Source organism: Apium graveolens, chromosome 4, assembly GCF_009905375.1.
Source record: "Apium graveolens cultivar Ventura chromosome 4, ASM990537v1, whole genome shotgun sequence".
NCBI classification, from domain to species: Eukaryota; Viridiplantae; Streptophyta; class Magnoliopsida; order Apiales; family Apiaceae; genus Apium; species Apium graveolens.
In genome coordinates this window covers 172,512,147-172,584,235 of record NC_133650.1, presented here as the reverse complement: position 1 = coordinate 172,584,235, position 72,089 = coordinate 172,512,147, and the positions used below count along the sequence as shown (strand labels likewise).

Here is a 72,089-nt window from a genome sequence, read left to right as displayed (position 1 = left end):
CTAAAAATGGTAAAGTTACAGATTAATCAGTTGGATTTATGTCCCGAACACTAAGAACAAGAAGTTGAATGAAAACGGACATTATGACGGCTATGTTTACGTGATTACCAATGTTTAAACTACTCCAATCAACCACAAACCAACTCATAACCATCAATACAACCAAACTTCATCTAAACCTTACTACATCAATCCATAACCTCAAGATTTGTCCAACTCATTCAATCACAAACAAGAGCTACTAACTATACTTAAGGTTCATTAACCAATAACCAAGATTCATTACTCAAAATCACTACAAATCCAACCAAGCTCTAAACAAACAAGAATAATGCTTCTCATAAAATATATTAATCAAAACCACTCCTAAATACTCAAAGTAAAGTTAGAGTATGAGGTTTTACCTTCCTTAGTGAGTAGAAGTAACTAAGAAGCTTGAAATAGCACTTGAAAGTCCTTACCAAAGCTATATCTAACCAAAAACATAAGATCAAACAATTATAATTCTTGAAAACACTATTCACTCTCTTCTTCAATGATTTATTGAAAAAGATTGTGAAGGAATTGGAAGCTTAAACTCCTAGGATATACTTATCTAATCATAGGGAAGCTTACATTATTACCTTGGATTTGATTATGAAGTGAAGCTTGGAGTTTGCAATTTCTTCTTTCTTGAAAGTGAAGAAGCCGAGAGCTTTTCTCTTGAAAAGCAAAGTCAACTTCTAATTTTTTTTTTGATTTTTTTTGGTTGGTTGCTTCCCTTTTTGGCTTGGCAAATAATTAGATTTTACCATGGTAACTTTTACTTGGCTAATAGTCATCCAACAAAACAATCTTACTTGTCATGCTTATGTCATCATGAATGTGTCATCTTTTAACACATGTCTTCTTCTTGTTGGTGTGATGACATCATCATCCACTAACCTCTTTGATTAACCCTTAATTACTTGGCTAATGACCGCTTATCTGTTATACGGTTCGCTTAACTTTCGTTCACGTTTGTCGTTTGAGGGATCATACTTGGGATCTTATTACTTGGTATCCCAAAACCTTTCCAAATATTTTATATTCCTTTTATAATCCTTGAATTTTAAATCTTTTTAATCATGTTACCTTATACTCAATTCCTTCGGTATCTGGTGGATTTTCGGGAAAAATCAAAGTGTTCGAATTTGGATTCTGACGATCTTTACATACACTCATATACTTTATGGAGTACTAATAAGATCTCAGAATATCAACAAAAGAACTCCTACATAGTGTGGCATGAAAAATTTCCTTAATCAGTATAATCAGCAAAATCACTATTCATAAGGATTACAAAAAGTCCAAAATTTTTGGGGTTATTACAGCAGCCACATTTGATGTTAAGAGAGGACCTCAGCATTCTAAAATCGTGAATACTGATTCAAGATTGATTGTATCATAAATATGATACAGATGCTGATGGTGATCATTCCCTCCCAGCAGAACTACCACATCACCGGTGAGATTACTAATATTAACACTAGTGCAGAAGAACACTGGGCAATAAAGTGATATATGATTGTGGACATACACGACCAGCTATATTTCTTATATTTTGCATGTTACATCTACCCTTTGGTTTGTTTTTGTGTGTATTGAGTGTTTCTGCAGCCTTGTCGCAAAATGGCACAATAAAATGGCAGAACGACATATAAAACTTTCTATAAAGTACCGTTCACTTTCTTCTGGTTAAAAAATGAAGAAAATATGTATGTAGTGCAATTATTGAAGTCTTCTTACAAATCATAACATTCTATATACACACAATCATACACAATTAGAGTTGGCTAAATGGGCGGGTTTGAACCTGTTAGAAAATGGAAAGTTTGAGATATTTTATATATGTTCTTGATATGATTTCCGGAAGCTAACACTTGGAGGTTGTTCCTTGACATGAGTACTTAAACTTTCATATTTGGATCTAAGACATTTTCTTGTTGGAATCCATGAATATATTGAGACAAAGTTGCTTATTTGAAATGGGTTATGGGGATTTTGTCCCACATTGATATTGTAAACGAAAGATATTGAGTTTATATAGCATCTTGTGTTAGTGTTGTTTACAACTACTAGTATAAGTGGAATGCTTGTGTGGCCTAGTGCTAGTAGGAACTCTTATATTTTTCTTTTCTATTACAAGTTTAATTATTTACATTGATTATTTAATTATTAATATTAAATATATTGAGTAAGGATTATTTTAATCATACTCTGAATATATTTTGTAATATTAATATTAATTAATCAGGATATAATATAAATAATAAGGAAAACCCATTTTGTTTACTTTTTCTGTTTTGTTACTTCAGATACCACATCGAGTAAAATAGAAGAAGAGCAACTTGATATGCCTATATATTGAGAGCTATACTTGAGATATATAACACAAGTCTCGGTGCCTACCTTGCAAACATATATGAGTTGCATAGGTTTTTTATGGAAAAACTGAGGTGCGAGTCGCCGTTGATCATTGCTGGTTCTTTGGCCAGATTGATCTGTTGTTGTTTTATCCTGAAAGAGATATTGCTGCATTCCATCACAGCCTAAGTGGGGGCAATAATCTCTTCAAGAACAGTCACGTCCTCTTCAAGAACAGTCAAGTCCTCTTGAAGGGTTTGGGGACTCAGCTGTTGTGTTCTTCTTATCAGAATTTGGAAAGAGATAAGAGATAAGTTTACTTTACTTTCTTTGTCAATTACAGTCTTTATAATTTTTTGTTGCCTTCGTGTTTTATTTCGTTAGTTGGTTATTTGATTATTTTCCTTGTTCTTGTTATTTATATATATATAACTGCCCATTGTTGCTGTGTAGTTAGAATTATACCCAACAATCTTGAAGAGATTATAGTTATATATATAGTTAATTAGCAAGATGGTTAACGAAACTAGTGATGTTCCTAATACTGTTGAGGCTACTTCTGGTTCTGGTGGTACTACATCCATTTTTTAGACCATGTATCATTTTCCCCAACCAATTGATTTATCGGGTAGGCCGGATAAATTCAGTGGTGGAGCTTCTTTTCTCGTTGACAGAAAAAGATGAAGCTCTGGTTAATGGATTAACGGTCTTTGGCCAGTGGTGCAGTATGATCCTCCTGTGTTGGATCAAGTAAAGACTGAATCTGTTAAGGTTTATATGCTTTATGGGCTGAGAAGGATGGGGTGGCTAGGGAAGTCATTTTGGCAGCCTTGGAGAACACCTTATTCGATGTTTATTCATCAGATGCCTATACTGCTAAAGTCTTATGGGATAAGTTGGACCAAACCTATAATACTGATTTTCAAGGTCCTGAGAAGTATTATGTGGCTATATTTCTTGATTTCAAGTTGGTGGATGGGAAATCCATGACTGAACAGGTTCATGAGTTTGAGATGTTGGTTCATGCTTTGGGTGAGTCCGATATGGACTTGCCTGAGAAGTTTTGAGTGATGTCTATGATTGAAAAGATCCCTAAGTCTTGGGAAAAGTTTGCTCTCTCCCTGAAAAGACAGAAAGGAGAGATCACATGGACTAACTTGATGTTGTACATCTCTGTACAGGAGCAGAACAAGTCCAAATAAGGACATGTGTTGCCTGTGGAACATGGGAGCTTGAAGGTGAATGTAGTGACTTTAGGATAGAAAGTAAAGGTAGTCACTAAGAAGGCGAACACTAAACCTGACAAGAACAAGTCTAAGAAACCAAAGGTGAACAAACCATGTTGGTCTTGTGGACAGGTTGGTCATTGGAGCAAGGACTGTCTAAGTAAGAAAGCGAAGAAAGCTGGAGTGGTAGCTCAAGTAAATACTGTGCTTGGACTTGGAACCACGAGTGGGCCAGTAGCTAACATGATCATTGGTGAGGTTGTTTCCTCTGGAACCGATGATGGGTATATTACTTACAACCCTGTACTAATTTCCACTTATCTGTCACATGAGTGGTTGATTGATACTAGAGCTAATGTACATATTTGTGCTGATATTAGCTTGTTTGTATCTTATCAACAGAGTCATGGAGTGACAGTGACGATGGGGAATGCTAGTGTTGAACATGTGCTTGGAATAGGAAACGTAGACCTGAAGTTTGCTTCTGGGTGGATTCTATCTCTGACTAGAGTGCATCATGTTCCCTCTATTCGTAGAAATATTATAAGTGGAAGTTGTTTAGTTTAGAACGGCTTTGAACTTTCTTTGAAATGTAATAAAGTGGTTATTACGCATACTGGTACATTCTTTGGCAAGGGTTATTTTTCTGATGGTTTTTTTTTAATAAATGTTGAACCCGTTTTGGGTGGTTTTATTAATGAGAGTGTTGCACCTTCTGTTAATTGTGTAAAATCATCTGATTTGTGGCACTTACGACTTGGTCATTTTAATTTTGGTGCTCTAAAGAATATGATGAATTTAGAGTTGATTCCAAAGTATGCCATTGATAAGAAATCTAAGTGTCAAGTGTGTGTAACTGCTAAACAAACAAGGAAACCTTTTCATATTGTTGTTAGGGATTTAAACTTGTTAGATTTAGTGCACTCAGACATATGTGAATTTGGGGGTATGTTGACTAAGGATCACTGTAGATATTCATTACCTTTATAGATGATTGTAGTAGATATTGTTATGTTCATTTTCTTAAACATAAGGATGAAGTACTAGATAAATTCATTATGTATAAAAAATGAATCTGAAACAAAAACTGGCAAAGTACTTAAACGTTTGAGGTCTGATAGAGGTGGTGAGTATACGAGTGTCTTGTTTAATAAATTTTGCGCAAGCAATGGTATAGTTAATGAGGTTAATCCGTATACACACCTGAGTCTAATAGGGTGGCAGAGCGAAAGAACAGAACTTTTAAAGACATGATTAGCAGTATATTGATTAATTCTGGGTTGCCTAAGTACATGTGGGGAGAAACTCTGAATACGACTAGCCATATTCTGAATAGAGTCACTCTGAAACATATGGACAAGACACCATATGAATTATGGAGAAAGCGTAGGACAAGTTTGAGTTATCTTCGTGTGTGGGGGTGTCTTGCAAAGGTGCTTGTCCCTGAACACAAGAGAAAGAAACTAGGTCCGAAAACTGTTGATTGTATCTCTCTGGGCTATCTTAAAACCACAACTTCTATGAGATTTTTAGTAATAAAATCTGACATAGATGGTATTGTGGCGAATAGGATAGTTGAGTTTCATGATGCAACTTTCTTTGAGAAAGTATTCCCTATGAAGACCGGTATACCTGTGGGTAGTTCTGAGGATGATCCCTGTTAGGTCACACACACTGTAGAAGGGGGTTGAATACAGTATTTAGTACAATCAAATCGAATTAAGAACACAAGTAACTTAACACAGATTTTATTCAACAAAATAAACTATGTTACAATATGGAACTGTCCTCTCTCAGTGATAAACAAATTATCACGAGAGCTGCTAGGGTTACAATGAATAATATGTTCGATAATGATAACACATATAGTGTAAATCCTATGCCTGTGTTTATATACTACACAGTTACAAGATAAACTTATAATTGATATCGAATACAATTCTGCTTCCTAATATATATCAATCAGTTATCTTTTCTTCCAAGTATTCTATTCTTCATAGAATTCCTTCTTCATGCATATCTCTTCTTGTATTTGTCTTAATCTTCTTTCCTTTCAATCAGTCGCCTTCCTTATCTGAAAGTCTCCTTAAGTCCTTATATTATCTCCTGATAAATATCTCCTGATAACTTAAGTTCTGACAACTTAAGTTCTGATATCTTAAGTCCTGACTTCAGTATAAGTACTGATTTCCAGTTAAGTACTGATTTGTCCTGTTTAAGTAAGATCTGAAAACTAAACACAAATCATATTAGACATGACATCACAAATATATCTTACAATCTCCCCCAACTTGTGAATTAGCATAATATACAAGTTTAACAGATATTTGATGATGTCAAAAACATTAAGTACAAATGCATGAGAATTTGACTAGATAACAACAACTTACAGTCATTTTAGCTTTACCATCCTTAAGATATGATATCAGCTTCAGTCTGTATACACTTCATAATTTAAGCAGTTGTAGATCTTCGACTTGGCTTCAATTTCTGATCTTTTTGATGTCAGGAGTTGTTCTAAGATAGTTCTTCAAAAGACATCTCTCAGCATATTCAAGTTCATTAACCATCCCCCTTTTAGCATTTTTCAATTCAGCTGTATCTTTACCAGTTTAAAAAATAGCTGCTCCGAGATCATTTATCTTAGCTTTCCTTATATCCTGATCAAGTCTGATCAGATATGCCTTGTCATACTCTGGATTGAATTCCACAGCCTTATAACCCAGAAAAGTAGTTATGATCTTAGCAGTGTTAGGCTTCATTTCAACAATATCACCTGTGTGATCTTTGTACTTGGGACAGTATGGGCTGTCAGACTTTACAGATTAAAGCTTCTTCTGTCTTGGAATTTGTGACTTTAAATATCCTGCAGCACCATCTGTTAATCTATTTTTCAATTGAATTAAAAATAGAACATCCTACCATCTGTCATAAAATATAACATGATGTGTTCTTTCAAAACAGAATGGTAAACCATTTGTACAGATTCAAGTTGATTCAATCTTTCAGGAGTTGCTCCTACTCCTGGTTCACTTAAGGAAGTTGGATCATTGGTAGTATTGTGTATTCTCCTTTCATCAGAACTACCCAATCCAGATTTATCTCTTGCTTCCTTTCCTGTAACAACTCTTGCTTCAAAACCACTTGTTGTAGTCTTCAAAGGTTGAGTCTGTTAAGCTTTGGTGAATCCTGGTAGCAGTATCTTTGAAGGTTTAACATGAGCAATGTCAGAGGTTTCCTTTTCCTTAACTTCTGATATCAAGTCAACTTGAGCTATGTCAGAGGTTGCTTGCTTCACTGTCATATCAGAACTTACTACAGCTTGACTCTGAACAACATGAGCCATGTCAGAGGTTGTTTGAGAAATATTCTTTTTCATTAGAGTAAGACTAGCATCTTCTTCATCAATTATTTCTTCATCCAAGACTAGCATATAAACCTTTACAGGTTCATCAACTTTTTCTTTGCCCTTGGACCTTGGATCTACTTCCACTTGTGATTTAGCTTTGGTTGCCTCAGAATTTGTTCTTTCTTTTATCACAATTCCCTTAAGCTTTGGAAGTTTCTTTTCAACAACAGAAGCTTTAGATTTTGTCTTGACACTTTCTGCTTTGAGTCTAGCTTCTTCTTCCTTTAGACTCTTAAATTCCATTCCTGGATTTTCTTTAAGAAATAATTTCTTTGAAATTTCTTCATCAAGTTCCAGATGTTCACCAGAACTTATCCTTTTACCAGTATCAGAACTTATTCTTCTCCTAGTATCAGAACTTGTTCCTTGACTTGTAATTCTAGCTTTACTTGATGAAAATCCTTTGCCTTGACCATGACCTCTACCCTTATCAGAGTTTCCCTGGTCATCATTTCCATCATCCTTTCCCTTCAGTTTCTGAATAGATTTGCATTTGGACTTAATCACTTTCTCCCCCTTTTGGCATCAGCAGGTAAAAGAAGAGAGACAAGAAATTCCACTGAGGATTGGATCTCATTGAGTTGAGTTTGATGAGAAGCTTGATTCTTTAGAATTTTATCAGTCTGAGTTTGTTGCTTCTCCTGAGTTTTCTCAATGTAGGCAATTCTGTCAAAGGCAGGCTTGAAAAATCTGTTCTTTTCAAGTTTCACATTCATATCTTGCTAGATCAAGGTTTCTTGAATTTTATTCACCTTGCCATGAGTTGTTGAGTGTTGACCTTGAAGGTGCCTAGTACTCAATGCAGTAACTCTCAGCCGTGCCTTAAAATCATCATTTATCAGCATTTCATCAGCTTTTTCCAGACGCTCAGCAAGAATCTTTTCAGAAGGAACAAAACTAACTGTGTTCCATTCCTTAGTCCATTCCTTTCCTCTAGGAGTTTCACTCCAAGGTACTGGTGCTTCCCCTCTAACAAACTTCCTGACCAAATCAGCTTTATTAACTGTTTGTTGAGGTGCATGTCCTGATGGACCAGCTGCATCAGAATCTAGATTAGTAGCAGCTTCACCAGTAGTTTCAGCATTATCAGCATCAGAACTTATAGATCCAACAGTATCAGCATCCTCTGATAGAATAGCAGTATGTGAGGCAATAGAGGCTTCAACATCATCCTCTAAATTCTGATCTGCATCTAAGCTCTGATCAACAGCCAAATCTTGATGCCCACCTAAAGTCTGATTTTCATCATCCAGATTCTTAATTTGTGTAGTTGGAACATCTTCATTGAAATCAACATCTTGAATTGGTGTTGTTGGTGGAGTGAGTTGAGTTGCTGGAGCTTCCAAGTACAGAACCTCAGGCACAATCAAATTATGAATATCAATTTCAGCACTTGTACTTGAGTCTTCAGTATGTACTTGTTCAATTATAGGTGACACAGGAGGTGTAGGCACTCTGTCTTGAGCAGTTTCTGGTTATGCAGAAGGAAGTGATTCAATAACAATTGGTTCTTATGGTTGAACATCAGGATCTAGGTCAGTGTATTTAACTGGATCATAGGTTATTAAGGCTTGTTTGACAAATAAAGGAACTTGGAGGGGTCTTAACACAACCTTCTTATTATCAGTAGATAATAAGTCATTAAAAGCTCTTTTAGCTAGTCTGAATGATGGAATTAATTCACTAGCTGATTGGGGCTTATCATCATAACAAAAACTATAAATAAGCTGACAGAATCTAGCAAAGTAAACAGTATTTCTGTCTTCTGTCATTCTATCCCCAATGAAACCTAAGACAACACTTGCATAATCAAAATCAGTTTGGTTAATGAGAGCATACCCGATTTGTTGGCTGAATATGGGAATTGCATCGAAATTAGAACATTTGTTTGCAAAAGCCTTGGTTATGCAGTCAAAAAAGAAACTCCATTCCCTCCTTATGTAAGATCTCTTCAACTGACCCAGCTTTTCCAATGTCCTCTCATACCCCAGACTGGCCATTATGTTTTGAAGAACTGGCTCCTCAATAGTAGAATAAACACAGTTCTCAGACAGCTATAGTGTTTGTCGAACCGTGGCCAATGTCACGACATGCTCATCCTCCCCTGATGAAAAAATAATACTTGGGGACCCTTGAGCACCACCATCATCATATACTCCACTTCTCCAGAACTCCAGCACTTGAGTACCAGAGACGGCATCAGGTTGGGTCAAAGTGTACCCAATATCAGAACTAGTAAGAAAGTCCTGAATGAAATGAAGTTCTGATGAAGCTTCAGCCTTGCTAAGAATAGCGGAGAAGTTATTAGGAACAAACTTATCCCTATCAAAAATTACGTCTTTTGGTGCCATCTCGGTAAGAAATTAAGTGAGTAAGAGAATGTTTGCAAAGTGTTTGTGAAAAGTCCTGAGAGAAAAACAACTTCAGAAAATAAGAGACAGAGAGAGAGAGAGAAAGTAAAAGAGATTTAGAATAGAAAAGTAAGTAAATGATGAGAAAATCTTTTATCTCTCATATATATACTCTCTCCACTCAACAGTTGTATTTTTGAATTATCTGATACACTTTACACCTGGCACCATGTGAGCAGCCAATAAACGGTTAGAGCAGGAGTTAATTACCGTGCACATGCAGTTTTTCAGGACATACACGTTAACCACTAACCTATAATGATTACGACTGATTTATCTCACATAAACCAATATTCTGTAAAAATATGACCGTTCAAGTAATGACCAAAAATAAACCAAGTAAATAAGTACTGCCACGTCAGCATCAGAACTTGATTATTAACAGAATTTAAAAGTCATCAGAATATGGCTCTTTTACTCGAAAAGTGAATGTTTATTCCTGTAATTCTTCACACAAATACTGATATGGGTTTAACAGAACTTAATCATTAGAACTTCCATCAGAACTTGTCCTCGAAATTTATGCAACTGACACTTAAATTGTTCATCTAAAACAACATTTATCACCACAGTAATTTTCATCATTCATATGGAGTGTATGTGTGTGTAATAAGCTAAATATCAGACAAAGAGTAAAGTCTGATTCACATCAGTACATCTTAGAAATAAGGCATAACTAAGAACTTTGCTCAAAATCTGTCATTATTCTGAATTCTATTATAGAATGAGTTCATGCATGAGTCCACCTCAACTGTTTTGTGCTCATTTTATGCATCTTTTGAAATTCTTTTTTACAGTGGCTTCTCATTGTAAGTGAGTCACGCCTGCTTATCAGAATTTATGTTGTTATCAGAGTATTTCTCCAGTAATCAGAGAATGTGAAAAGTCACCAAGAAAATTTCATGTTGCTTTTCTAATGCATATTACTTAATACCAGCAATGCACTTGGGTCTTCCCTTCCACATTTTTACTCTAGATCTAAAAGGATTACCTGATATTTATTTCTTTTCTTTTCTTTTTTTTTTCTTTTGATAAGTGAGGCTTATCAGCACTTAGTACATTCATCAGATTTAATAACATCAAAACTTAACATATATGAAGCACTATTCTAGTTTTTGACTTAGTAATAAGATACACAAAGTAAACTTTAACTAAGCTCAATATCAGAATTTGCTTGTGTAAAAAGATTTCCACATAAACAATTACTTCAAACATGGGATCTTTAGTATGTTAAAGACTACTAGGTCAGCATCTAGCACAGTTATCCTCATTGGATTGAATAGTCACAAAAACATTTATATCACTATCAGAGTTTAGAAATTCACATAAGACAACAATCAGCACTTAAACAAATTTCAATTTAAGCACAGAATACACAAAGATAGTAATATCTATAAATACTGATCATAAAGTCTGATGTATCAGAACATAAACTAAGCAGATTTAGAGAAAGAACCTGAAACCATTCCAAGTTCATTTACCAATCTTGTAAAAGTAGCTTCACACAGTGGTTTTGTGAAGATATCTTCTAGTTGTTGATCTGTTGGAACAAAATGCAATTCCACTGTACCTTCATCCACATGTTCCCTTATGAAGTGGTACCTAATGCTGATGTCCTTTGTCATTGAGTGTTGAACTGGATTACCTGTCATAGCAATAGTACTTTGATTATCACTGTAAATAGGGATTTTAGAAAAATCTAACCCATAATCCAGTAACTGATTCTTCATCCAAAGAATCTGTGCACAACAGCTTCCTGCAGCAATGTATTCTGCTTATGTAGTTGATGTGGAAATTGACTTATGTTTCTTGCTAAACCAAGAAACCAATCTGCCTTCAAGAAATTGGCAGCTTCCACTTTCTTTGGTTCAGTCTAAGAAAGAAAAGCATGATAGAGACATTCATTTGATGTGGTGGTTCTAGTTCTGACCGGCATCAGGATTTCCAATAATTAAGTCAGGTGTATGTGCTTTAGTCCACTTCTTTGCAGATGGAAGGTTATCTCTAGAACTGGTTACTCCCCCATGATCCATGCTGTCTCCATCAACATTTTTTGATGCTCCCCCTGAAATTATGCTCTCTGAGTTGGATCCTTCAGAATTTAAGTTTCCAGAAATATCAAAACATGAGTTTCCAGAATTATCAAAACTTGGCCCATCAGAACTTGAAGAATCAGAATTTGAAGAGCCTGTCGTAGATTCTGATGCTTCTTGAGATGTGGTTAGATCTTCAGTATGCTCCCCCTGCACAGGTGCATTTTCCTTTGGCGTAGTCACCACAGTTTCAATAATATCAGAGTTTAATCCATCAGAGTTTGAAGTATCAGGATTTAGACTGTCAGGATTTACAGAATCAGAATTTAAAACTTCATTTTCGAATCTCAGCTGATCATGATCATTGAAATCTTCAAGTCCAGTAATCTTCTTATCATCAAAAGAGACATTGATAGATTCCATGACAACCCTTGTTCTTAAATTATAGACTCTGAAGGCTTTTGTGGAAAGTGGATATCCAACAAAAATTCCTTCATCAGCTTTTAGATCAAATTTGGATAGCTGTTCAGGATGAGTCTTAAGAACAAAACACTTGCATCCAAATACATGAAAATACTTCAGATTTGGCTTCTTTTTCTTCACCATCTCATATGGTGTCTTTCCATGCTTGTTGGTAAGTGTTGCATTCTGAGTAAAACAAGCAGTTTGCACAGCTTCAGCCCAAAAATAGGTTGGTAACATTGCTTCATCAAGCATAGTTCGTGCAGCTTCAATAAGAGTTCTATTCTTTCTTTCAATAACTCCATTTTGCTGTGGAGTTCCAGGAGCAGAGAATTCCTGCTTTATTCCATGGTCTTTGCAGAACTCTTCCATAATCAAATTCTTGAACTCAGTGCCATTATCACTCCTTATGATTTTCACAAAGTCTTTGACCAATTTATCCAGTTGTTTGACATGATCAATCAAGATAGATGAAGTTTCACTTTTTGTGTGCAAGTAATACACCCATGTGTATCTGGTGAACTCATCCACTATGACCATAACATATTTCTTCTTTGCAATAGACATGACATTTAATGGACCAAATAGATCAACATGTAGTAGGTGATAAGGCTCAAGAATTAAAGATTCAGTCTTGCTCTTGAATGAAGATTTTCTTTGTTTTGCCTTCTGACATGAATCACAAAGGTCTACAGGAGCAAATACTGATTTTGGCAGTCCTCTCACAAGATCTTTCTTGACTAGTTCATTTATATTGTTGAAATTTAAATGAGATAGTTTCTTGTGCCAATTCCAGCTTTTTTCAATTGATGCTCTACTTAACAGACAGATTGCAGAACCATCAGTACTTGTTGAAAGCTTGGCTTCATAAATGTTACCATGCCTGTAGATTTGCTTACAACTTCACAGTGTTCTTCAAAGAAATCCACATGATAACCTCTGTCACAGATTTGACTAACACTCAGCAAATTATTTTTAAGTCCCGAGACAAGAGCTACTTTTTCAATGATGACATTCCCAAGATTGATATTGCCATATCCCAGAGTTTTTCCCATGTTGCCATCTCCATAAGAAACACCTGGGTCAGCTTTCTCCACAAAGTCTGATAGCAGGGCTTTATTTCCAGTCATATGTCCTGAACATCCACTGTCCAGAACTAGGATGTTTTTCCTGTTGCCCTACAATCACAAAGACCACTAATGATTAGTTTTAAGGACCCAGACTTGCTTGGATCCTTTGGCCTTATTAAGTTTGTTAACATTTGCAGCGGATTTAGCATCAGAGTTTATGTTAACAGTTTTCTTATCAGAATTTACATTATCAGACTTTGCATCAGAACTTACACTAGAAGGAACAATGCTAACTTTCTTTAAAGAAGGTTTTATTTGATAATAATCATAGTACAAACTATGATATCCCTTACAAGTATAAATGGAATTCCATAAACTACCACAATGAAAACAAGGATTTTGTGGCCTATATCTAACAGACTGAATCTTAACTCCTGATTTTGAAGGTAAGGAGTTTATGTTCTTATTCTTCCTGCAAAAAGAAGCCAGATGGTTAGAGTTTCCACAGTTATAACATTTTTTTCTAGGAGCATTAGGAACAGGCTTATAACCATTGCTTTTATTCATACCTTCCTTTCCATTCCTATTTTTCCTAGGTGGCTTTACCTTGTTTACATTCTTAACATCTTTCAGCTTATGCTTAAGCTGCTTCTTAGTCATTAAGCCTATGTTAACTTCAGTTGGCTTATCCTGTTTTGGTTTGTCAGAATTTAATTTGTCTTTAACTTCTGATTTATCAATATCAGACTTTACAGCTACAAACTTAACAGGATTTACCTTTGGCTTTTGTTTAACAACTATAGACTCAATTTCTACAGTTCCCTTATCATTCTTATCATCTCCATAACCTAAGCCCTCTTTCCAGTTTCCACTACTTAACAGATTCTGAGTTGTTCTGCTAGAGTTAGTCCAAGTCCTGATAATCCCTCTTTCCTTTTCTAACTCAGTTTTTAGAGATTCATTTATATTCAGCACTTCATCTCTAACATAGAAGGCATCATCTCTATCTTTCTGAGTTTGATGGAACATAACTAACTCTTTTTCTAAATAATCATTCCTCTTTTTATAAGCAAGATTTTCAGAAGTTAATATTTCACATGTTAAAGTTTGATCTCTATAACTAATGAACATGGTTTTAAGATATCTTCTCAACTCAGTAATATCATCAGTATGAAAGGCATAAGTAGTTTGAGGTACCTTTCACTCAGCAGCATCAGAACTGCTATCAGCATTTGCCATTAAGGCATAGTTCACCTCACTTTCAGAATCTGAAGTGTCTGTCCAACTTTTCTTCTTTGTGACAAGTGTCTTGCCTTTGTCACTCTTCACTTTCTTACAATCAGGAGATATATGGCCTTTCTCACCAGAGTTGTTGCATTTGACATTTGAGTAATCTCCTATGTCAGACTTTCCTCCTTTGCCTTCAGATTTTCTGAAACCCTTCTTATCAGAACTTGCACCTTTCCTAGAAAATTTCTTTCCCTTTCAGAATTTCCTGTATGCAATCCTTGTGATTCCTTTCACCATAAGAGCACACAGCTTCATCATCTCTTCATCAGGATCCATCTCAGGTAAGCTTTCAGTTTCTGAGTCATCATCACTATCAGAACTTGATGACTCAGTATCAGACTTTTTGATGAGAGCTTTTCCCTTGCCTTTTCTTGAGGCAGCTACTTTGGGGACATCCTCCTCAGCCTTAAGAGCAACTGTCCTTGACTTTATTCCATTCCTCTTGCTTCTTTGTTCCATCTCAAGTTCATGAGTCTTGAGCATCCCATAAATTTTATCAAGAGTTGTTTCATCAAGAACATAGTTGTCTCTTATAGTAGTGGCTTTCAAATCCCAACTTTCAGGAAGAGCTAATAGGAATTTAAGATTTAAAACTTCAAGTTCATATTCCTTTTCCACCAGTGACAGATCATTCAAGAGTTTGATAAATCTGTCATATAATCCAGTTAATGACTCATCAGGTTTTGAGTCAAAGTGCTCATACTCTTGAGTGAGTATAGTCCTCCTGTTCTTCTTAATTGAATCAGTTCCCTAACATCTTGTTTCCAAGGCATCCTATATCTCCTTTGCAGTCTTGCAGTTGATTACCCTGTTTGACATGACATTATCAATGGCACTATGCAGCAAATATTGTACCTTTGCATCCTTAGCAATAGATGAGATATCTTCAGCTGTATATTCACTTTTCTCCTTTGGTACTGTCTGTGCTGGCTGATCTGCAACTACAACAGAGAGCTTGGTTGGCTTATGTGGTCCTTCATTGATTCTGTCAAGGTATTCTGGATCTGTAGCTTCCAGAAACATAGACATCCTCACCTTCCATATGGGATATTCGGATGGTTTCAGTATGGGAACCCTAATAGTCTCATATCGATTATGGATTTGAGTCTTTGGAGGTACTTCAGTTTTGGTTGGCTTAGTTGGAGTTTGTGTTTCTTCAGACATGATTGATTTTGGATCTTAAACTGTTTGTGTGTTAACAGATTGCTCTGATACCACTTTTTAGGTCACACACTGTAGAAGGGGGTTGAATACAGTTTTAGCACAATCAAATCGAATTAAGAACACAAGTAACTGAACACAGATTTTATTCAACACAATAAACTATGTTACAATATGGAACTGTCCTCTCTCAGTGATGAACAAATTATCACGAGAGCTGCTAGGGTTAAAATGAATAATATTTTCGATAATGATAACACATATAGTGTAAACCATATGCCTGTGTTTATATACTACACAGTTATAAGATAAACTTCTAATTGATATCGAATACAATTCTGCTTCCTAATATATATCAATCAGTTATCTTTTCTTCCAAGTATTCTATTCTTCATAGAATTCCTTCTTCATGCAAATCTCTTCTTGTATTTGTCTTGATCTTCTTTCCTTTCAATCAGCCGCCTTCCTTATCTGAAAGTCTCCTTAAGTCCTGATATTATCTCCTGATAAATATCTCCTGATAACTTAAGTTCTGATAGCTTAAGTTCTAATATCTTAAGTCCTGACTTCAGTATAAGTACTAATTTTTAGTTAAGTACTGATTTGTCCTGTTTAAGTAAGATCTGAAAACTAAACACAAATCATATTAGACATGACATAACAAATATATCTACCAATCCCACTCACACATTGAGTTCTATTCCTGATCACGTGGAAAAGATGACAAATATGGGGGTGGATCCTAGTAGTAGCTCTACTCCTAACGAAGTAGAGGAACCTATAAGGAGTAAGCGTGCAAAGGTAGTCAAGGACTTTAGAAGTGACTTTATCACTTACAATATCGAGGATGAGCCTTTAACTTTTCGTCAATTGAATTTTATTTAAATAAATAAATTCACAGTTTATTTATTTATTTATTTTAATATCAAATATTTATTTTATTTTTAATTGCCAGCCAGAAATTTAAAATCAATTCGGGTACAGGTTCCTTATTTGTAAACAGAAAATACATGCATGTCATGTTATCTATGTGTATAATAGTTCCTACTGGCCCTTTTGAATAGTAACTTCAACCCCATTTTAGCATTGTATCCATCAAATTGTAAAAAATTACCACATATGCCCCCATGTTAGCTAATAAAACACATTTTCTACTTAAAACTTCCAAAAGAAGCTATGTTTTCAAATTTCAAATTTGGGAACATTCCCCCAAATAAATGTCTCAAACAAATTTCACTGATTCTGATCTATATGCTCTTCTTCTATCTATTCAAATTTCAAATCTTTTATATATTTTATATACTACATACACTTCTTATGTATTTGTTGCAGGTTATCTATTGCTGAGAAAGTGTTCGATGATATGCCTTAAAGAAAAAGTTTTTACTTTATAGTTATATTTTTTTGGAGATGCGGCATATTGTATGGTCGCAGATGAATCAGCTGGTGGACAAGTTCCAATTGTATTTTTAGAGCGTGTGAAGGATGATTTTGTGTCTAAATATGGTAGTGGAAAAGGAGCTACAGCTCCTGCTAATAGTCTAACCAAGAAAAATGGGTATGTTGTCTGATAATAATCATGACTAAAGTGCACAGTTTATCAGGCACTAATACTGCATTTTTCAGATCAAAATGAAGGAGCATATGCAATACTGCGTTGACCATCAAGAGGAAATCAACAAATTGGCCAAGGTGAAGGCCCCTGTTTCAGAAGTCGAAGTTGTTATGATGGAGAACATAGAGAAGGTAAGTGGCTTTGTGGTTTAGTACTATGCAACTTTGCCTACTGAATATTGAATGATAGTTTGAGCAGAAAAAAATTACTAATATTTGTGCCTCATTATCACATGAAATTATTGCTCCCTTTCTTCTATACTTCACTTTTAAGTTTATATAACACCATTGCTACCAGAAGCAAATTCCAAGTGGGCTATGACTCTATTCATCTATAATACCTGACAATATTTATTTAGTAAATTTCAGAAAGCAGTGTTTCTAATAAGTTTTAAATTTTTTTAATTTGTTTTGTAAATCTCATATTTTTTACCTTCACATGTTAAACTAAATAAAAAGGTTAACATATTTTTTTATGTTAATGCTATCTACATATTTTGTAGATTTAATGTATATTAAATCTCTCTACATATTTTGTATCAATGTTATCAAGGTGAACAAAGACATTTTTGTTTAGCGGATTTTGCTTTCAGGCTGACTTGCATGTGTAGAGAGAGTTTTACTCTACTTTCACAGGTATGCTTCTGATTCAATTAGTTTATAATTGTTTATTATATTCACTTTTAATTTTAATTTTTTTTGATTGCTACATTCAAATTGTTATTTGGATTTGGTTTTATGAATAATTTAGTGTTTGATACTATAATTGTTTGTGTGGTTAGCTACGAGATTTCGGAAATTACTTTTGTGCTGAATGTATATCGAAATCATTTCGATTTCTAGGTGATAGTGTGTATGAATAGCACTCTGACTGACTCATATTGGTACCTCATCTGTGTTTTTGTATATGTAGGTGTTTGACTTTCTTTTTTATTCTTAGTCTAACACCTTTTTCTTCTTTTACAGATTTGGGTTGTAATTTGTAAATATATTTCGATATAAGAAGGTATATGATTTTTATATTCATAATTTTTAGATACTCTGTTCTTTAATCTACCAAATCTTTCATCTGTTTTTCTCTTAAAGGTGCAGATACGCGGGAATAGGTTTATTTACCGAGACAAACCCAGGCTGAAAACAGCTCTAGAAATGCTCCGAACTAGCATAAATCTTGAGGATAGCTTAAGCCAGGTTTATATTTTTGTGATCCTCTCTTAATGTAGTTCATAGTTATTTTAACAAGTTTATAACAGTGTTTGGGTGGATACACCATCATGTGCAAGTAAAATAAACATAGCAAAGTACTGAATGAGGTTAAAAATTGATCTGAATTCTGGATTCAAGAAAAGCAATCCATTGCTCCTTTCATGTTACCATTTCACTTCCAATCCATTGCTCAAGAAAAAAAGTGTCTTCATTTTCAACAGCTCACAGCTCACATCATGAATTTCATTTCACCCAAATAAAAGTTATAGCCTGTAGTTTTTTGTTGGCTAAGAATGTACTGTATAATTGTTTATTATATTCACTTTTAATTTTAATTTTGTTGATTGCTAGATTCAAATTGTTTTTTGGATTTGGTTTTATGAATAATTTAGTGTTTGATATTATAATTGTTTGTGTGGTTAGCTACGAGATTTCGGAAATTTCTTTTGTGCTGAATGTATATCGAAATCATTTTGATTTCTAGGTGATAGTATGTATGAATAGCACTCTGACTGATTCATATTGGTACCTCAGCTGTGTTTTTGTATATGTAGGTGTTTGAATGGTGAATAAAGCTTAAATTTCCACTAACAATACTGAAGCTATTTGGGCTTCACCTCCCATCTCAGGTCAAGGAGGAGGAATGGCTTATACTTTAAGCAGCGGTGGCAGTTTAAATTTTGATAGTGCTGACAACAGTCTTGACTTGGGTCGGATAGGTTTTGCCAGGAACACAAGCAGCAATATTGTTCTAATATCTTCTATGTATGCATCTCCAAAGCTTGATGGTTTTGGCCTGTTTAATAACGAACTCAACAATGACGTATTCGATGTTACCCCTAGAGATGTTGTGCATTATGCTGAAGGATATAATGTTAATAATAAATCAACAAGAGGTATTTGCCTTTTCTTTCTTTCTTCATTCTTCTTTTCCATTCCCTTGCAATTTCAGAAATTTTAACGTACAAAGATCTAAATTTTAACGAAAATGATTTTGCTTTATGTTTATTGTAATCGGAGTTTTTGTAGCTTTGAATGATTGCGGAAATATGAAATTTGATGAATGTAGTGTGTAGAAGGAAGATATTTAGCTTGCGGTAATTGTGATTGCAAAAAGATGGAGTTTGATGAGTGTAGCTATTTAGCCTGCGGTAATTGTGGCTGAGAATGACGGAATTTGATGAATGTAGTATATAGTAGGAAGGTGTCTAGCTTGCGGTAATTGTGATGTTTATGTTAGTGGTTTGAATTTTATGGAATGATTTAGTGGAAGCATTTTACGTTTATTAGGAGTTAATGTGTAATGGAATTGAATTCAGTGTTGTTGTTATTGCATTACTAAGTTTTTTTTTAAAATCAATTTTGTAGCTGTGTTGTTAAGCACATGGCGGAGAATAGTTTCTGGCCTATTCTGTGGTAGGTGTTAATCAGTGCTATAGAATTATGTTGGATTTGTAAGAGTTGAATATTCAAGATTTACTTTCTCTTCTTTTGTTCTTTTATTTTCTTTATATACATTATACTGTGATTTATCTTTTGGTTTTTTAGTTTGTACATGAATTGTGACTCAAGTGTGTGTATGTTAGACAGTTGAGATTTGTGAGATTCTTGCGCTGTTTATGGAAATTCAGACCCTGGGTGATAGGAAGATGAGGATGATGATAGTGATGATTCAAGCAATGATCGACTGATCAAGTTATCCTCAGTAAAGAAGCTGTGTAAAGGTGACCTTTTAATCCTTCATAGTTAGATTCTTATGGCTTATACCCTAATGATTCCTTTAAATGGTTTATATCTGAATGATTCCTTTATTTACTAGGTTACAAATCGAATATTTTTTAAACCATAATGTATTTGATAAGTGGTGTTGGACATAGCAAGTTTGCTTTCTTATATCAGTATTTTAAATAGTTTTCTGATTTTAAATTTGAAAATATTTAGGCAAATAACACGGGAACAACATCAAGCAAAAAGAAAATGAAAGCTAAATTTACAGCATGTCAGTTGTAGCATGAAAAAGCAGCAATGCCAGTCTTCGGAAAAGACAACTACCTTGAGTTCATATTCACCTCTTAACCATTTAAATGATGCTCAGGTAAATAATATTAACATGAGGTTTTGGAGATTACTGATGGTCGGGCTGTTTAGAAGAGTGATATAACTGTTCATACTTATATTTTCTCTACAGGGATATAAGAGTGATAATATTAACCATAATATATTGTCATAGTAAGAACATTAGATAAAAGTCCGTTTAACATCAAACACCACTAAAACTTACAAAAAGTCCGGGAAGTATGACGAGAATACAGTAGATACCTCCTTCAAAATTATGCAGCTATTCTATAACATTATTTCGTACTTAATTTTCTTGATCTTAAGTAAGCTCTATTAGTTAAAGTGAAAGCATTTCTCAGTATTAAATTTAGAAAATATGCAACTAAAAATTTAAATTGATCTTAATATTTCATAGGTTCTGGCTCACGTCACTATTTTCCAACTAGAGTTTCTTACCTCTTCAAATATTTTCTGTGGTTTAAATTACAATTTAATTAACAAACAATGGGGTACATAATATTTGGGACTTTTGCGGTTGTCTAAAGCCTGGCCACATTAAACGGAGGTCCTGAACATTAGGACGGACGCTGAAGCAGGAGATTGAAGTGATGACCTTTTGCCCACTTTGTAGAGATATTTATTTACGAATCATCCATATCTATTGTCATATATGTCTAAAGTAAATCATCCATATCAAAGTTTTCTACTGCGTACTCTGTATTTGATCTCTTAGTTTCAGTTTTATCTATTTGGGGTTTCAATAGTTGTGTGTGCTTTCCTTTTCTTCTGCATGTATTTGAATAATTGTAGCACTTAGATATCAAATTTTGGAGCTAGCCTTTCATACTCCTTACCTTTTTTCGATGATGTAGAATCTGTATATTCCAAATATAAGGACAGTGGTGGTCGCAGGACTACCTCCTATTGGATGTGCTCCTTACTAATTCTGCCAGTATCGTAGTACAACAAATACGCATTAGCCATTCGTTCCTTGCAATGTTATGAAAGAGTCAAATATATTTTGTTTATTGTATGTCGCAATTATGTAACTCCGTCAATTTAACTCTTTTGCATTTCTTTTGCGTCTTTTTAAAAACAAGAACTTTCAAACTTCTAAATTTGGAGAACCGATTATATATAATCAGTAGATTGTCCTCTTAATATATTAAAAAATGAACGACCCGCGAAGCGGGCATGCATGCTATATATATTAACATTCAATCGAAAAACCAATGAATATATATAACCTAAAAAGTTAAGGTTTTATTATTATTAAGATTTAGACATCTGAATATTGTTGGCCTAAATTTATGTTGCACTTTTGAATTTAATAAATTGCAAAACAGTAATACACTATTGCTGGCCAATTTTGTACCTGAATCACTCCAACTTTAGGCCGATCAACCACTATGGGAGATGGCATAAAGGGGAACAGGACAATGGCATATTGTTCGTAACATTTGGACCAAAATCGAGCTAATTAATTCTTCTACTAATTATGGAAAGTGTAATCATCCTAAACTGTTATATTTGACAAGTGTAACCATGTATATGTATAATAATAATATAACAGTATGTGTAATTGCATAAATAATTGTAAAATTTATTATATCTCCGGCAATTAGATCACACCTTTCTATTTTAACAAAATAACTTATGATTATGCTGAAAAATTTTATTATGTAATTTCTAGGATTCGAATTTTAGGCATTTGGTCTTACAACTAACTTGACAAACCCACCCATTTTATTTCACACTTATGAAGATCTTAATTAAAATTAAATATAACCATACAAATTGTTATGGCTGTAATATATTGTAATATATGGATTCATGTCTTTTCTTTCATAATGATGTCAAAATTTTGTCAGTTTTAAAATATAGTGTTATATAATATACATGTTCCTTCCTCCAATTTTTACATATTTTTTTCACCAAAAATATCTAACAGGGTATCACATGCAATGGTCCGTCTGTTCGTTCACCAAAACACGGTATCTAACAGGCGTGTCTCTTCAACGAATGGTTAGTTAGCAGATGAAAACGTTGCAACCAATCAGTATTAATTATAATAAATAATTATATACATAATAATAACTTTAATTTAAATACATAATTGTGAGTTTAATTGAATAAAAAATAAAATTTTGATTTTTACAAAAAACATAGATTACATTATTTTTAAATCACAAATGATGGCTCCAGTTATGTCAAAAAAATAGTATGTCAATCAATTGCATCTATCCAGAGATTAATATGCGATTAAAATTCTATATAGATTTTTTAAAATGAAACATTAATTGTACTTCATTACGTAAATATTGGATACAGAAAAGGGAAATTATTTTGACACTGTAATCATGTAGTTTGGTTATTGTAACGTAAGTACATTATGTAAATTATGAAGACTTATTATAAAAGAATCACATAATTCCTATAACAGTAAACAAAAGTGATATTAAACAATTATCTTCAACTTAAAAATTTCAATTTCTTTCCAAATCAATACATTGTTTAAGAACTACGTATAGTAATAAACAATTATTATTTGCAGCTACGTTGTTCATTTTTTTTAACTTTGCTAAAGAGTAATGAAATCTGAATATTAAGATAGGAAATGTGTTCTTTAACAACCTATAGAAGTTAAAAATAGTTAATTTGCAAATAACCTAATAAAAATAATCAAGCAACATACATAGTTTTTAAATTACATTAATCATTGGTTTAAAATAAATGAACTTGAACTATACAACGAAAAAGAACTTACAAACGTCCATTGTATTTAAAACTTCAGATATGTATTTATTCACTTAAATGAAACAGATTAAAAATGCACTATTTACTCACATGTACATATTAACTCCTTACAAAAGGTTTTGCAAAATTTATTCTTCAAATTAACGCACTAACCAAAAAAATGTTGTAACAACAAATGCTACAATCAGTAATGACATCCGAATATTAAGATTGGTATTTTGCTCTTAAGAAACTTAGGGAAGTTAAACATAGTAAATTTATAAATTATAATTTGCTTAACATGATGACTAACGATATTGTTATGTAATTTTAGGAAATTGGAGCTGAAAAACGTATCCATCACCTAATAAATTTTATCAAGCTACGTACATAGTTTATCATTTACCTGAATAATTGGTTTTGAATAAATAAACTTAAACTATACAACATAAATTAAATTTGAACTATTTCTTATTTAAAAAAAAATTAATTATAGAATATATCTCCTGCAAATGATAACTCCAATATTATTAAAGCAAAAGTTGAAGATATGGAACAATTCAGTTTACGTATGACTAAAATTGAAATAAAATAATTAAACACTTTCAATATGTAGACTTATATTAAATTTAGTTGAATTTGAAAATGTATTTAGTATTTGCAGAAGTTAGCTGTGTTGTACTGGAATGAGTTGATAACATAATCTTCAATCTAACTGAGTACCTGTAACAGTATTACTGAAGTGCAAGTTGGAGAGATTAGAAAGGATTCTACTTCCAAATCTTTAACCACTGAACAACCAGATTAAAATTTTGTTTCGTGTACAAAGTTAGCCATTAACATCAGCCACATCATACCAATGACTTACATACATGTTTGCTTACCATTAAGAAGGTAGAATTATTCCTAACATAAAGAAGGTAGGTGAGGTCTTACTGAAGCTCCGAGTAGAGAATGCACCCTCTCAGGTATGGATCTTTCAATCTTAAATTACATTCGGCATTCATATACTACGGACCACATTATGACATTACCGCATTATGTTTACCACTACTACTTTATAACTCTTAAACGTACAGTTTCTATAGCTGAGTAATCGTCAACGTTATGTTAAAATCTTCAACTGATTTCGATATCAGGTTCCACTACGGACCAAAAATAATAAATAAGAGGGAGTAATCCGGCAAAAAAAAAAGAAATACAAAATCGTCGCACTCAATCCTTTCTAAATGATTTTCACAAATATGTAATCTCATTCATTTAACCTTCTTCCGTTTCCTGGGCACCCTCATAAAAAAAATAACAATACGCATCCAAACTCCTAATTTTGAAAAAGTAGTTCCGTGTAATCACTTGATTGTCCTCTTAACTTATTAAAAAATCAACGCCACGCGAAGCGGGCATCCATGCTAGTCTGTTTTAATTCAGTCATGTGGGACGTCAGGATATTCAAAGCTAAAATACAGAAACAATACAATTGCAATTCAAAGTCTGTACAATAAAAGGAAATAAAAGAAAAAGAATTCAAGTACAGAAATGCAGAATTGGCAGAATTGATGTTCCTGTGTCATACTTCCTCCCTCCGCGCGCATGTTGCGCACGCAATACTCCTCCTCTTCTTTTTGATAGGCGCGTGGACATCAGACTTCCCTCCTGACGCTCAGCTTGTCTCCGCGAACAAGCAGCTGTATGTGGTACATAGTAGAATAAATCAGATGCTTTGTTTATTTAAACAGAAAGGACCAGGTACTCACAAGTCGCCATAGGCGAAATATAATCTGTAAAGACAAAGGAGGGATTCTATTCCCACATCCATCGCCACAGACAAAAATTGCAAAGGCGGCTGAATTTTCTCGCATTCGCGCGTAGGCTTCACGTGTGGCGACATCTTCTTTAATTTCTGCATGAAGCACATGAGAGTGTGCTGCTTTGTACCTGTCGCCATAGAAATCAAATGCATTTTGGTGTACTACTGCAAGTTGTCGCCACAGAAATTATTTGAAGTACAACTCTACTTTTTGATTGCAATACAGGTTGTGCAATTCAAACAAATGGACGGGAGTTAGCCACGCAGCCCTCTTTATCTCTCCAACAATTCTACCACTACAAAACCAATTTTCAGCAGATTGAAAAAAAGTGGAAACTCTTCTCAGCAAAACACCATAAAAGCAATGTAGAATTTTTCTTGTAGAGTGGTTTGATTTCATTTATTGAAATTAAGGAGAGAAGTGTTGCCTAATTTATTTCACACCATTAAAACCTTACAAACTTGTAACACTCATTATTTAAAACTCTCTTGATTGTATTTAAAATCTTTTGATAGAAGTTTTGAATTTTTAGAGTGATAGATAGAACCCCAAATTGATTGTTATTATTTTGGTTCTCTCTATATTTGTTACTTCGAATTATTTATATTCGGAGTTGTAAGCAAACCTTTACGGTTTAATTTCTTAATAAAAAGAATTATTCCGTGAATCTCTTAGTGTTTGTTTATTTTGTTTTCGAGGTTTATTCTCCGCTGCAATTAATTAATGAAAAATGAAAAACATACATTCACCCCCCTCTCTGTATGTATATTTGAACCTAACAATTGGTATCAGAGCTTGTTGATCGATATACAGATCTGATCCGTTAGATTAGGAAGTTTTGTTGTTGATTTTGGTTGTACGGAGTCTGGGAGTACTTTCGGTGTGTAGATTTGATTTGGGTTTGTTGGTTTTGACTTGACTGGTTTGGTATTGTTGACTGACTGGGTTATCGTATTTTGAGATGGTTTATTGCAAATTTTTCTCAGATCTGAAAAGATGAGTTCTTAGAAAGTTAGTAGTATCAAGGTTCCTCAGTTTGATAAATCGAGATATAATCTATGGAAAAAGAAAATGCTATTGTAAATTTGGGCATCGAATCCAAAGTATTGAGAGAAGGAAGATATGTGCCAATGAAGGATCATCCAGAGTTGCCTAATATGAGAATGTCATATCCTGAAGCTGAATGGAGTGCACGTGACAAAGAACTGATAGCTCTGGATGAAGGCCTGCAGCTTATTTTGGTGGATTCGATGGATGATGATATGAGTCACCAAATTATGGTCTGTGAGAGTGCAAAGCACATGTGGGAAACCATAGAACTGCTTATGGAAGGAATTGAAGATGTCAGGCAGAATCGATTGGATATCTTGACTTCACAATATGAGGCCTTTATGTCCTTTCCTGGAGAAATTATTAATCAAGTCTTTGAAAGACTAAACAAGCTGTTAAACGAATTAAGTATTCATGGCAAGACTTATCCTCAGAGAGAAGTCAACAGGAAGTTTATGCTTGTCTTACCTCACCATCTAGAGAACAAGGCTTCATCTGTTCGTGAGCGTGTTGACTTTGAAACCATGACACTTGAGAAGTTGTATGGTAAGCTGAAAACTCATGAAATGGGGCGGGAACAAAGGAAAATCATCTATGGTGGAGGAACAGTTGCTAGCAAGAATACTGAACTACTCAAGACAACTGCTCTTGTAGCTAGTGGAATCAAAGAGCTTGACATTACTGCTGAAAAACCTAAGTCTAAAGCTGAAACGCTCTTTGAGGCTGAGATGGATGATGGAAACCTCTCTGGGAGTCCAAGTGACTACTACACCACTGAGGAGCTGCAAAGCATGGAAGATCCTACTATGGCCAATCTAGCAGGGATGTTCAGTAACATCAGGTTTAGAAGAAGTCAAGGCTTTAGGGGTTCTGGAAGCAGCAACTGTGGTCAGAGGTCAAGTTCATCTTCTGGATCAGGTTATAAGATAGGGATGGTTGATAGAAGCAAGTTCGGATGCTATAACTGTGATGGGCACTTTGCCACTGAGTGCAGAAAGTCTCAGCAAGGAAAGGATAAAGCCAAAGCTTATCAGAAGAAGGACTCAGGTAGCTCAAGAAAGTATCCAGTGAAATCTTACATAGCTGAGGGGAAGAGCTGGGATGACACTGATGATGAAGAAGAGCAATATGGAAATCTTGCATTGATGGCAGAATCTTCATCTCAGGTAACATTTCCAACTATTCGTGCTTTACCTCCAGATAACTTGTGTGAGAATGAACACTGTGTCGCCTTCAGGCAGACTGTCCTAGTGTATGGAAATGTTGTTTCTCATCACTATCTTAAGGCACGATGTAATACAAAGGAATGCATTGAACAACATGATTCCGTAAAAGAAGTATATAGAAACGTTAGTACTACACTAAGATGTACTCTACTTGATGTCGAAGACCTTAAAGTAGAACTAAAGAAAGTTAAAGATGAAAATGATAAGTTACCTCATGTTAGAAAATGGAAAGTTTGAGACATACTTTATATATGTTCTTGGTATGATTTCCGGAAGTTAACCTTGGAGGTTGTTCCTTGAAATGAGGAATTAAACTTTCATATTTGGATCTAAGACATTTCTTATTGGAATCCATGAATATATTGAGACAAAGTTGCTTGTTTGAAATGGGTTATGAGGATTTTTTCCCATATTGATATTGAAAAAGAAAGATATTTGATTTATATAGAATCTTGTGTTAGTGTTGTTTACAACTACTAGCATAAGTGGAATGCTTGTGTGGCCTAGTGCTAGTGGGAACTCTTATAATTTTCTTTTCTATTCTAAGTTTAATTATTTATATTGATTATTTAATTAATAATATTAATTATATTAAGTAAGGATTATTTTAATCATACTCTGAATATATTTTGTAATATTAATATTAATTAATCAGGATATAATATAAATAATAAGGAAAACCTATTTTATTTACTTTTTCTGTTTTGTTACTTGAGATACCACATCGAGTAAAATAAAAGAAGAGCAACTTGAGATACCTATATATTGAGAGGTATACTTGAGATAAATAACACAAGTCTCGGTGCCTACCTCGCAAACATATATGAGTTGCATATGCTTTTTTATAGGCAAACTGAGGTGCGAGTCGTCGTTGATCATTGCGGTTTTGTGGCCAGATTGACCTGTTGTTGTTTTATCCTGGAAGCGATATTGATGCATTCCATCACAGCTTAAGTGGGGGCAATAATCTCTTCAAGAACAGTCAAGTCCTCTTGAAGCGTTTGGCGACTCAGCTGTTGTATTCTTCTTCTTATCAAAATTTGGAAAGCGATAATAGATAAGTTTACTTTACTTTCTTTGTCAATTACGGTCTTTATAGTTTGTTGTTGTCTTCCTGTTTTGTTTCGTTAGTTGTTTCGTTAGTTGGTTATTTGGTTATTTGTCTTGTTCTGTTATTATATATATATATATAACTACTCATTATTGCTGTATAGTTAGAATTATATCCAACAGAACCGTCCGCTCGGAACCGGTTCGTACTGAAACCCGGAATTATTCGGCTCAAACCGGGCTAATTCAAGCTCGCACAACTCGTAAATATAATCGAACTGGTTACGAATCATATATCATAAAAATCGGGACTGGGACTGGGACCGGCCCGCACTAACCCGCCCACACAGAACCCACGCAAGCTGCACACGCCTGCCAACCCGTACAGGCCCGCGGGTTTGCATAGACATTAGCATATAAAGAGCATGAACCAGCATGTAGATGTGACTTTGCAACTAGTTTTGAAGTGAAGGAATATGGATGTTTTTAACAGAAATAGTTCAGGCAGTCAAGGTTGTTGAATTGAAGTGATGTAAATAGAAGGTGATATTGAGATTAGCGGTTATGATTATAAAAACAATAACAAATTTTAGAGTTATAAGATGCAGACAGTGGTTGGGAAAATATTATAATAACACAAATAAATAATAATAATACATTTCTTTTGCTTTGCTGACTGCTACAACTTAATCAACAACCCGCACACACAGCCCGGTTAACCGTCCCAACTCGCACAGCTCGTAAGTCGCGGTTAATCGTGTACCGGTTACGAGTCTAATTTTGACGGTTCAAACCCGGCCCGAGCCCGGTTCGTTATTAAGCAGGTCGGTCCAGTGTCGATATCCCGAGTGCTCAACCGTGTGCAGCCCGGCCTGGCACACACGGACCGCACAACTGGCCAGGTCTCCCTTGCCAAATGACAAGTAACAAAAAAATACACAAAACATCTGCTTTCTAATTTCCCTTCAGTTTTGCCAAGATTATAATAATTAAAAGACATACAAATACTCATATTTGCCTTGTAGTTCCCTTCATATGCCCTTAAATCTATTTGAATTGTCCCTCTAAACTTGTATGTTATTTAAATCTTTAATCCCACAATTGACAACTGTCCAAGTAAATGTTGAACGATGGGACAAACAAGCTAGCAAACAATTCCAATTACTAAAACAACGAATCTATATATAAAACGAGACCAAACAATTCCATGAACCTTTGACAAAAAACTATTTGTAAATCTCAGGCTTCAACACCCCAATGAAAGGCAAGTTTCTGTATCGCTCAGCGAAATCAAGTCCATAGCCCACCACGAAATGATCTGGACACTGCCAAAAGAAGAGAAGATGGTGTTACTTTGTGTCCTGTTATCCAGAAATAATAACATAAATGAAGAATGACAACTTTTGGCGGGGATACGGTTTCCAACAAAGAGATGTATGTCTAGTTGCAGGCATTGATAGGTGCCGCAACTTTACAATAGAGGCAACAAAATGCAAAACTATCACTCAACCGAACAATATATGACCAGTTAAATGACTCAAATCTCAAATTGTATCAAGGTAAATCAATGATTTTCCCAGATTAGGATAGTTTTCCAAATTCCAATGCAAAAAAACGATTACATAACTCCGTAATGCACTTATTACATATATGATTCTACCAAAACTTTTTCAGGCACATATTCCAACATACAATATGAAAGAAAAGCAGATAAAACCTACACTATCGGATGTAGCACTCAGTAAGTGAAAAGTTTAGTTTAAGCATATTACGCAAATCGTCAAAATATCTCATAGAATGATGTAGCAGGAAGTAATTAAAACATACGCAATAATCATCAATGGTTTTCACCCAAGTTCTAATATTTTGAACCTGCAAGACAACTATTCAAGTATATTTTCCCATTCCCCTGCAAGTATGGTTACATTTTCAGTGCATACATTCTTTTTTTATTAAAGGTATAGAGTTAACTAGTAATATTCATATTTCTTATGATGCTCATCTCTTTAGAGGGACTGTTTATTGTCATTTACCATTTTGTGAAAGTCAATTACCTACAAAATGACTTTTAAAAGAACAATCAGGGCCTTGGTGCCACAATATCCGACGGTAAGAACAAATAATACAGAACATCTGGAAACAATAGATTCATCAAATAGCGCAACAACGTAGGAATGACAAGTGAAGTAAACTTCAAGACAAGATTACCTCAAAGCCACAATAGTACTTCCCATTCCCCACGAGCTCAAAGTTAACCTTCCGTCTAGACGGCTTATCAAGAAGAGTACACACAGATACCGAAGACGCCCCCTTATTTTTCAAATGCGGAATGAGGCAACACAATGTGTTTCCAGTATCCACAATATCCTCAACCTGTACATCAACAAACTATCTCAACAACTAGAAAACGCAAAACATTCATTTACTCACTAAATGAAAATGCGCGCAAGTAACAATCACCAAACACACCCAAGAACCGACAAAACATATCTAATTCATCACCAGCAAAAACACAAACAGTTGGTGTGCAAAATTTAAAAAAAAAACAACAAAAGAAGGATTGTTATACCACAATGACATGCTTCCCTAGAATGTCGAGCTTCAAATCAAGTGAAAAAATAGGAGCGCCATTGGAAAGAGTAGAAGAAGCGTAAGAATTGGCTCGAATGAAATCGATAGAAACAGGAAGATTGATATTTCTAGCGAGGTCGGCAAGGAAAATGAAAGCGCCGTTGGCTACGCCGAGGAGAACAGGAGAAGATGGAGATGAGTTAAAATCAGCGGTGATTTGAGAAGCGAGTTGAGTGACTCGTTGAGCTAAAGCTTGTTCTGTCCATAGAATTGTATGTATATCTTTGTCCATGTATAATGTGTTGTAAATGGCGCCGAGGACGATGCAATGTCTTAGCAAAGGATTGGTCGGGTCGGATGCACAGATGTTCAACATTAACAAAGTGCAAACCCCGAATCCACGCTTTTTTGACATTTTTGGCACACTTGAATTGATAGTTTATTTTTATGGCATATCTACTCAAAATTTTTTGGAAATGACACAGAATCGGACTTGGCAATACTGGTATATGACACGTGAACACGGTACGAAACGACACGAATAATTAGTATTTGGGTTCAAAAATTTGGTACACGAACACGAAAGTACACGAACACAAAAGAACACGAAAAAATACGAATATAATTAGTGTCGGGTTTGGATTTTCGATATAGGTACACGACACGGAACGAAAGTATACAAAATAAATAAATAGTTAAATTTTTAAAAGTATATAATATACATATATATACTAAATACCAAATGTGAATTTTGAATTTTACTAATTCTAAATAGCATATATATAATTGTAAATATTAAAAATATATTATTGTTTCATTGACACCATTTAATTAACTATTATATTTTTTAACAATTAATTTTTTTCGTATACAATTCGTGTACTTTAGTGTACTAAAGCGGGTAAACACGAATATATTAGTTTCGAGTTAGTGTCACTAAATTGCTACACGTAAATCTGGGTCAGATTCGGGTTTTAGGTTTCGTACACGAAAGTACACGGAACGTTTGTATAAGACACGAAACGTTAACAGGTCTACACAGAAGTCCAGTGCTTTTGGGGTTCGGCCACAGAGACCCAGAAGTAGTGATGTTCTGGGGTGTATATATATATATAGTTTTTTCTTTTCCTCCCCGTTTGTGACTTGTGTGTATTAGTTTGCAAGTAAAAAATCGTCTGAAGGTCATGTTTTGAGCTATAATATTATATTTTAAAAAAATTATTTTGATTTAATTTTTATTTTGTTGGTTGGTGATGTAAACCTATTTTTAGTGTATTTTTTATTTTAATGAAAAAGTTATATATATATATGACTTTTAAAGCTTCAAAAAGGGTACCATGTGAGTCGAGTGCGCATTTATTACGTGAGGGCATATTTTGGAACACTCATATTTAATTCCCAAAATATTATTCTGGTGTAATTCTTTTTTTGTTGACTAGTGATGTAAACTTATTTGTAGTATGTATTTTTTATATTATTTTAAATTCTTTTTTGTATGGTTTTAGTTCCTTGGAAAAAGGTATCATGGGGGAATATATTTTTTCTTGACGAGACCTCATAATAATGAATTTTAGAAGTGTAGTGGTACATAATTTATAAAAATATTCTTTGTTTGATGTAGACGTACATTTAGTGTGTTGTGAGCATAAAAAATAAAAGTAATTTCAAAAAATAGAGAACATAACAATTTGTACCGTCTGAAAATGGTACTACAAGTGTTAGTCCCAAAGTATCGTAGAAGGGGGGTTGAATACGATACCTACAATCTTTCTCGATTCGTTTACAAGTTCTTCGTTAATAGTACGAAATCAAATAAGACACAAAACAATTCGAGGAATATATTGTTTTATTAATATAATCCCTGAGGTTGCTACAATCTAATCAATAAATTGATTAGCTACAATAAATTCAGCAGCATAACAATATGTTTACAAGCTTAATAAATGAGGGGCTTTAATGGACCTCTCGTAAACTAAATTGTGTTGCTGAAGAAGATGACTGATAATGAATTCAATTCATTCAGCTGTTGTTGTAGACTTTCAAATTCATTGGACAGGTGGCATTCTTGTGTCCACACAATCCTTTTAATTTACTGCAAGTAAATCAATGAATTTCATAACTCTTCTATGGCGACTTGAGCAACCTTTGATGGCGACCAGTGCCTCTGTAATGCTCTAAGGCGACTGCTGATGTTCTATGGTGACCAGGTGAACTCTATGGCGACCAGGTGAACTCTATGGAGACCAGGTGAACAGTATGGCGACCAGGTGAACACTTGAAGTTCTATGGCGACCAGCCAAGGCCCTATGGCGACCAGGTAGCCACTGTATCTTCTTCTATGGTGACTAGACTCTATGGCGACCAGTTCTGTGGCTATCATAGATTGTCCTTGTATACACTTCTATGGCTTTCAAGAAAAGTGAGTTGTAGATATCGAATGGATCTCAGATGTTGGTCAGATATAGTGATATTTTGCATCCTGCCATCCGCAATTACTTTGATCACAAATGGATACATAAAGGCTTGAGGGGATACATCCATCATCATTCTTCAAAGTTTGTCTCTGAAATTTTCATTATCATTTGATTTCAGCCTGGGGATTTTTGAGGCTAAGACAAACAGTTCAACAATGTTCAACTTCTTCAGCACACTGGTAGACACCTTCATCTGTAGACCATCTCTGTGATTGATAATGATCTTCCATCCATTCTTCAGAATGTTCATAGTAGATCCAATAATTATTTTGCTGAAATGATCATAGAACTCATGGATATTTTCATACTCCTTTCTGTAATGTTCCACAGTTCTCAACAGATTAGAGTTATCAGGGTCTGAATAGTGATATATTTCTGGTTTATCCATTTTCTTCTTTATTTCTTCCAATTTGCTACCTTTCCTATTAGCTCGAAGATATGCTTCTCTCGCTTCTCTGTTCACCCTTCTTTGAATGGCTCTCTGAATTCTTGCTCTTGATATTTCCATTTCCTCTTGAATCTCTGTATAAGAGTGATTGATTTTCTCTGGCAATCCATAGAATAAACAGTCATCTGAGAAAGCATTTTCATCTTCAAACTCTTCATCCTCAGTAATGATCTTTCTCTCTTTCGTAGCCACTTCTTCAAATCTTGGCTCACACCCCATTGGAACATCACTTTCATCTATTTCACCTTCCTCCATTTCCTCTTCAGAGAATAAGGGTCTTGGAGCATATATCTGAGATAACAGATTTTTCTGAGTTGTAATTATTTGGCTCAGATGTCCTGATTGCCCCCCTGAGATGTTGCACTTTTCTTAGTGAATCTTTCTTTGAGGAGCACCCTTTCATCAATTCTCTCTTCTTGCTCTTCCCTTATCTCATCTCCAAATTCAACATAGGTAACTCTAGTATTCTAAAAGCATCTTGAAGTAGATCAACAGCAATGGCTACTTTTTCTTGCTCTTCTACCCTATTCTCCCCCTCAGTTGGGTTATCCTTCAGAGCTGGTGTTGATTGAGCATGTAAGGTCGAGACAGGGATCTCAAGAGAAACAGGAAGTTGCTTACTCACTGAGGTCATTGGCCCAGCACTGGCACGAGCTGCTTCAAAAGAGACCGGGATTGGCGCTTGCTTTTAACTGAGAGCTTTGGCTCAGTATTGGAAATTTCATTTCCTTTTCCTGTGTGAGATAGAGATCGCTCAAAGAATTCCCGTAAACTTGTGAATGCTGCTTGCTGATGTTCAAGTTGATCGGAAAGACTAGCGATTTGATGATCCCTAAGAGATAATTATTCCTGGAAATGTTGGTCTTTAAGAGCCAGTTGTTCTTTAAGATAACTGTCTTTGAAAGCCAGCTGCTCTTCAAGATAGGATTTGGTGACATAGTTTGATAGATCTATTGGTGTATTTTGGATAGTGGGTGTCTCACAGGCTTCTCGTATTGTTTCACTCATCACTCTAGCACTCGGTTTGGGGTGATGTGTTTCACTCGTTCTCACATGTGCACTCCGCTCAGAGCTCCGAGTTCCAAATGTACCTGCAGAAGATACTGGAGCCATCCTTAAGGAGGTCAGCATTGGTGCAATGAGAGTTCACAATCTCCAATCCTTTTTTGAGACAAGTTGCATGTCATCATTAGATGACTCATCAAGATGACTCATCCTTAAGGAGGAGCACTGGGGCCGTCATATTTGGCATCTGATCCCCAGCTTCCCCTTGTATCTTTGAAGATACATACACCTTAGGCACACTAGTTAAATCTAGTTCATTGGTAATGGGTTGCCGATCCGCGCCTATGTCGGATCCACTATCCGCGGATGCATCCAGGGTTATCAATCATGGGGAGGTAAGTGTTGTGCTAGATCTGGAAGCGATTACAACACTCTCTCCTAACACCTGTGAAGGCAGTTGATCCATTGAAGGACCTCGAACAGGATATTCTAACCGTAAAATGGTTGAATGCCCTGTTTTCGTCAATACTTCCTCACCAAATAGAACTCTTCTAATCGACTTATTTAATGTTTCAAGAGCTTGGATAGTGGATAGTGTGTTTGACTCATTACAGGAGGCCGTGGCCGATGGGCGAATTTCAATAAATCTACATTGTTGAGAAGATAGATCTAGTAACTGTTTAGTTTCCTTTTTAGCCAGAGATTCTTTTGAGAAGATACCTGGAGGTTTACAGTTGTCTCAAGGGATTTATTTATTTGCTTCAATGGAGATAGAGATGTGGGTTCTCTTAAAGTACCTTCCTTATTTGCTGCATCTAGTGCAGTTTCTCCCTCTATATGCATAGGGTCCTTATACTTCAGGATTTGGGCTAAGAGAGTTGAAGGTGTTTGATTAGGCTCTAGAGGGTGGTTATGAATTTGCGGTATGCCAAATTCACTCCCTCTTCTATCTACTTGTTCAATAAGTAGCTGTGTGTGATGAGGGTCAAGATGTAATTGATCTATACTAATGAAATCAGAGCATGCTTCATAAGTATTACGCATAGCAGATGTACCCATACCTGAGAAAGCTGGTCTGTAGACAGATGTATTAGAGTGAGTAGACTCAGCAGCTTGAGGAGGTTATCTAGCAGCTTCAGGTTGAGGTTGTTGAGAATTATCAGTTTTACCTTCTTGTTGTGGTTCAACTTCATCCTCTGCTTGATCACCATGTTCAGGCTCAGGTTGATCTGCTTCTTCATTCATATTCTCTTCAGGTGCATGAACAATGTTTTCCGGTGGTGCATTATCAGCTTGAGGTTCACCTTCATCGTCTTCATCTTCATATTGAGCATTGATAGTAGCAAAGACATCTATCATGTGGTCTGTTAGGAAAGCAACGTTTGCATTTGAATAGTTTCCTTTCCTGTGAAATTTAATCACTATCAACGGGGATAAGATAGGAGAATCTTTCAAGATGTCACTGTAAGTTGATGCTTTTTATGCTTCTGACAGTTTTCCATTGAGCACAATCTGAAGAAACCTTGTGTATAAGATAAAGTGTTAATGCTGAGATTGGTTCTCCAAAATGTGCTTCATGAATAAACATCCAAAATTGATGCAAAGATTATTTGCGACAGCAACACCAACAACTTGATTGAAATGAGTCAGTCCATGGAATCCACCAGTCTTGGGAGCCAAGTAGTGAGATAATATATTAAAAAACAGATTCCATTCCTTTGGAAGATGACTCTTGTTGAAGTGTTTAGGAAAATCGTCATTCCCTGTCAATATGCTTCTTATTCCTTTGAAGAAACTGAGTAATTCACAACCTTGTAGAATTGCATCAAAATTATCACGAGGTAGCTGAAGATGTTCAATAAAATCATCTTCTGTGATTCTGATGGTATCATTACCAATAACAAAAGAAAAATCCAATTGTTCACCATTAGAGGAGTTTGTTGTTGTCCTATGCACATGCCTGAGAAGCTCAACATTCAATTTCACATTAGTAGATAATGCAAAGCGCACAATGGAGTGTTCATTTAGAAAATGGATCCATGTCTCAAAATGTGCCATTTTAACTGGATCACGTTCAATAATTGAAACAAAATTTATTTTTAGAATCTGAATATTATTCGCCATTTAAATAAAAATGAGAATAAAATTTGGATTTAAAACAAATAAATGTGTGCCCTTCGAATTATAAAATAGGGCAAATTGACCAAATTTTAACTCACTTTTTTTTAAAAGAATTAACAAAATGAGGCCTTAAGAAATTAAAGTAAAATCAATCCAATTAACACTTTTAGCCAAACAAAGCCTTAAATCAAAAGCTAGGGTAATTCGATCTCCACAAATATCCGGTGGAATTTGTTGATGTTGGTATCAAATTAATCCTTGTGATATGGGCTTCTAAATCTTTAAAAAATACAAATTTTGTTAAGGATTTGATCAATATGAAATTTTCTTCTTCATCTGCGACTTGAACTGTGTGTATATAATCTGAGAAATAGTGACTTATATGTATATATATGTTCATAGTGTAAGAAATCACAAGAGTGTAAGTGTTGTGTGGCGAGTAGGGGCTCTAGTGTGCTCTTGTGGCGACCAAGAGGGACTTAGAATACTCTGAGACTCTCTATAGCGACCACAGGAGAGGTACTTATAAATTTTCTAAGTCAAAACTCTTTGTGGCGACCATAGGAGAGTAACTTAGAATATTCTAAGTCTAGAACCTCTGTGTGGCGACCAACACACTATGTGCTGCTGTTATTTTATTTTTAACATCTTTTAAATATTGATTCATTAAAAAGACTAAAAAAATAAAATAAATCACAATTATATTTCACTATTTATACAATTATTATCATTACATTGATAATACTATATTTGTGTGAAAATAATTATGCTACAATTTTTAATATTAATTTCAATGAACCCCTTTAAATATTAATTATTTAAAGTCCACTGAAATTAAATTTTATGGCTTTATCAATATGAATGTGCTAGAACATATATATATATATATATATATTATTGGATGCAAGTGATAAGTGGCATTTTAAACCACTTAGAACGTCTTATAATGGTTTGAATTGATGTCTTGAAATCAGGTGTTTTGTGTATTTGATGCGTTTTCGAGTGTTTCTGCATTTCAGGGTATAGCTTGCGTAAATAGGAAGAATTCATCATAATAAGCCTAAGGAAGTGCTTGGGATCAGTCTCGGGGAGTTGTGCGAAGAAATCAGCAAAAACAGAAGAAAAAATGGGATTTTTCCAGAAGGATCGCAGGCGCCCGCCTGGAGCTTGCAGACAACCGCCTGGAGAGCAGGCACCCGCGTAGGATTGGAGGCGGCCGCCTGGGATCGGATTTCCAGATTCTGATTTTTATTAATTCGTATTCTATTGGACTTCTGAGATTTCTGTTTCTTGTGGACTTCTATATAAGTAATCTTGGGAGACGTTTCACAATATCAAGTAACAAGTATCAATCAAGTAAGGAGCAAGGAGAGAAAATTAAGAAGACCGTTTTAGCACACCGCAACGAAGAAGAGGAAGCATACGTTATCTTGTGATTCTTTTATTCGTTGTAACAGTGGATGCTAGTTTTCTTTACTTTGAACCTTAATACTCTTGTGACGTACTTTGGTTTTAATAAGTATTTTATTAGTTTATATTGTTGTGTTATTATCATGTTTTCATATGAACCCATGGTGACGATGAGTTCTATCATGGGCTAATCGTGATCATGGAGTCGTAGCGGATTTACTATGGATTTCTTTAGTTAATTATTTAATACCTTGGTATGTGATGATTGTATGATATCTAGTATAGGTTGTGTTTATTCGTGTTATGTGTGTCGCGAACATATAAGATAGCCTGTTAATCTCTTGTGAATCGACAATGAATCATGAGATTTAGAACTTGCCATGCTAGCATAGGTTTATGTATTGTATGCATGTATTGCGCTTAAATCGTTATGTTGTCAAATTCTGTAGACATATAGGGTCTCAACATAATTGATGCCTATTCAACTTCTATCTTAATTGTGGATACTTGGTAGAAAGGTACTTGTACAATAAAAGTTGGCTTTTTTCAATTTTGTGTTGTTCGATTAATATCATCACCGTTACATGCTAAGGGTAATAACAATAACCATGATGTGTTTAATATTGTTAATTCAAGTGTTATTTAAGTGTTTTATTCTCGTAGTTAATTGTTGTTAATAATTAGTTAATCAACCTTAAGTGTTATGGTCTTGACATTGAGAAGTAATCATACATTGGTGAGTGAGTGTCAATTAAATATAATTAGTCTGAGTCTCTGTGGGAACGAACTAGAAATCATTCTATATTACTTGCGAACGTATATACTTGCGTGAATATTAGCACGTGATTTGTGCCTAACAAGTTTTTGGCGCCGCTGCCAGGGACTCGATGTTAATTTATTTAGTTTATGTACTTGCCATCAGTGGTCATTAGGACTCATTGATTAATACTTGTTACTTATTATTTCCGGTTGTGTTTCAGGTACTCTAGCGAGCGTTTATGCAAACATGTTCTCACACTCGCAAGAGGACTCTAGATACGGCTAAGGAGATCGACTCAGTTCTTGATATTCCGGAGAAGATAGATTTTGAAGATTCGGATAAAGAAAGTGAACAGAAAGAACCGGTAATCATGGGTGATCGTATAGTTCCAGCAGATCCAGCTCTTATGGACTTTTCTCGGCCTAAAATTGATGACATTCAGTTAAGCATCATTCATCCGGCTATTCAGGCTAACACTTTTGAAATCAAGCCGGGCACTATTCAGAGACTTTTCTCGGCCTAAAATTGATGACATTTAGTCAAGCATCATTCATCCGGCTATTCATGCTAATACTTTTGAAATCAAGCCGGGCACTATTCAGATGGTACAGAATTCTGTTTCTTTCAGAGGTGCTGAGACTGAAGATCCCAACATGCATATCAGGAATTTTGTCGAGATCTGTAGTACTTTCAAATATAATGGTGTAACTGATGAGGCTATCAAGCAGAGGCTTTTCCCATTCTCTCTGAGGGATAAAGCTAAGAACTGGTTATATTCTTTACCAGCTGGGTCCATCACTACTAGGGAAGATCTTGCGCAAAAGTTTTTGGTGAAGTTCTATCCAATGGCCAAGACTGCAGCTATGAGGAGTGCTCTTACTGAGTTTGCGCAGCAACCAACAGAATCTATGTGCGAAGCTTGAGAGCGCTATAAGGAGATGTTAAGAAAGTGTCCACATCATGGTATGCCTGACTGGATGTTGATCACTGGGTTCTACAATGGTTTGGGGGCTCAATCTCGGCCCATGCTCGATGCAGCAGCTAGAAGCGCCTTGTGGGCCAAAAGCTATACTGAAGCCTATAATTTTATTGAAACTATTGTTGCAAACGAGCATCAAAACCCAACTCAAATGATGATGCCTGGGAAAGTAGCAGGTATTCTGGAAGTTTATGCAGCTACAGCTATCACAGCGCAACTCCAAGCGCTGTCTATGAAGGTCGATTCTTTAGCCAACTATGGAGTCAATCAGATAGCTTTGGTCTGTGAGCTTTGTGCAGGCTCTCATGCTACGGATCAGTGTTCTCTTGTTAATGAATCTGTTCAGTCTGTGAACAATTATCAGCGACCGCAGCAGCCTGTGCCAGCTACTTATCATCTTAATAACAGAAATCATCCCAATTTCAGCTGGAGCAATACTCAGAATGCTGTTCAGTAACCATTTCAGCAAGCTGTAAGTAAGCAGTTTAATCCACCTGGATTCCCGCAACCTCAGCAATATGCTCAAAGGCAATCATATCCTCAACAAGGAGGTGCTGATTCAACTTCTAGTGCTGATTTCGAGGAGCTAAAGCTATTATGCAAAAGTCAGGTTATTTCAATTAAGACCCTGGAAAATCAAATCGGTCAAATAGCCAATGTCATGTTCAATCGTCAACCTGGCACACTTCCCAGCGATACTGAAGTGCTAGGAAGGAAGGAAGCAAAAGAGCAAGTAAAAGCTATTACCTTAAGGTCTGGAAGAGTTGCTAATGCTGAAAAAGCAAAAGATGGAGAAGCTGAAGTTGTAGATGAAGAAGAAAAGCAAAATGAGAAAGAGGCAGAACCAAGGAAGACTACTGTTGAACACACTCTGCCTGAGGGTAATATAAGGGAGAAACAGCTCTATCCTCCACCACCCTTCCCTAAGAGATTGCAAAAACAAAAGCTGGATAAGCAATTTGGTAAGTTTCTGGAGGTGTTCAAGAAACTTCACATCAACATACTTTCGCTGAGGCTCTCGAGCAAATGCCTAGTTATACGAAATTCATGAAGGGTATTCTTTCAAGAAAGGTGAAACTGGGTGATCTTGACACCGTTGCTCTAACGGAAGAGGACAATGATGTGCTGCAACAAAAATTACCTCCAAAGCTTAAGGATCCAGGTAGCTTCACCATTCCTTGCACTATTGGCAAGTTGTCATTCGATAAGTGCCTCTACGATTTGGGAGCAAGCATCAATCTGATGCCGTTGTCTATCTTCAAAAAGCTGAATTTTCCCGATCCAAAGCCCACCTACATGTCTCTACAATTGGCTGATCGTTCTATTACATACCCACGAGGCATCATGGAGGACGTGTTAGTAAAGGTGGATAAGCTCATCGTTCCTGCCGACTTTGTCATTCTTGATTTCGAGGAAGATAAGAAGATTGCCATAATCTTGGGAAGACCTTTCTTGGCTACAGGTCGTACCTTGATAGATGTGCAAAAAGGTGAACTTACTATGAGGGTGCAAGAACAGGATGTGACAGTCAATGCGATGAAATTCCCTACAGAAGATAAGGAGTGCTTCAAGGTGGACTTGATTGATTATGCGGTAACTTCAGAACTTGATCATGTGCTAAGGTCTGATGCCTTAGAAAATGCCTTAGTGGGGGAATTTGACAGTGAAGATGAGGAAGGCAATGCACAACTACAATATTTAAATGCTTCTCCTTGGAAGCGAAAGCTAGACATGCCATTTGAATCTCCTGGTAATACTGATCTCAAGAATGCTGAGGGAAAGCTCAAATCATCTATTGAGGAAGCACCTACTTTGGAGCTTAAACCATTGCCTGAACACTTGAGGTATGCTTTTTTAGGTGATGCATCTACTTTGCCTATTATTATTGCATCTAACCTTTCAAGTACTGACGAGGACAAGCTCTTGAGGATCTTGAGAGAATTCAAATCGGCCATCGGATGGACTATAGCAGATATAAAAGGGATCAGCCCTTCGTATTACATGCATAAAATTCTGCTGGAGGAAGGTAGCGAAGACTTAATCCTATCATGAAAGAAGTGGTGAAGAAAGAAATTCTAAAGTGGCTGGATACAGGAATCATATATCCTATTTCCGACAGTTCTTGGGTGAGCCCCGTGCAATGTGTACCTAAGAAAGGAGGTATTACTGTGGTAGCAAATGAGAAGAACGAGCTCATCCCCACTCGAACAGTCACAGGATGAAGGGTATGCATGGACTACAGAAAGTTGAATAAAGCCACAAGGAAGGATCACTTCCCTCTTCCATTTATTAATCAGATGCTTGACAGGTTGGCTGGTCATGAGTATTATTATCTTCTGGATGGCTATTCAGGTTATAATCAGATTTGCATTGCACCCGAAGATCAAGTAAATACTACTTTCACTTGTCCATTTGGAACGTTTACTTTTCGCAGAGTTTCTTTCGGCTTATGTGGTGTACCTACCACTTTTCAGAGATGCATGATGGTTATATTCTATGATATGATTGGAAATAATGTCGAAGTGTTCATGGACGACTTCTCCATCTTTGGACATTCGTTTGATGAATGTTTGAATAATCTTCGTTTGGTGCTCAAAAGGTGTGTGGAAACTAACTTGGTGCTCAATTGGGAAAAATGTCACTTCATGGTACAACAGGGCATCATTCTTGGGCATAAAGTCTCTAGCAAAGGCCTTGAGGTGGATTAAGCCAATGTGGGAGTCATTGAAAATCTTCCGCCACCTATTTCTGTGAAAGGAATCCGTAGTTTTCTTGGTCATGCGGGGATTTTATCGGCGTTTCATCAAGGACTTCTCTAAAATATCTAAGTTGTTGTGCAACTTGCTCGAGAAAGATGTGCCTTTTAAATTTGATGATGAATGCTTGGCAGCCTTCGAGACTCTCAAGAAGAGTTTGATAATTGCACCAGTTATTATGGCACCGATTAGACAGAGCCTTTTGAGATGATGTGCGATGCAAGTGATTATGCAGTGGGAGCAGTTCTTAGGCAGCGCAAGAATAATATCTTTCATATGGTCTACTATGCTAGTAAGATCCTTAATGGAGCTCAAATGAACTACACCACTACTGAGAAGGAGCTTTTAGCTATAGTTTTTGGTTTTGAAAAGTTTCGATCTTATCTACTTGGGACAAAGGTGACAGTATTCACTGATCACGCCGCCATTCGCTATCTGGTCTCAAAGAAGGATTCAAAACCTAGAGGAATTTGAGTTAGAGATCAAGGATCGAAAAGGTACTGAAAATCAAGTAGCTGACCATCTCTCTAGACTGAAGAATCCTGATTCTACTTCACTTGATAAGACATTGATCAACGAATCTTTTCAGGATGAGCAGTTATTCGTAGTTCAGGAGGAAGAGCCATGGTTCGCAGATATTGTGAACTATCTTGTCAGCAATATAATGCCTCCTAATATGAATGCAGCTCAAAAGAAGAAGTTTCCACATGAGGTGAAGTGGTATATGTGGGATGAACCATATTTGTTTAGACAAGGAATTGACCAGATCATCAGGAGATGTATCCCATTCTGTGAGACGGAGGGGATATTACGAGACTGTCATTCCACAGTTTATGGTGGACATTATGGTGGTGAAAAGACAGCAGCTCGTATTCTTTAAGCAGGTTTTTTCTGGCCTACGTTGTTGAAGGATGCACATCAGTTCATTTGAAGGTGTGATTGTTGCCAAAGAGTTGGAAATCTTACTAGAAAGGATGAGATGCCTTTAAATGTGATGCTTGAAGTTAAGGTCTTCGATGTTTGGGGAATCGATTTCATGAGACCATTTATCTCATCCTGCAATAATCAGTACATCTTGCTGGCAGTCGATTATATCTCGAAATGGGTAGAAGTCAAGGATTTATCGACGAATGATGCAAAGGTAGTGTTGACTTTTCTTCATAAGCAGATATTCATAAGATTTGGAATGCCACGAGTTATCATAAGTGATGAGGGGTCGCATTTCTGCAATCGTAAGTTCACTTCTATGATGCAGCGCTACAATGTGAATCATCGTATTGCTACTGCCTATCATCCGCAAACTAATGGTCAAGCTGAAGTGTCTAATAGAGAGATCAAGCGCATTCTAGAGAAAGTTGTTTGTCCGTCAAGGAAAGATTGGTCTTTGAAACTCGATGAAGCCGTTTGGGCTTATAGAACAGCATACAAGACTCCACTTGGGATGTCCCCGTTTCAACTTATCTATGGTAAGGGATGTCATTTACCTGCGGAGCTTGAGCATAAGGCTTATTGGGCACTGAAGAAGTTAAACCTTGATCTGGATTCAGCAGGGAAGAAGCAAATGCTTCAGTTAAATGAACTTGATAAATTTCGACTTCAAGCGTACGAAAATAACAAAATGTACAAGGAAAAAGTAAAAAGGTGGCACGACAGGAAGCTATCTCCTAAGTCGTTCATGGCGGGGTAACAAGTTCTTTTATTCAACTCTCGTCTCTGACTTTTTCCTGGAAAGTTGAAATCAAGGTGGTCTAGACCATTTATCGTCAAAACTGTGTTTCTACATGGAGCGGTGGAGATTTTTGAGAACGATCCAGGCCAAGCATTCAAGGTTAATGGTCAGAGATTGAAGCACTATTATGAGGACATGGCTAACCGGGAAGTGGTTAGTGCTGTTTTATTGTCAACTTTATCGAACTACTCTGCGTCAAGCTAATGACATAAAAAAAGAGCTTCTTGGGAAGCAACCCAAGTTATGAGACCATAGAAACCCTTAGAATTTAGTACTCTATCCCAAAACCCAAAAAAATCACAAAATTTGAAGGTAGAAATTTTTTTTCCAGGAACCCCGCAGGCGTCCGCCTGCTAGTTCCAGGCGGCCGCTTGCTGGCAGGCGCCCGCCTGCTGGTTCCAGGCGACCGCCTGGAGGCCGACTGTTTTAATTTTTTTTCCAGCCTTATAAAAAACCAAACAAAATAGAAAAAAAAATACAAAACACAATTCCACAGCATCAACCCCATTACCCACGATTTCCATCTCCTAATCACCCACAAACCCCACTCATATTCTGAAGGAGAGGGGATTTTTTCCATCGGGGAGGGATGGTGAGTTATTGCCGATGATTGCAGAGAAAGGGTGGATTACTTTTTGTGAGTCGCCGGAGGCAGTCCCGATGAGTGTGGTTCGCGAGTTTTATGCGAATGCCAAGGCAGACAAGAATGGGTATACGGTTGTTCGGGGGCTTATGATTGATTATCAGCCCGAGGTGATTCGTCGTGTTATTGGGCAGCACCAAAGGAAGCCCATGAGGAGAATTGGAACGAGAAGACCCCCGAGGATTTTGACTCGGATTTGATTATTGCTACTCTCTGTCAGCCGGGCACGGTGTGGAAGTTTAAGACGAGATCTAATGAGTATCGTTCTTTTCCGGTTGTTGCGATGAATAGGTGTGCCCGTGCATGGAATGCCTTTATTTGTGCTAATATTCTGCCTTCTTCGCATGCACATGAGGTTACAGTTGAGAGAGACAGATTATTGTGGGGGATTCTGAATGAGGAGTATTATGTGGAGCTTGGTGAGTTCATCTACCAAGGGATTTTGAAGTTTTTAAGGGGGAGGACGCATTACAACATCCTGTATGCCTCTGTTGTCACGAAGCTGCGCAAGGCAGTTGAAGTCCACTGGCCTTCTTATGAGCAGCTGCAGATGTCGGCCGCTCCTGTTGATTCATCGATGCTGAATGCGATGCAGGAGTGGACAGGTAGTGAGCCCGAGGAGCATGGTTTGGGATATCGTCTCCCAGCGGGACGTCCAGCAGCTGGTGCTACTATGGTTAGGCCCAGTCAGGCTCATGGCGAGGCAGGTTCTTCTAGAGCCCGGGGAGGTGATGGTTCAGGGATGGCTGATGTCCAGTACAGGAGGCATTCCAGGAGGATGGATGCGATGTATGAGTCGTAGAGTAGGTTTGCACAGAGCTCACTATGACGCCCTCCAAACCCGGGTCAGAAGTTTGGGGCTCACAACGAACACCATAATATTTAAACTTGTATATAAAGTATTATATGCATAGACCCTTCTGTACACAACCACGGATCGCAACAGGTTAAAGTATGAAAACAAGCCATAATCTTAACTTTTATTACATCATATCAAATCCCAACTAATTCAACTTACAATGGCTAAGGATATTGTACTTACAATCTTACACAACTCATCTATAATATAAAACCCCTGCTAGCTCAATCCAATTTAAACGGAAATCCTAGCTCGCACACTTGACATGGAATCCTCGTTACCAACAATTTCTTTTCCAATTGTTGAAAATATAAATTTTTTGCAAGAGTGAGCTTACTAGCTCAGCAAGTAATAATAGCAGCAATTGAGGTTAAACAATTACCAATTGAGATGATTCAGAAGAATCAGTTTCTGAATAAGTAATGATTAGAATTGGATATTCACTTTTCATTTAAAAAAACAAGGTTAGGCTGCTGATTAGTCACGCACTAACCCCGAGCAAGGCCCCCGGCTTTGCTCTATATACTGGATCCAAGGCACGCATTGGCCTATTATGACCACGAATCTGGTCTGACCACGAATCTGGTCCATATTTATAATATCATCCAATTCTAAAACCATTCAATATGATAACCAATGTGAATCAATAAGCTTAATCATAGATAACATTTATCTTGAAGTATAAGGTAATTCATAACACTATAAAGGCAGAACAGGGAATTCAAAAAGATTGGCTTTCAATCAAGGAAAGATGCAGAAAGTAGAAGACCAAGGATTCAAGGGTTCCAAGAGTTGGTCTTCTGTTAAACAAGGAATAAGGCTTGGTATGTTAAGAAACTCAATATCAGAATCAATATGTGGTAGATGTGTATCTGTGGAGTAGTATCGTATGTGTATGGCTCGTATCTGGGAATTCAAAAATCAATGGTTTATGAAGAATAAGGCTTAGGGCTCAAGATCAATAAGAATCAGGGTCCAAGGTTAAATAGTTTAAAGTGCTTGCAGTATAAAACATGAGTTATTTTGAATAATAGCGACATATTATGAAACAGTTTAGAAAAAATTTGCAATATATCTTGAAAAAGGTTCAGAAGTACTTGCCTTATCACCGAAGATTTCCACTTTACTTGTACTCATCTAATAGTTTTACTCATCAACCATTTTCCTTCTCTTTCTATGCCTTTCTTCTATTTATCAATCACTTGCCTTCTCTTTCGACGTTTCGATTCTACTTATGGATCACTGGTTTCCTTTTCTAATGCCTTGCTGACTCTGCTAGGCATCACAAGTATCTATCAATTATTCATACTCGTGCTATTTTAATCGTCACATAGACGTCACAAGCTTTTATCTACCCTTCCTTTTACCCAAATCCGACGTACGGATTGAAAATTATGAATAAAATAGTCAAACCATAACCACATAGGCATATAACGCATCAATTAGTGAACACGTAGCACATAACACGTAAGGTATTCGATTAAAATAATTTTTTAAAGAAGATTCGGGGTTAAAATGATTTTCCAGGTATTTATTACGAATATTTGAACATTTTTCAGAATTAAAATTGGACACCGAATAATTTTATAATTAAATAATAGGGTTCGAATACCCGAATCTGACTTTAAAATTATTTTATAATAATTATCGAGCCTTGAAAATAATTTTAAATAATATTTTAAAGCTCGAAACAATTTTTCAGGATTTTTAAATCAATTTTAAGTAATTAAATCTAATTATTAAATCAATTAAAATTAATTAATAATTAATTAGATTAATTAATCAATTAATTATAAATAAAACGATTAATTAAAATAATTAAAAGCTAACTAAAATTAATTAATAAAATAATTTCGATTTACTTTTAAATAAATAAATAATTAAAACAATTTTTTTCTAGATTTAAAATAATTAAACAACCATTTTTGGATTTTTAAAATAATAAAAATATCATTTTCGAAAATAAATAAAACCGTAATATGGTTTTTGTATGTTTTTTAGAGTGTAATATTAAAAATGAAATTCCTGTAAAGGACAGGGGTGCAAACTGTAATTTTCCCCCTTCCCCTACCCTCCTCGTCGACGCCGGCCAGAACTACATGGTCGCCGCCATGGAGCTTTTCTGGCGGCCTAAAAGCCTCCCAGAACATCGCCAAATTAATGGGAATCAACGGTGTTGCATCTAGGAACTTATTCGCATATACCATATCGTTAATAAATCTCAAGGATAGACGGAAAACTCGACTGAAAAAAACGTCGCCGCTAGGCTCGTTTTTCCAGCGAACGCTTTCCGGCCACCGTTCGTTAATCATATATGCCTCATTCAATTCGTCTTTAGACGATCTACAGGATAGTATAATTAATTTACAACTATAACCCCTAACGAACAAACGCCCAATTGGTAATTAAGAACATTCAAACTTATAAACCCTAATTCCCAAATTCGAAGATCAAACTCAATTGTCTACATGTTACTGAACTCCAAATTCATCATATAATATACCAAAATGACCAGGAGAAAATTATCTACATGATTATGCCATTAAATCACACAAACAACATCAAGAACAAAAATTCATATTTTAATTATCAAATAATTCGAATTAAAATAAATAAATAACAAAATCACCTTGATTTCTGGGCAAAATCAAATAGTTGATTCAGAAAGAAGATTTCGAGAGCTTCGTTTTGATATATCGCACGCTTGAATCGGAGTTCGGTAACGCCTTCGTTCGTGCGTTTGATTCTCAAGAACGTATCGTTTTTAGGGTTTTTCTCTATAATTACTATATTTTTACTGGTTGTAAATGAATAAACGAATAAAATGAAATAAGAAATATGCTATTTATATTTACGGAATATTGGTTCATTCTGGATTATTTTGGATCATTAAATTAGTTATTTAGCCGCTAAGTAACCACAAAAACGATCCGATTTGATACTCGTATTGGATAATTATCCGAACCGGGCTTTTTATAAAATACTTTATACGAAAATAATGTAATAATATCCCGTCTTTCGAGAATTTGGGTTTCGTTGATTCACCGAAATTATTCTCGTATCGAAAATCTTGCGCTGGGCCGCGCACGGGTCAAACCGTCATCCGGATCGAAAAAGTCAAAATACGGAAAATGTCCGGAATTACCAGATTAGGTTAGGAAGGAGTTTTTAGAAGAGTTTCGGATTGTAAAAATGTAAAAACGGTTGAAGTCGGATGATTCCCGGCTTTATAAAATAATTTTGTAATTATTCAGAAAATAATTAATAATTCATAAATCATTATAAAATCATATAACACTCCAAAAATTACCAGAAAAATACCTTAATTATCTATATTTCATTCTGGACATATTAAAATTAATATACTCACATTTTATTATATACAAACATCCAAATATTATTATCAATCATCAGATAATTCTCCAAAAATTCATATAATATTCACATAATAATCATATATTGATACAAATAACTACACGATATTTCCCGGATGTTACACTCACCCTAGCACTTGGGACTGCTTTCAGAGGCCTTGGAGCTGACATCCAGTGGCCCGTTCTTGGTGAGGACTCTGCTTATCCGCCTCCTGATACTCCACCCTCTGAGGGTGATGATGATGATGATTTCTCTGAGTAGGTATACCCCGTGTTCCTTTCTATTACCTTCACTTGGGACATTGAAGATTTTAAGTTTGGGGGTGATAGTTAAGGAACATATTTGTGTGTGTGTCATGTAGTTGCATATTCATGTTAGTTTAGTTCGTATAGTTGCATATTTTTTGCTGTATAGTTTTTTTATTATTTTATAGCTTTATTTATCATGTCATTTAGCTCATGCATATACATTGATCCCTTTTGTTTTGCTTTACTAATTGATATGTGACATGGATGCGAGTGTAGTGATAGCGGTAGAGTGATGTTGGATCTTGTTAGGTTGACATGCATGCTAGAAACACTTGTAATTTTAATAAGTCTTAAAGTATGCTTAAGGACTAAATTGTTGTCATGGTTTGATGGTTTTTGAGGTTAATCTATTGCTTATGCTTAGAATGTATGATAGACTCTTAATGATAAAAGGCATGAAAAGATAAAATTATAGTAAAAATTGGAATTCATTGCTAGTTGTGGCTAGGCGTCAAATGGCTAGTAGCCAGCTCGTATTGTGTGCGAGTAGTCTAGGGTTGACCAAGATGGAGCGAAACACACTTGCTCAGAAATAGAATAAAAAAAGAGAAAAAAAGAGAAAAAAAGAAAAAAAAGAAAAAAAATATGGTTTAATGCATAATTGATCACGAGTGAGCTCTTTGGTATTCGAGTTATTAAGTTCTTAGGGGACTTTGTGCCTAGTGACCTAAGGCTTTTATAGTTTGGGATCCGTTAACCTAACGCTCGCTAAATGGATGCCATTGCATAAGTCTTTTATGGACCTCACTCATTGCACGATCAAATAAGCATTTTTTATTGTGATTGAATAAAAGCATGATTCCGTAATAAGCACTAACGATCTTGAAGTGTTATAAGTCATTTTGTGTCTAGAATTTATTCTTCGTATAATCATGTGATTGACTTGAGGATAATTGAGTTATGATAATTGATCTAGTTTCGAAGTATATTTGTTAAGCATTCGCACACACCACGTTTCTAGTTGTATGTTAGCTTGCGTGACTTGATTGATCTTTAGTCGCCTAATTGCATTTGTTGAGATGTTATGTGTTGGTTGGTTTAGTCATTGCTATGGGGATCGCTGCATTTCATGTAGTTTGCATTCATGCATGTTTTTAGTTTGTTTTTGATTCTGTGACGCTTAAGGACAAACATCGATATAAGTTTGGGGGTGTGATAAGTGGTATTTTATACCACTTAGAAAGTCTTATAATGACTTGAATTGATGTCTTGAAATCAGGTATTTTGTGTATTTGATGCGTTTTCAAGTGTTTCTGCATTTCAGGGTATAGCTTGCGTAAATAGGAAGAATTCATCTTAATAAGCCTAAGGAAGTGCTTGGGATCAGTCTCGGAGAGTTGTGCGAAGAAATTAGCAAAAACAGAAGAAAAAATGGGATTTTTCCAGAAGGATCGCAGGCGACCGCCTAGAGAGCAGGCGCTCGCGTGGGATTGGAGGCGGCCACCTGGGGTCGGATTTCCAGATTCTGATTTTTATTAATTCGTATTCCATTGGACTTCTGAGACTACTGTTTCTTGTGGACTTCTATATAAGTAATCTTGGGAGACGTTTCACAATATCAAGTAACAAGTATCAGTCAAGTAAGGAGCAAGGAGAGAAGATAAAGAAGACCGTTTTAGCACACCGCAACGAAGAAGAAGAAGCTACGTTATCTTGTGATTCTTTTATTCGTTGTAATAGTGGATGCTAGTTTTCTTTACTTTGAACCTTAATACTCTTGTGACGTACTCTGGTTTTAATAAGTATTTTATTAGTTTATATTGTCGTGTTATTATCATGTTTTCATATGAACCCATGGTGACGATGAGTTCTATCATGGGCTAATCGTGATCATGGAGTCGTAGCGGATTTTCTATGGATTTCTTTAGTTAATTGTTTAATACCTTGGTATGTGATGATTGTATGATGTCTAGTATAGGTTGTGCTTATTCGTCTTATGTGCGTCGCGAACATATAAGATAGCCTGTTAATCTCTTGTGAAGCGATAATGAATCTTAAGATTTAGAACTTGCCATGCTAGCATAGGTTCATGTATTGTATGCATGATTAGTGGGTAACTCTAACCGTTTTACTTGCCCTGTGTAATCATAATGAATAACTTGCGCTTAAATCGTTATGTTGTCAAATTCTATAGACATATAGGGTCTCAACATAATTGATGCCTATTCAACTTCTATCTTAATTGTGGTTGCTTGGTAGAATGGTACTTGTACAACGAAAGTTGGCTTTTATCAGTTTTGTGTTGTTCGATTAATATCATCATCGTTACATGCAAAGGGTAATAACAATAACTATTGAAGGAAGTAGTAATGAAGTTATGATCTCATGTGTGTTTAATATTGTTAATTCAAGTGTTATTTAAGTGTTTTATTCTCGTAGTTAATTGTAGTTAATAATTAGTTAATCAACCTTAAGTGTTATTGTCTTGACATTGAAAATTAATCATACATTGGTGAGTGAGTGTTAATTAAATATAATTAGTCTGAGTCTCTATGGGAACGAGCTAGAAATCATTCTATATTACTTGCGAACGCGTATACTTGCGTGAATATTAGCACGTGATTTGTGCCTAACAGCAAGCACATAAATGATTGAGTTACGAGAAATAATTAATGACATGTAAATTCAGATGTCCTTGAAATATTGAAATTAAATAACAAGTGAATTCAACCAAGACAAATTGCAGTTTCTGACTTCTAATATTAATAAGAAAGATTTAACATCCCAAGCTCACTAACCAACTTAGAGAAAGTGTTTTCATCAAGTGGTTTTGTGAAGATGTCTGCAATTTGATCCTCTGTGGGTACAAAATGTAACTCCACTGTGCCATTTATGACATGCTCTCTGATAAAGTGATACCTGATGTCAATGTGCTTTGTTCTTGAGTGCTGAACTGGGTTGTTTGAGATTGCTATTGCACTTGTATTGTCACAGAATATTGGAATCTTCGATACCAACAGACCATAATCCCAGAGTTGGTTCCTCATCCACAAGATTTGAGCATAACGGCTCCCAACAGCTATGTATTCAGCTTCAGCAATTGATGGGGATACTGAGTGCTGCTTCTTACTATGCCAGGATACCAATCCTCTTCCAAGAAACTGGCAGCTTCCTAATGTACTTTTCCGGTCAATCTTACAACCTGCAAAATCTGAATCTGTATAGCCAACCAGGTTAAAACTTGTACCTTTAGGGTACCAAATACCAAGATTTGGAGTTCCCTTAAGATACCTAAATATTCTTTTAACAGCTATAAGATGAGACTCTTTTGGTTTAGCTTGAAATCTAGCACATAAGCATGTTGTAAATATAATATCTGGTCTACTTGTTGTGAGATAAAGTAATGAGCCTATCATACCTCTGTAGCTTGTGATGTCAACCTTCTTACCAGTTTTGTCCTGATCAATCTTGGAGGTTGTTAGCATGGGAGTCTTTGCTGGAGTTGAATCTTCCAGATTATACTTCTTGAGAAGTTCTCTGATATACTTGGATTGACAAATGAATATATGATCTTTCCTTTGACTCACTTGTAATCCAAGAAAGTAGTTCAACTCTCCCATCATGCTCATTTCGTACTTACTCTGTATTAGCTTAGAGAATCTCTTGCAAAGATCATCATTAGAAGAACCAAATATAATATTGTCAACATATACTTAAACTAATATCATATCAGATTTATGCATTTTATGAATCAGAGTTTTATCTATGACACCTCTAGTAAAACCATTTTCAAGTAAAAACTCAGAGCGAGTGTCATACCATGTCCTTGGTGCTTGCTTAAGACCATAGAGAGCTTTGAATAGGAAGTACATAAAATCACCCAGATTTGGATCTTCAAAACCTGGAGGTTGTTCTACATACACTTCTTCTTCTAGCTCCCCATTCAGAAATGCGCTCTTCACATCCATCTGATAAACTTTGAATTCTAAATGTGCTGCGAATGCCAGAAATATCATGATTGCCTCAAGTCTAGCCACTGGTGCATAGGTTTTATCATAATATATGCCCTCTTCTTGAGAGTAACCTTTAGCTACCAGTCTGGCCTTATTTCTTGTTACAATCCCATCTTCATCTAACTTATTCCTGAATACCCATTTAGTGCCTATCACTGACTTGTCCTTTAGTCGGGGTACCAACTTCTATACCTTCTGTCTCTCAAACTGATTGAGTTCTTCTTGCATAGAAATAACCCAATCTAGATCTTCAAGTGCCTCATCCACTTTCTTAGGTTCCATTTCTGAAAGAAACCCTGAAAAGTGACATTCATTCTGAGCGGCATGTCTAGTTCTTACTCCTATGTCAGGATCACCAATGATCAACTCAAAGGGATGGTCTCTGTTCCAAACTCTTTGATGAGGCAGATAAGATCTTGATGTTTTCCCTTGTGCAGTCTGATGTTGAGTGTGAACTGTAGATCCTCTTCATGCTCCCCCTGAGTTGCTGTCACCATGACTATATGATTCTGATCTTGGTGTAGTAGTTCTTGAAGGTGTTCCAGTATAATTATCATAATCATTGTTTCCACCATTACCACCACTTGATCCTGAATCAGCATTTCCATGTACTGTAGATGTAGTTCTAGCAATCTCAGGTTCTATTATCTCTAAAGGATCATCTGATAGATTTTCAAATTCCAGAGATTCAGAGTCCTTTTCTCTTTGCAGGCTTTCCAACTTGGTGTCATCGAATATTACATTAAGGCTTTCAATAACCTTCTGATCAGTGATCATATAAAAGCTGTAAGCTTTAGATTCCAGAGAATAGACAAAAAAATATGCCTTCTTTTGCCTGAGCATCAAACTTTCTTAGATGTTCATTTCCTTCCTTCAGCACAAAGCATTTAGCACCAAACACATGAAAGTATTTCAGTGTTGGTTTCTTGTCAGCCATTATCTCATAAGGAGTCTTGTCATGATCTTTATTAATTAGGGTACGATTTTGAGTGTAACATGTTGTGTTGACAACTTCAGCCCAGAAGTAAGTAGGAAGTCTTGATTCACTTATCATAGTCCTTGTTGCTTCAACCAAGGTACGATTCTTCCTTTCGACTACTCCGTTTTATTGTGGAGTTCTTGGAGCTGAATACTGTCTCGAAATACCTTTCTCTGTACAAAATTCATTTATAAATGCATTCTTGAATTCTGTCCCATTATCTGATCTGATCTTTCTGACAGCTAATTTTGCTTCCATCTCAATTTTCTTTATATGATCCACTATCAGCTGAGGTGCTTCATCCTTGGATTGTAAAAACAACACCCATGTGTATTTGGAGAAGTCATCGACCATCACTAAAGCATATCTTTTCCTTGATAGTGACAACACATTCACTGGACCAAATAAATCCATGTGAATTAACTGAAGAGATTAGTTATGCTTGTCATTTCCTTGCTTCTGTGTGATGCTTTCTTTGATTTCCCCTTTTCACATGCTTCACAGAGTCCTTCTTGACAGAATTCCATCCGTGGTAGTCCTCTCACTAATTCTCTCTTGACCAGAGAGTTCATTGTCTTGAAGTTCAAGTGCGAGAGCTTCTTGTGCCATAACCAACTTTGTTCTGATGAAGCTTTGATGTAGAAACATCTGATTACTCCATCACATGTAGACTTCAAGTCATCTACGTACAAATTACCTTTCCTTACTCCCTGTAAAGCAAGCTTCTCATATTTCCTGTGAGAGATCAAACATCTTTCTGATCTGAAATCAACATCATATCCCTTATCACAAAACTGACTTATGCTCAAAAGATTATGCTTCAATCCTTCCACAAGAGAGATGTTTTCAATGATGACATTGACAATTTCCAAATTGACATATCCCTTAGTAAATCCTTTGTTGTCATCTCCAAAGGTAACTATAGGGCCAGCTTTCTCAACCACACATGTGAGCAGGGACTTTTCTCCTGTCATGTGCCTAGAACACCCATTGTCCAGAATCCACATGATCTTTTCCTTTCTTACCTTACCCTGCAAACACATATTGATTAAGAAGACTTTGATACCCAAGCTTTCTTGGGTCCTGAAGGTTTAGGAATAGAAACAGAATCAACAAATGAAACTGTTAGGTCACACACACTGTAGAGGGGGTGAATACAGTATAAAATACAATCAAATCGAACTTTTAATATTTCAAGTAACAGAAAACAAACTTTATTGAAACAATAAACTCTGTTACAGTATGGAACTGTTACCTCTCAGTGATGAACAAATATCACGAGAGCTGCTAGGGTTACAATAAATAATCTTCTCGAATATGATAACACTTATAGTGTAAACCCTATGTCTGTGTTTATATACTACACAGTTACAAGATAATCGCTAATTGATATGGAATATAATTCTGCTTCCTAAAATATATCAATCAGATATCTTTTTTTCCAAGTATTCCATTCTTCACGGAACTCCTTCTTCATGCATATCTCTTCTTATGTTTATCTCAATCTTCTTTCCTTTAATCAGCTACTGTCCTTATCTGAACGTCCTTCAGCACTTAAGTTCTGATATCCATCTTCTGATGATTATCTCCTAATAATATAAGTACTGATATCCTTAAGTCCTGACTTCCAGTATAAGTACTGATTCCCAGTTAAGTACTGATTTGTCCTGTTAAGTAAGATCTGAAAACTAAACATAAATCATATCAGCCATGACATTATCAAATATATCTAACAATCTCCCCCAACTTGTAAATTAGCATAATATACAAGTTTAACAGATATTTGATGATGTCAAAAACATTAAGTACAAATGCATGAGAATTAGACTAGATAACTACAACTTACAGTCCTTAAAGCTTTACCAACATTTAACTTCTGATAACAGCTTCAGTCTGTACAAATATCAGAATTTAATCAGTTGTAGATCTTGACTTGGCTTCATCTTCTGATCTCTCTGATGTCAGGAGTTGTTATGAGATAGTTCTTCAACAAACATCTCTCAGCATATCTAAGTTCATCAATCATCCTCCTTTTAGCATCTTTAAGCTCTGCAGTATCTTCATCAATTTGAAAGATTGCTGCCCTGAGATCATTAATCTTTGCTTTTCTTATATCCTGATCCAGTCTGATCAAATAAGCTTTATCAGACTCAAGATTGAATTCCACAGCCCTGTAACCTAGAAAGGTAGTTATAATTTTAGCAGTGTTGGGCTTCATTTCAACTATATCACCCTTGTGATCTCTGTACTTTGGAACATATGTGATGTCAGACTTAACAGAATAAAGCCTTTTCTGTCTCTGAATCTGATCCTTCAAATAGTTTGCAGCAGTTCCTGTCAATCTGTCATCCACTTGAAGTAAGAATAGTACATGCTCCAATTCTTCAAAATACTTCAATGGAATGGCATTTTGCCTTATATGATAAACCCTACCATCTGTCATGAAGTACAACAAGATGTGTTCTTTCAAGTAGGTATGGTAAACCATTTGTACAGATTCCAGTTGATTCAATCTCTCAGGAGTTGCTCAAATACCTGGTTCACTCAAGGAAGTTGGATCATTGGTAGTGTTCTGTATTCTTCTTTCATCAGCACTTCCCAATCCAGTTTTATCTCTTGCTTCCTTTCTAGTAACTACTCTTGCTTCAAAACCACTTACAGCAGTCTTCAAAGGTTGAGTCTGTTTTGCTTTAGTGAAAACTGGTAGGAGTGTCTTTGGTCTATCTTCTGATATCAAGTTAACTTGAGCTGTGTCAGAGGTTACTTGCTTCTTTGGAATATCAAAACTTACTTTATCTTGACTCTGAACAACTTGAGCCATGTCAGAGGTTGTTTTAAGAACTTTTCTTGAAGTCAGAGCAAGATCATCCTTTTCATCAGTGATTTCTTCATCCTCAGGAGGCACATATACCTTGATAGGTTCACCAACCTTTTCTTTACCCTTGGATCTTGGATCTATCTGCGGTTGTGATTTAGCCAATGTTACTTCAGTATGTGTCCTTTCTTTGATCTCAATGCCTTTGAGTTTTGGAAGTGGCTTTTTACCAGAAGCTTCAGATTTAGATGTGACTTTCTCTGATTTAAGTCTGGCTTCTTCTTCCATTAAACTCTCCAAGTCCATTCCTGGATTTTCCTGAAGAAATAACTGTCTTGACATTTCCTCATCAAGATCTAAAAGTTCATCAGAACTTATCCTTTTACCAGTAGCAGAACTTATTCTTTTCCCAGTATCAGAACATGTCCTGTGACTTGTGATTTCAGCTTTTCTTGATGTGAAACCTCTACCTTGACTATGACCTCTACCCATTCCAGAGCGTCCTTGATCATCGTTTTCATTATCCTTCCCTTTCAGTGTCTTGTCAGTCTTGCATTTGGACTTAATTACTTTCTCCCCCTTTTTGGCATCAGCAGGAAGTAGAAGAGAGACAAGCAATTCCACTGAGGCTGGGATTTCAGTAAGTTGAGATTACTAAGAAGCTTGATTTGTCAGAATATCATTAATCTGAGCGTGTTGTTTCTCTTGAGTCTTCTCAATATAAGCAATCCTATCAAAGGTAGGTTGGAAGAACTTTTTCTTATCAATCTTTTAAACTTGTTCCTGTTTGATGAATTCTTCCTGAATCTTGTGTAGCTTTGCATGAGTAGTTGAATGAAGACCTTGTAGATGCTTAGTACTCAATGCAGTGACTCTAAGCTGGGTTTTGAAATCATCAGAATTTAACATTTCATCAGCTTTAGTCAAGTGCTCAGCAAGATACTTTTCATTTGGAACACAGGACACTAAGTTCCATTCCTTAGTCCACTCCTGTCCTGCAGGAGTTTCACTCCAAGGTACTGGTGCTTCTCTGGTAACAAACTTCTTAACAAGTTCAGTCTTAAGAGTAGTCTGTTGAGGAGTATGTCTTGAAGGACCTGCTGCATCAGCATCTGCATTTGGAGCAGCATCACCAGTATCTCCAGCATTTGCAGCATCATAACTTACAGAATCAGTATCTTCTGATAAAACAACAGTGTGAGTAGAAATGGAGGCTTCAACATCCTCTAATTGCTGATCTGGTTCAAAGTTCTGATCAACAACCATATCCTGATGCTCACCTATATTCTGATCATCAGCATCTAGATGCAGAGAAGGTGTAGTAGATAACTCTGGAGTCTGAACAGCATCAGTAACAGGTGTTGTTGATGGATTATATGTTGTTGGAGCTTCTAACCGACTTACTTCAGGCACAACCAAGTTTTGAACATCAATAGCAGCATTTGTGCCTGGATCAACAGGAGATACAGATGGTGTGTTGACTTTTTCAGATACAGCTTCCTGAGATGGAGTTGATGGAGAAGAAGTGACTTTAGCAAATTCCTTTTCTTGTGAGATTAGAGATTCCTGATCCCCTTCCTTAGCTGCTTCCTCTTCATCATCTGAAACAGGCCTATTTGCCCTCTGTTTCTTGTATCTCTTTGTAGATTTGGATTCCTTGGGAGTTTCAGGAACTGTCATTCTTCTAAGCCTCTTGAGAATCCTAGATCCCCCAATTCCAGAATCCTTCTGAGAAGTCTCTTTCTCAGCTTCATCAATAACAGGTTCTGAAGAAGGAACCTGTTCCTCAGTATCAGATTCATCTCTCAAAGCAATCTTCCTTTTCTTCTGAAGTGTTTGAGGAACGGTCTTTGTCCTCTTAGGTTTGGAAGATGAAGGCTTCACAGTAGGTGTTGAGGATGAGGGTTGAACGGTCTGTGAAGTGGAGAGATAGGATTTGATATATTGCCTGAGGGTTGGTTGAGTAGAATGAGTGGTAGGTGCTGATGGTTGTTGTGGTGTTTGGGTGGTTGTTGTTGGTTGGACATCAGAATAAACAGAGCTATAAGTATGAGGATCAGCATTTACTAAGATCTGTTTTACAGACTGAGGAATCTATAAAGATCTAACCACTGATTTCTTAGTGTCAGCATTTATCAGGTCATTAAAGTAACATTTTGCAACCTTAAAAGGTGGAGTTGAGGAACTGACTAATTGAGGTTCATCAATACAAAAAGTATATATAAGTTGACAGAATCTAGCAAAGTAAACAACATTCCTATCTTCTGTCATCCTATCCCCAATAAAACCAATTATAGCAGTTGCAAAATCAAAATGAGTTTGGTTTATAATAGCATACCCGATGTGCTGACTCATAATTGGGATAACATCAAAATTCGAACACTTGTTCCCAAAAGCTTTAGTGATGCAGTCAAAGAAGAAACTCCATTCTCTTCTGATATGAGCCCGTTTCAACTGCTCAAGCTTTGCCAAACTCTGTTCATACCCCAAGTTGGCCATTAAATCCTGAAGAGCTGATTCCTCTGGAATGGAAAAGGTACATCCTTCTGGGAGATGTAGAGCCTTGCTTATTGTACCAGGAGTGACTGCATATGAAGAATCACCCACTTCGAAAACAATACTGGGAGAGCCATGTGTACCACCATTATCAAAGTGCCCAGTCCGCCAAAATGTCAGAACTTGTTTGCTCGAAAAGACTGAAGGCTGGGTCAATGCATACCCAATCTCACTGTGTGCAAGAAGATCTTGCACAAAATGCAATTCAGATGGAGCTTCAGCATGATCAAGAATTACAGCATAGTTGTTTGGAACAAATTTAGCTCCATCAATGATTAAATCCTTAGGTGTCATGTGAAAAATTGAGATTTAAGAGTGCCTGTTAGGTGTTTGATAAAATGTCTGTATGAAAAACCAACGTGAGAAGAAGAAAGAGAGTAAAAGCAAGTAGAGAAAAAGTATGAAAGGAAATAAAAGATTAAAAAATCTTCTCTCTGTCTTACTTATACTCTCTTTTTTTAAAATGTAACCGTTGGACACCTGTCAGACATGCAGTAATAACGGATAATTACTGGGCACGAGAAAACAATAATCATTACTTACCCACTTGCCGTTTTTCAAGGAAAAACCGTTCCACTTACCCAGATATTCCATTAATCAAGGTGAAACAGTTTTAATTCAAAATTGAAACCGTTCCCACTTATTTAATTATTTTTCACTGCAACATTAATATTATGAAAATAAATCAAGTGAAAATGACCAAAATAAATCAGATGAGTAAGTACTGATAAAGTAAAATCAGAACGTAAATTAAAACAGAATTTATATGGTCATCAGAATATGAATATTTATCAGGATTTATCAATGCATTACAAAATATCTCAGAGACAAAATCTTGAAACAAATTTCATTAATATATCAAGAGAATACATTCATGAAATTGAAATTACATCAGAATTTATACAAGATTTCCCTAAGCTGCTAAACCTAACATCAACAGCCTTAGTCCTAGCTCAAGAAGCAGGGCAAGGCTGATGATGAAGAAAAATAGGAAGAAGAAAATAAATCATTTCTTCTTCCTACTCTCGACAAACAGAATGGCGAGTCGAATGATTCGCTCTTGCTGGCGGAGAGCTTCCAGCCTTTCCTCCTCCAATCGCTCCAGATGGCGATGGTAATCCATATAGAAGAATAGGAGGTGGGTGAGTACCTCCTGGGGCACAGAGTCCCATATTTCATCAGGAATGGCAGTGACGTGCCATTCCTGCTGCCAATCGGCACAGCTTAGCTCCATATTGAAGGTTTCGTAGTTCAAAAACATGTTGTATCTGACCATGGTGTTTTTGATAGAAAAAGTATGAAGGTAAGTGTGTGAGAAAATATTTGATGGGAAGGCTGATGTGAAGTGGTTGCTTATATAGGCAAGAGAATGCCAGGAGACGCAAAGAAATTTAATGCTGACAGGTAGAATTAATTTTACCTCGTCTCCCCAGACTTGGAAAAAGAAAAAATTCATTGGAAAGAGAAAACATGATTTAATGCGCACAAGAAGCAAGTAAAAGTTGACTGTTCAAGTACGAGTACCACTAACCCTAACGATAGTGACTATTAATCTCCCACTTCAACATATTCTAGTTTGAACCGAGACTGTTATCAAATTTTATCCACAGATAAGTCAAGTAAAGAATTAGACTGTAATATCAGAACTTAGACTTATACCAGAACTTAACAGTCATCAGAACATAATTTCCTAACTCGAAAAAAGAATGCCTATCTTAGTAAGTCCTCATACAAGTTCTGATTTATATTCTTCAGAACTTAATCATCAGAACATGCAACCAGAACTTGTCCTCAGAATTAGTGCAAAGTGACACAATGACTGTTTATCTAAAACAACATAGATCACCACAGTAATTTTCATCATTCATATGGAGTGATTAGTGTGTGTATTAAGCTAAGTATCAGACAAAAAGTAAAGTCTGATTCACTTCAGTACATCTTAGAAATAAGGCATAACTAAAACTTTGCTAAAGAGCTGTCATTATCCTGAAACCTACTAATGAATGAGTTCATGCTTGAGTCCACCTCAACTATTGTGTGCTAATTTTGTGCATCTTTTTAAATTCCTTTTTACAGTGGCTTCTCAGTGTAAGTGAGTCACGACCGCTTATCAAAATTTATGCTATTATCAGAGTATTTCTCCAGTAATCATAGAGTGTGATAAGTCACCAAGAAAATATTTTATTTGCTTTTCTGATGCATATTACTTAATACCAGCAATGCACTTGGGTCTTTCCTTCCACATTTTTACTCTAGACCTCAAAGGAGTACCTGATTTTTAATCCTTGGTTCTTTTGCTTTTTCTTTTGATAGGTGAGGTTTATCAGCACTTAGTGCATTCAGCAGATTTACTAGCATCAGAACTTAACAGATGAGTAGCATTATTCTAGTTTGTGACTTAGTAATAAGATAGACAAAGTAAACTCAACAATGCTCAATTATCAGAATTTGCTTGTGTAAACAGATTTCCACAGAAATAATTACTTCTTACATGGGATCCCTTGTTTATTGAAGACTACTGGGTCAGCATCTAGCACAGTTATCCTCATAGGATTGAATAGTTACTTAAACAGACATATCACTTATCAGAGTTTAGAAACATATATCAGACAACAGTCAGTACTTAAACACATTTGTCAATTAAGCACAGAATACACAAAGAGATTAAATTCTGTAAATACTGATCATAAAGTCTGATATAACAGAACAAAACTAAGCAGATTTAGAGAAAGAACCTGAAACCATTCCAAGTTCATTTACCAATCTTGTAAAAGTGGCTTCACACAATGGTTTTGTAAAGATATTTGCTAGTTGTTGATCTGTTGGAACAAAGTGCAATTCCACTGTACCTTCATCCACATGTTCCCTTATGAAGTGGTACCTGATGCTGATGTGCTTTGTCATAGAGTGTTGAACTGGATTACCTGTCATAGCAATAGCACTTTGATTATCACAGTAAATAGGGATTTTGAAATATGTTAACCCATAATCCAGTAACTAATTCTTCATCCAAAGAATCTGTGCACAACAGCTTCCTGCAGCAATATACTCTGCTTCTGCAGTTGATGTGGAAATTGACTTTTGTTTCTTGCTAAACCAAGAAACTAATCTGCCTCCAAGAAATTGGCAGCTTCCATTTGTGCTTTTCCTGTCAATTTTGCAACCTGCAAAATCTGCATATGAGTAACCTATTAGTTTAAAATCTGATTCTCTGGGATACCATATTCCCAGATCAGCTGTTCCCTTAAGATACTTGAAAATTCTTTTCACAGCTGTTAAATGAGGTTCTCCTGGATCTGCTTGAAATCTTGCACAAAGACTGGTAGCATACATGATATCAGGTCTACTAGCAGTTAGATAGAGTAGAGAGCCAATCATACCTCTGTAATCAATAATATCTACTGATTTACCAGTATCCTTATCCAGTTTTATTGCAGTGGCCATGGGAGTGGATGCACTTGAACAATCTTGCATTCCAAATTTCTTCAGCAAGTTTCTAGTGTACTTAGTTTGACAAATAAAAGTGCCTTCTTCATTCTGCTTGACTTGAAGGCCCAGAAAATAGCTAAGTTCCCCCATCATACTCATCTGATACCTTGACTGCATCAGTTTGGCAAACTTCTTGCAAAGTCTGTCATTTGTAGACCCAAAAATGATATCATCAACATAAATCTGGACCAGAAGTAAGTCCTTTCCATGGTTGAGGTAGAACAGTGTTTTGTCTATAGTCCCTCTGTTGAATCCACTTTCCAGAAGAAACTGAGCTAAAGTCTCATACCATGCTCTGGGAGCTTGCTTAAGTCCATAAAGTGATTTATCAAGCCTGTAGATGTAATCTGGATGTTTGGAATCTACAAAGCCTGGAGGTTGTTCAACATATACTTCCTCTTCCAATTCTCCATTGAGAAAAGCACTTTTCACATCCATTTGAAAGACAGTAAACTTCTTGTGAGCAGCATAAGCCAAAAATATCCTTATGGATTCTAATCTAGCAACTGGTGCAAATGTTTCATCATAATCAATTCCCTCCTGTTGAGAATATCCTTTTGCAACCAACCTTGCCTTATTCCTTGTAATTATGCCATCACTGTTAGTTTTGTTTCTGAATACCCACTTTGTACCAACAACAGATCTATTCTTTGGTCTTGGCACTAGGGTCCAGACTTTGTTTCTTTCAAATTCATTTAACACTTCCTGCATTGCTTGCACCTAATCAGCATCTTGAAGAGCTTCTTCCACTTTCTTTGGCTCAGTCTGAGAGAGAAAAGAATTGTAAAGACATTCGTTTGAAGTACCTGTTCTAGTTCGTACACCTGCATCAGGATTTCTAATTATCAAATCAGGTGTATGTGATTTAGTCCACTTCCTTGCTGATGGAAGATTTTCTCTAGAACTGGATGCTCCACCATGATCCATGCTATCTTCATTTTCATTTTCTGATGTTCCCCCTGAAACTATGCTCTCTGAGTTGGATTCTTCAGAATTTAGATTTTCAGCACTATCAGAACTTGGCTTATCAGAACTTGACGAATCAGAACTTGAAGAGCCAGATGTATGTTCTGATGTTTCTTGAGATGTGGTAAGATCTTGAGTATGCTCCCCCTGCATAGGTGCATCTTCCTTTGGTGTAGTCACCACAGTTTCAATAACATCAGAGTTTAATCCATCAGAGTTTACAGTATCAGGACTTAGACTGTCAGGATTTTCAGTATCAGAATTTAAGTCTTCATTTTCAAATCTCAGCTGATCATGGTCAATAAAATCTTCAAGACCAGTAATCTTCTTGTCATCAAAAGAGACATTGATAGATTCCATGACCACTTTTGTTCTCAAATTATAGACTCTGAAGGCTTTTGTGGAAAGTGGATATCCAACAAATATTCCTTCATCAGCTTTTAGATCAAACTTGGATAGCTGTTCAGGATGAGTCTTGAGAACAAAACACTTGCATCCAAATACATGAAAGTACTTCAAAATTGGCTTCTTTTTCTTCACCATCTCATATGGTGTTTTTCCTTGCTTGTTAATGAGTGTTGCATTTTGAGTAAAACAAGCAGTCTGCACAGCTTCAGCCCAGAAATAGGTTGGAAGTTTTGCTTCTTCAAGCATTGTACGTGAAGCTTCAATGAGAGTTCTATTCTTCCTTTCAACAACTCCATTTTGCTGTGGAGTTCCAGGAGCAGAAAATTCCTGCTTAATTCCATGGTTTTTACAGAACTCTTCCATTATCAAATTCTTGAACTCAGTACCATTATCGCTCCTTATTGTTTTCACAAAATCTTTGACCAATTTATCCAGATGTTTGACATGATCAATCAAGATAGATGCAGTTTCACTTTTTGTGTGCAAGAAATACACCCATGTGTATCTAGTGAACTCATCCACTATGACAAATGCATATTTCTTCTTTGCAATAGACATGACATTTACTGGACCAAATAGATCAGCATGTAATAGATGATAAGGCTCAAGAATTGATGATTCAGTTTTGCTCTTGAATGAAGATTTTCTTTGTTTGGCCTTCTGACAAGAATCACAAAGGCCATCAGGAGAAAATACTGACTTTGGCAGTCCTCTCACAAGATCTTTCTTGACCAGTTCATTTATATTATTGAAATTTAAATGAGAGAGTTTCTTGTGCCAATTCCAGCTTTCTTCAATTGATGCTCTACTCATCAGACAGATTGCAGAACCATCAGTACTTGTTAAAAGCTTAGCTTCATAAATGTTACCACACCTGTATCCTTTCAGAACAACTTTGCCTTTAGTTTTACTCACAACTTCACAGTGTTCTTCAAAGAAATCAACATGATAACCTCTGTCACAGATTTGACTTATACTCAGCAGATTGTGTTAAAGTCCTGAAACCAGAGCTACTTCTTTAATGATGACATTCCCAAGATTGATATTTCCATATCCCAATGTTTTTCCAATGTTGCCATCTCCATAAGAAACACTTGGGCCAGCTTTCTCCACAAAGTCTGATAGTATGGCTTTATTTCCAGTCATATGTCCTGAACATCCACTGTCCAGAACTAGGATATTTTTCCTGTTGCCCTGCAATCACAAAGACCATTAATTATTAGTTTTAAGGACCCAGACTTGCTTGGATCCTTTGGCCTTATCAAGTTTGTTAACATTTGCAGCGGATTTAGCATCAGAGTTTATGTTAACATTTTTCTTATCAGAACTTACACTATCAGACTTTGAATCAGAATTTACACTAGAAGGAACAATGGAAACTTTCTTCAAAGAAGGTTTTAATTGGTAATAATCATAGTACAAACTATGATATTCCTTACAAGTATAAATGGAATGCCATAAACTACTACAATGAAAACAAGGATTTTGTGGTTTATATCTAATAGACTGACTCTTAACTCCTAATTTTGAAGGTAAGGAGTTAATGTTCTTATTCTTCCTGCAAAAAGAAGCCAGATAGTTAGAACTTCCACAGTTATGACATGTTTTCCTAGGAGCATCAGGAACAGGTTTATAATCATTGCTTTTATTTACACCTTCCTTTCCATTCCTATTTTTCATAGGTGATTTTACCTTGTTTACATTCTTAACATCTTTCACCTTATGCTTAAGCTGCTTCTTAGTCATTAAGCCTATGTTTACTTCAGCTGTCTTTTCCTGTTTTAGTTTGTCAGAAGTTAATCCCTCTCTAACTTCTGATTTATCATTATCAGACTTTACAGTTACAAAGTTAACAGGTTTTAACTTTGGCTTTTGCTTAACAATAGGCTTAATTTCTACAGTTCCTTTATCATTCTTATCCTCTCCATAACCTAAGCCCTCTTTCCAATTTTCACTACTTAGCAAATTTTGAGTTGTTCTTCCAGAGTTAGTACAAGTCCTGATTATCTCTCTTTCCTTTTCTAACTCAGTTTTTAGAGATTCATTTATTTTTAGCACTTCATCCCTAACATAAAGAGCATCATCTCTATTCTTCTGAGTTTGATGGAACATAATTAACTCTTTTTCTAAAAACTCATTTCTTTTCTTAAAAGCCAGATTTTCAGAAGTTAATCTTTCACATGTTAAAGTTTGATCTCTATAACTAACAAACATGGTTTTAAGATATCTTCTCAACTCATTAATATCATCAGTATGAAAAAGCATAAGTAGTCTGAGGTACCTTTGTTTCAACAGCTTCAGAACTGCTCTCAGCACTTTCTTTATCAGCATTTGCCATCAATGCATAGTTCTCCTCACTTTCAGAGTCTAAGGTGTCTGTCCAGCTTTTCTGCTTCGTGACAAGAGCCTTGCCTTTGTCACCCTTTACCTTCTTGCAATCAGGATATATGTGGCCTTTCTCACCACAGTTATAGCATTTGACATTGGTTAATCTCTTCTATCAGACTTTCCTCCTCTGCCTTCAGATCTTCTGAAATTCTTCTTATCAGAACTTATGCCTTTCCTGGAAAACTTCTTTCCCTTCCTGAACTTCCTGTATGCAATCTTTGTGATCCCTTTCACCATAAGAGCACACAGCTTCATCATCTCCTCATCAGCATCAGTCTCAGGCAAGCTTTCAGAATCTGAGTCATCATCACTTTCAGAACTTGATGACTCAGTATCAGACTTTGTGAAAAGAGCTTTACCCTTGTCTTTCCTTGAGTTAGCTGCCTTGGGGGATTCTTCTTCAGCCTTAAGAGCAACTGTCCTTGACTTTCCTCCTTTCCTCTTGCTTCTTTGTTCCATCTCAAGTTCATGAGTCTTGAGCATTCCATAAATTTCATCAAGAGTTGTTTCATCAAGATTATAGTTGTCTCTTATTGTTGTTGCCTTCAAATCCCAGCATTCAGGAAGAGCTAACAGGAATTTAAGGTTTGAATCTTCAAGATCATACTCTTTATCAACCAATGACAAATCATTCAAAAGTTTGACAAATCTATCATATAAATCAGTCAATGACTCATTAGCCTTTGAGTCAAAGTGTTCATACTCTTGAGTGAGTATTGTCTTCCTGTTCTTCTTAATTGTGTCGGTTCCCTGACACCTTGTTTCCAGAGCATCCCATATCTCCTTAGCAGTCTTGTAGTTGATTAACCTGTTTGACATTACATTATCAATGGCACTATGCAGTAAGTGTCGTACCTTAGCATCCTTAGGAATTGATGCTATATCTTCAGCAGTATAATCACTCTTCTCCTTTGGTACGGTCTTTGCTGCTTCACCTGCAACTGCAACAGCGAGCTTGGTTGGTTTGTGAGGCCCTTCCTTGATTCTATCAAGATATTCTGGATCTGTTGCTTCCAGGAACATGGTCATCCTCACCTTCCATATGGGATATTCAGATGGTCTTAGTATGGGAACTCTGATGGTCTCATACCGACTCTGAATTTGTGTCTTTGGTGGTTCTTCAGTTTTGGTAGGCTTAGTTGGAGTTTATGTGTCAGACATGATTATGTTTGGATCTTTAACTGTATGTGTGTTAACAGATAGGCTCTGATACCACTTGTTAGGTCACACACACTGTAGAGGGGGTGATTACAGTGTAAAATACAATCAAATCGAACTTTTAATATTTCAAGTAACAGAAAACAAACTTTATTGAAACAATAAACTCTGTTACAGTATGGAACTGTTACCTCTCAGTGATGAACAAATATCACGAGAGCTGCTAGGATTACAATAAATAATCTTCTCGAATATGATAACACTTATAGTGTAAACCCTATATCTGTGTTTATATACTACACAGTTACAAGATAATCGCTAATTGATATGGAATATAATTCTGCTTCCTAAAATATATCAATCAGATATCTTTTCTTCCAAGTATTTCATTCTTCATGGAACTCCTTCTTCATGCATATCTCTTCTTATGTTTATCTCAATCTTCTTTCCTTTAATCAGCTACTGTCCTTATTTGAACGTCCTTCAGCACTTAAGTTCTGATATCCATCTTCTGATGATTATCTCCTGATAATATAAGTACTGATATCCTTAAGTCCTGACTTCCAGTATAAGTACTGATTCCCAGTTAAGTACTGATTTGTCCTGTTAAGTAAGATCTGAAAACTAAACATAAATCATATCAGCCATGACATTATCAAATATATCTAACAGAAACCTTAACAGGCTTAGCTTTCACTTTGACTGGCTTCTTCTCAGTGTTAGTCTCAACAGAGTTTTCACACTTAGAAATAGGAGTAACAGTCTTGTCCTGTGTGTGCTTATTACTCATGCTTGTCTTAGTGTTGATGCAAGTGCTAGCAGTTGCATGAAAGGCTTTGAAATATTCATACATGGTAACAAATGCACATGGCATACATCCAACTACACCACAAGGTTCATGAAAACTAGGCATGTTAGGCATGGCAGGCATACTGGAAGTTGCAATAGATTCTACTTTATCTTTAGTGCATGCATGTGTAAGGTGTGTAGCAGAATTGCAATTATTACAAAGCTTCCTAGATGCAGATGAGGAAGATGCAAAATCAGATTTCTTATTAACACTTACCTTGCCATTCCTGTTCTTCTTAGTCTTAACCTTAGCACTCTCACCAGTCTTAGGGTTGACTATAGGTTCTGGTTTCTTAAATGTATCATGTTCCTTTCTATCCACCTTATTACCTAGGTCAGCTATGGATTTGGCTTTACTAGATGGAGCCTTAGGAGTCTTAGGGGATTCCTCTTTCTTCTCTCTATCTTCAGCAATCAATTCCTCATTGATTAGCAAACTTACTTCATCCAAAGGTTCTGAAACAGACTCAGTGAATAACGGAGATATAACATCCTTAAAACATATGGAACCTTTTCTGAGACAAACATGTTTATCTCAGATGTACCACTATGTTTCTTACTGTTCAGCTTAGAATAGTCAAGTCCTATTGAAGTCTTAGATTTAAATCTTTGACTATCTATTATCTCCTTCTGAGTCAAAGCGGCTTTCTTAAATGCCTTTAACTTCTTTTCTAAGTCAGCAATTTGGGTTCTAAGAATGGCTTCTATATCTGCATTGCACTTAACCTTATTCTCTAGATATTCATTCTTTTTCTCAAGGTCTTCTAATCAAACTACATCAATTATAGTTCTTCATTCCTAGAGATTAAACTCTCAGATTTAAGAACTAGCTTATCATTTTCAAGTTTATATACAAGCATACTTGTATGAACATTATACAATTCTAAAGTAAGTTCATGCACAGTTGATTTGTATTCAAACACAGTCATATCTATAGTGGTAAGTTCAGGAACCTGAGATGATTGTGATGATTCCTCTACAGAGTCTGCCATAAGAGCCAGATTCACGTACTCTTCCTCTTCATCCGAATCAGTATCATCCCAGCTTTTTCCTTCAGCAATGTATATTCTTCCCTTTTCCTTCACCACATAAGCGTTCAGCTTCTGTTTCAGCTTCTCATTCTTCCTTTTCAAATCTTCATAAGTTTCCTTCTTTTCATAAGAGTTATTTGATTTTGCTGCCTTGGGCTTTCTATAGTCAGATGCAAAGTGCCCTAACTCATTGCAGTTGTAGCATCTTGTTTTGCTCCTGTCTATCCAACTTGACTTGTAGCCTCCTCTGGAGCTTGACCCTGATGAGTAGCTTCTTTTCTGAAATCTCTCTGATGAACCCCTTGGTTTATAGTTGGGCTTTCTTCTGAATCTAACATGACTAAATTTTGCAGCCATGTATGCCATAGATTTTTCCTCCAACTGTTCAAGTTCTTCTTGAGTATAAAACTCACTTTCATCCTCTGGCTCACCATGAACAATTTCAGCTACGATAATTTCTTTAATTATTGAGGAGGGTACAACCTTGTTTTCTTGAGTTTTAGGTTCACGAACTACAAGTGTAGTAGTTTTTGCAAGTGACGTACTCTTACTATCAAGAGAACCAGGTCCATAGATAATAGCTCTATGTTCTTGCTCCAGCTCATGTGTTCTTAGCTTTCCATAGATCAAATCCAGGGACATATTAATAAAATCTGCTCTTTCCCTGATTGATGTGTTCTTTTGTTCCAGGTGAACTGGGAGCGTCAACATAAACTTTCTGTTGGACTCTCGTATAGGATAAACTTTTCCTTGCAGCTTTAATTCACTTAACAGTCTTGTATATCTCTCAAAGAGTGAAGACAGTGCTTCTCCAGGTAGAAGTGTGAATGCCTCATACTGAGTCGTCAGAATATCCATCATGTTTTCTTTGACTTCTTCTGTACCTTCCATTAAAAGCTCAATAGTTTTCCACATATCTTTCGCACTATTACTTCCTAGAAGTTGATGACTCATATCTTTATCAGTCGATTCCACAATTATGAGTTGAAGGCTTGTGTCCAGATTTATCAACTCCTTCTCAGTTTCCGTATATTTAGACGGATCCCTGGGAGTGGATGAGGAAGGAATTCTTACACCAGCTGTGGTTGTGGATTCAGCAACTACTTCCATCAGAACATAAGGGCCATTCAGTAATATCCCAATGTAAATTGGATTCGAGGCTTTCATAAATAGCATCATCTTTTTCTTTCATAGGTTGTAATTATCTCTATAGAAAGGGGGAACCTTTATACTTCCAATTCTTTGGTTGTTCATCATCTTGGCGGATTTAAATTATTTAAAGTTCAAAAAATTTCAAGAAATGAGAATTTTTGAAAATTAAAAAATTCAAGAAATTTTTCAAGCACTTGTTTCTTTCTCCAGATCTTAATTTGTATGTCAATCAACAAGCTCTGATACAAATTGTTAGTCCCAAAGTATCGTAGAAGGGGGGTTGAATACGATACCTACAATCTTTCTCGATTCATATACATGTACTTCGTTAATAGTACGGAATCAAAAAAGACACAAAACAATTCGAGGAATATATTGTTTTATTAATATAATCCTTGAGGTTGCAACAATCTGATCAATAAATTGATTAGCTATAATAAATTCAGCAGCATAACAATATATTTACAAGCTTAATAAATGAGGGGCTTTAATGGAGCTCTCGTAAATTAAATTGTGTTGCTGAAGAAGATGACTGATAGTGAATTCAATTCATTCAGTTGCTGTTGTAGACTTTCAAATTCATTAGACAGGTGGCAGTCTTGTGTCCACATAATTCTTTTAATTTGTTGCAAGTATATCAATGAATTTTATAACTCTTCTATGGCGACTTGAGCAACCTTCTATGGCAACCAGTGCCTCTGTAATGCTCTAA

General features: G+C 36.0%; 1 protein-coding gene across 1 annotated transcript; it reads right to left on the bottom strand.

Moving 5' to 3' along the window:
- Nucleotides 1-29,143: 29,143 nt before the first annotated feature.
- On the bottom strand, nucleotides 29,144-31,216 carry LOC141720432 (uncharacterized). The gene is made up of 3 exons (XM_074522842.1): nucleotides 30,765-31,216; nucleotides 30,404-30,568; nucleotides 29,144-29,520 (listed from the first exon to the last, which is right to left on the bottom strand). The coding sequence occupies exons 1-3, from the start codon at nucleotides 31,179-31,181 to the stop codon at nucleotides 29,422-29,424; spliced, it is 681 nt and encodes a 226-aa protein (XP_074378943.1). The 5' UTR covers nucleotides 31,182-31,216; the 3' UTR covers nucleotides 29,144-29,421.
- Between the last annotated feature and the right edge of the window lie 40,873 nt (nucleotides 31,217-72,089).

Excerpts from the sequence above, each read along its gene's own strand:
- LOC141720432 (XM_074522842.1), bottom strand. The coding sequence starts at position 31,181 with ATGTCAAAAAAGCGTGGATTCGGGGTTTGCACTTTGTTAATGTTGAAC. Across the intron at positions 30,569-30,764 it reads TAGGGAAGCATGTCATTGTG|GTTGAGGATATTGTGGATAC; the intron begins GTATAACAATCC and ends GTTGATGTACAG. Across the intron at positions 29,521-30,403 it reads AGTACTATTGTGGCTTTGAG|TGTCCAGATCATTTCGTGGT; the intron begins GTAATCTTGTCT and ends TTCTTTTGGCAG.